Here is a 72089-nt window from a genome sequence, read left to right as displayed (position 1 = left end):
AATCCTTGTGGGTATAGTGTTTGTGTAAGCCCAATGGTTCCCACCTTGGCAATTCCCATCTTATTTTGATGATTCCAATACACAAGTGATTTAAGATCACTAATGTGTTTGATTGTCTAAGTTGTAGATCATAATTGATTAAAGACGAGATTGCTTGGATTGAGGCCAAAGAAGCTCACATTGGATCGCTTATGAAGGCCAACGACAACGGAGATCCAAGACAAATGAAGATTTGAAGAATCCATTGAAGATCAAAGTCATATTAGATTGTATAAGATCCAATCTTAGTTGTAGATTTTAAGAAGCATAAATAATGTAATCTCACACACCCAAAATGTTTAAGTGATTGTCTTTGTGGTGTTCCAACACTTTGAAACCCTCATAGCAATCCCAAGTTGGTGTAATATTGGAAGCCCAGAAACAAGAGTTGAAAATCTGCTGCTGATAGGCTTCTCGGAGCTCCGAGCTCGGAACTCCGAGACATTCCTCGGAGCTCCGAGAAATTGTTCAGTAGAAATTTTCTAACTTCTGTTTGTATTGGGCGAGTGTTCGGAGAAGCGTAGCCCACTCTCCGTGGTGAAGATTGCCACCAAGGTTAAAGGCGGTCGGAATTGTAAACGGCATTGATCTTCGCCGAAGTTAAGAAGATCACATAGTGAAGCCATCAACAGGTTTGGTTGGTGGAGCGGAGTAGGCCTCGCGTTTTGAGGACCGAACCACTTTAAATCTCGGGTGCACTCTCTCTTAAACTCTAGCCCTTTATTTGCATTGCACCTTTAGATTTAACTTGTGTGCTTAAACTTCTTTGTTGATCTCTTAATTTCCAGCATTAGGTTTGAGTTTTCAAAAGGTTAAAACTTGTTAGAACCTAATAATTTTCACTCCTTATTAGTTGCCATCTCGGGACCACCCTTGAAATTTCAGTTTGTTTTCTAGATTTTCAGGCTTTTCTTACTCTTTCCTCATTCAATTCCTCTTGTGTCTATTCCTCTCCTACCCTTCCTCACCATCGGGTACGCTAATATTCCGGAGGGAAATTTTATGGTACCCAAACATGCCCTTAGTGAATTTCATTCCCATTTAAATTTCCCCCTCAATCTCTTTGAGTTTGATTGATGTACCTTGTCCCCCATTGGTAAATGAGAGTGGGAAGAGAAGGGGGTGTAGATGGTATGAGATGGAATGGGGGGCACACACAGATATATATATATATATATATATATATATATATATATATATAGAGGAATAAGATTGTACGCTCGACCGTACCTAAAGTTAGGTACGGTAGAGTGCCAAATCACATGGGTCCCACATTTTTGGTGAGCATCTAAACCATTCATTTGCAAGGCCCCATCATAGATAGGGTGCATACCAAAAATCAGCTCCATAGGATCATCCTAACCCATCCATTTGTGGAGGCCAAAATGGACAGACAGTGTTTGTCCACAAATCTGCCCATTTTGGCCTCCAGTTTTGGAGGGGTTAGGATGATTCAATGGTGCTGATTTTTGGTATGCACCCTATCTGTGATGGGGCCTTGCAAATGAATGGTTTAGATGCCGACCAAAAATGGGGGACCCATGTGATTTGGCACTCTACCGTACCTAACTTTAGGTACGGTTGAGCGTACAATCCTTTTCCTCATATATATATATATATATATATATATATATAGAGAGAGAGAGAGAGAGAGAGAGAGAGAGAGAGAGAGAGGAAAAGGTTCCTGCTAACGTTACCAAGGAAGTTATCTGCGAATGTTTCATTATTTGAACTCCCATTGGCTGAGATACGTGAGCCCCATACTCATTAAAACAAAAAAAAAACGATTCAAAAAGGTGCGCCTCTTTTTTCTCCCCAAAATGCTCGTCTTCTCCTCTCTCTCCTATACGCTCTTCTAAGGTTTCAAGAAACGCCTCTTTCAGAAAGCTAGGGTTCAAAGTACAGTTCAAAGCATTTTGCAGGACTCTTTTCTGGGTGTGATAGTAAAGAAAGAAAATCATAGGAGTGTTTTAAACTTAATCAGATGCCCACGAAAGCTCTGAACCCAACCACTACATTTTACTTTCCATCAATTGTTCTGTAAGAGCCAAACCAAAGTGGCAAAACTTGTTGTAGCCAAAATTCACTGTCTGCAAGATTTTAAAAACATAAACAAATCAGTAAAGAAGCGGTCAAACAAAATATACATAGAATTTATACTCCCTAGAAAATCTATCATGTGTCCAACCCAAAAAAATGTACATTGGGTCTGTTTTCAATCGAACCTTAAAATCAGATCCTATGGATCTGATTTTTTGTGGACACCCTATCTATGTGAGGACCATTCAAATGAATTGTTTGGATCACCCAAACAATGTGGGCTCCCACTGTATTTTACGGTAGTGTGTAGGTAACTTACCTACACAAGTGTGTAGGAAATGTTCTCTCTCATATATATATATATATATATATATATATATATATATATATATATATATAGAGAGAGAGAGAGAGAGAGAGAGAGAGAGAGAAACGGTTCATACACATATGTGTAGAGAGTTCTCTACACACTAGCTTAAAATACAGTGGGGGCCCACATTGTTTGGGTGATCCAAGCCATCCATTTTAAAGGCCCTCACATAGATAGGGTGTCTACAAAAAATCAGATCCATAGGATCATCCGAACCCTACGATTTGTGGAGGTAAAATGGATGTTTTTAAACCTTCACAAATTAGTCCATTTTTTGCCTCCACAGTTCGAATGGTTAGGATGATCCTATGGATCTTATTTTTTGTGAACACCCTATCTATGTGGGGGCCTTAAAAATGAATGGTTTGGATCACCCAAATAATGTGGCCCCCACTGTATTTTAAGCTAGTGTGTAGATAACTTATCTACACATGTGTAGGAACCGTTCTCTCATATATATGATTGTGAGCTTGAAGCTCATATAAGCTATATGAGCTTCAAGCTTGAGGGCCCACATGTGTTTGGGCCCTCAAGCTCATATAAGCTATATGAGCTTCAAGCTCACAATCATTTTCCTCATATATATATATATATATATATATATATATATATATATATATGAAAGTTGGATCTCCAATGTTGTGTTCACTTGGTTTGTTTTCCTCTTCATTTCCGCGGAAACAACGCTTTTTAAGAACCCTAAATTCGGAGCGTGAACGTTAGCAGGAACCCTACCCAACTATAATTATTAAAATCGTTAGCAGGAACCCTACCCAATTGTAATTATTAAAATCGAAATAAGAACCCTAACATCAGAAAATAAGAACCCTAAAATCAGATAATAAAAAAGACCCAAAACCCTACCCAACTGTAATTATTAAAATTGAAAACCCAACACTAGAAAACCTAATAATCCAAAAATAAAGGACCCTAAATCAGAAATTATGAACCCTAAATTCCCTGCGAACGATTAGCAGGACCCTAAATTCCAACAGATAAGTTAGCAGGACCCTAATTCAAAATCGATATATAAGAATCTGAATTATGAAATTTGAGTTTTGGAGATTTGAATAAGAATTTTTAGCGATTTTCATAAATCGTGTATTCGAATTCGGAGCGGGAATTCGAGTTTGATGGATTCCTCTCGTCGATACGAATCCATCGGATCCGACCTCGCGCAAATTGAACCCCAAACGAAGGAGATATGGTCGTTTTAGTGAAAAAAGGTGAAAAATCGTGTTTCAGAGAAATCTGGGTCCGCGCATTGGGTGGACGTCCGTGAGTAACAAGTTTGGCAACAGATGGATCCGCGGACGTCCGGAATTCCTGGACGTTCGGATTCCCTGACGGCCGGAATTCCCAGACGTCCTGTGAGACAATTTTTCCAAAACTTCAAAAATTCATTACTTATTCGTTTCTCATCCGTTTTCGATGTTCTTGTACTCTACGGACATGCCGGAAATGAGTACTTTCTGTTAAAAATAGTTCCAAGAGGTTTTGAAAACTTTATAATGATGATAATCCCCAAATACTAAAAGAATCCTAGGATGGCTTACCGATTCGTTTCCAAAGGGACACCAAAGGGTGTCTTATGTCAGTATGAGGACATATATGTCCGATATGAGAGAAATTAATAATGAAACTCATGGAGAATATCCATATTCTTAATTGCAGGAAACTAAACTGATTAAGAAAAATGAAAAGTTTTCGTCATTGAGGTACGTAATAACGTACTACTTTTGGTATTATAAACGCTTCTCATTTCAATCAGTATTGACTTTGGAAACCTGTATTTATGTATTTGAACCTCGGGATTTGCTTTAAGTCTAGCATGTCGTTTTGTTTCACCCACTGCTACTTTAGAACCTTTGAAACAACTGTATGAATATCTGTCTTGACTTTTGACCTTTGGAACCATCATTTTGAATTTTGAATCTTTAGAACTATTTGAATATTTAGAAGTATCTGAACCTCTGAAATAACTGTTCTGAATTTGAACCTTTGGAATAACTGTTCTGACCTCTGAACCTCTAAAATAACTGTTCTGAACTCTGAACCTTTAGAATAACTGTTCTGACCTCTGAACCTTCGGAATAACTGTTCGAAACTCTGAACCTTCGGAATAACTGTTCTGAACCCTGAATCTTTGAAATAACCGTTATGAATATCTGTTCTGAATTTTGAACCTTCGAAACTCTGGACCCACCGTAGGGGTAGTACACTGGAACTTCTAGCCCGTCAGTGGGATAAAACGCTGGCCCTGTCGACTTGTATCTGAACTTGAGAACCTAGTTCTGACACTGTGGACTGTCGGTGGATAAGCAATAACATGTCTTCTGACACCGTGGATTGTCGGTGGATAAACAATAACATGTCTTCTAGCCATGCCGATGATTATGAAGTGTATTTGAACTCTGAACACCATATGGCTTTGACCATAATATTTGAATTCTGAAAACCGTTGACTTTGATAAGAACTTAGACATTGAATTGCTTATTACACTTTAATTCAGAACCATATTTGACATGCACACATATTTACCTTGTGCCTATTATTCAGCTATGAACTCAGTCTTCTACTTTGACTCTAATATCCGAACCATATTAAACATTAGCATGCTTAGACTGTACTTAGAGTAGTATTTTAATATGTACTGAACTTTTCAGCTGATTGTGGTTACAAAATATTTTTCAGGTTTTGACCCTCGTGAGGCTAACGAGGAGAATGACGCTTAGTTCTGGAAATTGGATTTTGACTCAGAGATTAGCTTATTTGTTTTCAGTTCATTAGGAAGTGAGTAGTTTGAATAAGATGTAAAGACAGTATTGTTTATTTTTGCTTTGACCCTTGGGGGAGAGATGATATTTGATTTGACTATGATAGGTTCGCATTAAATTGAACTTTGATATTTAGTTATGGAATGCCCGGTTATTTCTGTTATCTGCTTTGTAGCCTTGTGCATTTGTGAGACTTGTCTTGCAGGTGTACGGAGCTGCCACGTCCTACGTCCAGGGTGGGGTTTGGGGCGTGATAGAAAATAGTATCAAAGCTTAGGCTTTAGGTCCTAAGTATAATCATTTCAACAAAGGACTTTGACTGTGAGAGTTGGGGATTTAGATAAGGAGCAATTAGGAAGCGCTTAATAGGTTTGTGTGTATCGGGGATGCCTGACGACACATAAATCAATCGCGCGATCAGGGCCCAGTTATAAATTCAAATGCACCTGGAGACGCTTCGGAAGCATGCAAGTTTGTGATTGGGTAAGAATCATGAGAAACATGTGATGGATAGATATTGGCTCCAAAAAGGGAATGCTTTGTATTACTATATGAATACACTATATGTATAACCGAATCAGTAAGATGTGTCCTGTCAGAATTGGAAATAGAGAACTGTTAGCAGATCTTATCTTGCTTGAGTTGTCTGATTTTGATGTGATTTTGGGTATGGACTGGTTGTCTATCCATCATGCTTTAGTAGATTGCTATAAGAAGGTAGTGAATTTTGAAATTTCGGTAGAAGAGAAGTTTTGTTTTGAAGGGAGTGGAGCTCACTCAACTCCTATAGTTTTGTTTGCTATGCAAGCTTGTCGACTTCTTAGACAAGATTGTGAAGCTTTCTTGGCCTCAGTAGTCGAGATCGATGATAATGATATAAAAATTGAGAATATCCCTGTAGTTAGGGAGTTTCCTTATGTGTTTCCTGAAGACCTTCCAGGTCTACCTCCGAATAGAGAAGTTGAATTTACTGTTGATCTAGCTCCTAGAACGGCGCCTATCTCTAAGGCCCCGTATCGTATGGCACCTTTTGAAATGAAAGAATTGAAAAATCAGTTAGAAGAACTGTTAGAGAAAGGTTTTGTGCAACCCAGTGTTTCACCTTGGGGAGCACCAGTTCTGTTCGTTAAGAAAAAAGATGGAAGCATGAGGTGACGTATAGATTACAGAGAATTGAATAAGGTTACTATAAAGAATAAATATTTGCGTCCACGGATAGATGATTTGTTTGATAAATTGCAAGGGGCATGTGTGTTTTTCAAGATCGGCCTTCGATCAGGATATCATCAGTTGAGAATTAAATCAGAAGACGTTCCGAAAACGACTTTCCGAACTTGGTATGGCCATTATGAGTTTCTTGTTATGCCATTTGGTTTAACCAATGCCCCTACAGCTTTTATGGACCTAATGAATAGGATATTCAGACCACTATTAGACCAGTTGTGGTTGTGTTCATTGATGACATTCTGATATATTCTAGAAATCAGTCTGACCACGAGCATCATTTGAGAGTTGTCTTAGAAACCTTAAGAAAAGAGAAGCTATATGAAAAACTGAAGAAATGTGAATTCTGGCTCGACTCAATCTCCTTTCTAGGTCATGTGGTCTCTAAAGACGGTGTATCAGTAGACCCAAAGATGATTGAGGCAGTAACATTATGGAATAGACCGAATAATGTTCCGGAGATTCGTAGTTTCCTGGGCTTGGCAGGATACTACCGTCGTTTTGTTCAGGACTTTTCACGTTTGGCTGCCCCTTTGACCCGTTTGACACGGAAAAGGACAAAAATTTTTTGGTCTGAAGATTATGAAAAGAACTTTCAGGAATTGAAACAGAGGCTAGTTTCTGCTCCCATCCTAACCTTACCTGTTAGCGGAACAGGATTTGTGATTTACAGTGATTCCTCGAAGAAAGGCTTAGGATGTGTGTTGATGCAAAATGGCAAAGTGATTACGTATGCTTCACGCCAGTTGAAACCTTATGAAGAGAACTATCCGACTCATGATTTGGAATTGGCAGCCGTCGTGTTTGCCTTGAAAATTTGGAGGCATTATCTGTATGGGAAACCGTGTGAAATCTTCACTGATCATAAGAGTCTGAAGTTTATTTTTACTCAGAAAGAATTGAACATGAGGCAGAGGCGTTGGCTAGAACTGTTGAAGGACTACGACTTAACTATAAGCTATCACCCTAGAAAGGCTAACGTGGTAACTAATGCTCTAAGTCGGAAGTCGTCTGTGAATTTGGCAACTTTGATTACTTCTCAGAAGTATATTTAGAAGACCTCCAAAGATCAGAAATAGAAACTTGTGGTCCAGACTTTAGCGTACTGATGGCAGCACTTCAAGTACGGCCCACATTGCAAGGAAGAATCAAAATAGCTCAGGAATCTGACCCAGAACTTTGTAAAATAAGAAATAAGTTAGAAGAAGGATCTGAATCTGAATTCCGAATTCACAGTGACGGTACCTGATGTTTGGTAACCACATTTGTGTTCCGAATGACTATTCTGAAAAATGAAATTTTGAAGGAAGCACACAGCTTGCGATATTCTGTACGTACACCCTGGAAGTACTAAAATGTATAAGGATTTAAAAAAGAATTTCTGGTGGAATAACATGAAAAGAGAAATAGCTCAGTATGTATCTCAGTGTCTGACTTATCAGGTGATTAAGGCAGAACATCAGAGGCCACTTGGAACACTGCAACCACTTCCTATTCCAGAATGGAAGTGGGAGGAGATTACGATGGACTTTGTGTCGGCGTTACCTCGTAGTCCTTCAGGGAATGATTCTGCATGGGTAATTGTGGATAGATTGACTAAGACAGCTCATTTCATACCCATTAGAACTGGCTTGACACCTAAAAAGTTGGCCAGATTGTAGGTTGATCAAATAGTTAAGTATCATGGTGTGCCTAAAACCATTGTATCAGATAGAGACACTCGTTTTGTATCTTAGTTTTGGAATACCTTGCATTCAGCAATGTGATCTTCCCTTAAATTCAGTATAGCCTTCCATCCTCAAACATATGGACAATCTGAAAGAACTATTCAAATTTTAGAAGATATGCTCAGAGCTAGCGTTATGGATTTGAAAGGATCTTAGGATGACCACCTTCCTTTGATTGAATTCTCCTACAATAACAGTTATCAGGCCAGTATTAAGTGGCACCTTTTGAGGCCCTTTATGGGAGGAGATGTAGATCACCCATATGTTGGGATGATGTAGGTGAAAGAAAACTCTTAGGCCCAGACTTGGTTCAGCAAGTTGTGGACAAAATCCAATTGGTTAGAAAGAATCTTCGTGCGGCACAAAACCGACAGAAGAGCTATGCAGAAGTCAGACGAAGAGAATTAGAATTTCAGATCAGAGATAAGGTGCTTTTGAAAGTATCACCCACCAAGGGAGTGATGCGGTTTGGGGTTAGAGAAAAACTCAGCCCAAGATTTGTGGGACCATATGAAATATTAGAAAAGATTGGAAAAGTGGCTTATCGATTGGCTTTACCTCCATCATTGTCTGGAGTGCACAATGTGTTCCATGTGTCTATGTTACGAAAGTGCATATCAGATCTGAATCATGTGATTGAATTGGAACCTCTGAATCTGAGAGAAAATTTGTCATTTGAAGAACAACCTATCCATATTGTGGATCGTAAGAACCAGGTTCTCAGGCGAAGGACTATTCCATATGTGAAAGTTCAGTGGCGGAACCACTCAGAACGTGAAGCCACCTGGGAGCTGGAATAGAAAATGAGATCGAAATATCCGTTCCAATTTGACAATTCAGGCACGCGATAAGTAAATTTTGAGGACGAAATTTTTGTAAGGTGGGTAGAATGTAAATACCCAAAATACCCCCCTTTTAAATTTTCATCCCCTCTTTTCAAGAGGGGCTTTTTTGTCCGTTTGAAGTTGACTCAGATTAGGGCTTCCTAATAAAGCCTAGAAATACATCTTTTTGTGGCTAAACAAACCCTAAACGCTTTGTTTAGCCCCAGAGACAGAAATCAGAGAAAGAGAAGGAGAAGATCAAGAAGATCGCGATTTCAAAGCCGAAGCCACGAACCAAGATAAGATTTTCAATCTAAGAACGATATGAACATATAGGAACCCTAAAACAAGGGTTTGAGAGGAGAAAGAAATAAGAACTTTGATTAATATGGATTAGAAATACGAATCTTTAGGTTGATCTTGAGTTTTCTTGGATCTAATTTTGATTTACAATTCCAACGAACTCAAAATCAATATATAAGAATCTGAATTCTGAAATTTGAGTTTTGGAGATTCGAATAAGAATCTTTAGCAATTTTCATAAATCGTGTGTTCGAATTCGGAGTGTGAAGTCGAGTTTGATGGATTTCTCTCGTCGATACAAATCCATCGGATCCTACCTCACGCAAATTGATCACCGAACGAAGGAATTATAGCCGTTTTAGTGACAAAAACAGTGAAAAATCGCGTTCCGGAAAAAAATTAGGTCCGCGCATGAGGCGGACGTCCGAAAAAATGGCGGACGTCCGTGAGTACCAAGTTTGGCAACAGATGGATCCGCGGACGTCCGGAATTCCCGGACGGTCTGCGCGACAATTTTTCCAAAACTTCAGAAATTCATAACTTATTCGTTTCTCATCCGTTTTTTATGCTCTTGTACTCTACAAACATGCCGAAAATGAGTACTTTCTATTAAAAATAGTTCCAAGAGGTTTTGAAAATTTTATAATGATGATAATCCCAAAATACAAAAAGAACCCTAGGATGGTTTACCAATTCGTTTCCGAAGGGACACCAAATGGTGTTTTATGTCAGTATGAGGACATATATGTCCGATAGGAGAGAAATTAATAATGAAACTCATGGAGAATATCCATATTCTTAATTACAGGAAACTAAACTGATTAAGAAAATGGAAAAGTTTTCATCATTGAGGTACGAATAACGTACTACTTTGAGTATTATAAACCCTTCTCATTTGAATCAGTATTGACTTTGGAAACCTATATTGATGCCTTTGAACCTTGGGATTTTCTTTAAATCTAGCAAGCCATTTTATTTCTCCCACTGCTACTTTAGAACTTTTGAAACAACTGTATGAATATCTATCTGGACTTTAGACCTTTGGAACCATCGTTTTGAATTTTGAATCTTTAGAACTATTTGAATATTTAGAAGTATCTGAACCTCAAAAATAACTGTTCCGAACTTTGAACCTTTGGAATAACTATTCTAACCTCTGAACCTCTGAAATAACTGTTCTGAACTCTGAAAATTTGGAATAACTATTCTGACCTCTGAAATAACTGTTCTGAACTCTAAACCTTTGGAATAACTGTTCTAAACCCTGAATCTTTGAAATAACCGTTATGAATATCTGTTCTGAATTTTGAACCTTCGAAACTACTGTTTAGAATTTTGAATCAATGGAACCATTTGAATAATTAAAATTATCTGAACATGAACCCTTGATACCTTCTGAACACTTCTGTGGGGCTTGGATAATTTTTGGACCCTGCCATATGAGGGTAAAACATTTGGTAACTCTGGACCCACCGTGGGGGTAGTACACTGGAACTTTTTGCCCATCGGTGGGATAAAACGCTGGCCCTGTCGACTTGTATTTGACCTTAAGGAACTAGTTCTGACACCGTGGACTATCGGTGGATAAGCAATGATGTGTCTTCTGACATCGTGGACTGTCGGTGGATAAACAATAACATGTCTTTTGGCCATGCCGATGATTCTGAAGTGTATTTGAACTCTGAACACCAAATGGCTTTGACCATAGAATTTGAATTCTGAAAACCTTTGACTTTGATCAGAACTTAGACATTGAATTGCTTATTGCAATTTAATTCAGAACCATATTTAACATGCACACATATTTACCTTGTGCCTATTATTCAGCTGTGAACACATATTTACATTGAATTGCTTAACGAGGAGCAGGACGTTTAGTTTTGGAAATTTGGATTGTAACTCAGAGATTAGCTTATTTGTTTTCAGTTCATTAGGAAGTGAGTACTTTGAATAAGATGTAAAGACAGTATTGTTTATTTTTTCTTTGACCCTTGGGGGAGATGTGAGATTTGATTTGACTCTGATGGGTCCGCATTAAATTGAACTTTGATATGTAGTTATGGAATGCCCGGTTATTTCTGTTATCTGCTTTGTAGCCTTGTGCATTTGTGAGACTTGTCTTGCAGGTGAACGGCGCCGCCACGTCCTACGCCCAGCGTGGGGTTTGGGGCGTGACAGATATACATATTGTAAATCATATGTTTGAACCACTTATTTTGGACACATTTGTGGTGCAGGTTATCTAGGCCTCATTCTGCACGTTAATTTGCCACAGTTTCAGTTTAAAATGTTGTTTAACATGTTTTGGTTGAGTTTTTAAGCAACTAAACACATTTTTTTGTGTTTCTGTTAGTTTCTGTCAAAATTCTGTCAGGTTTCTGTGCAACGAAACACTCATCTGATAGGTTTTCTGTCAGGTTTCTTTTCCTTCACTTTCTTTTTTGCCACGTGAGTTTCCTTCCCTTTCTTTTCCTTTCCCGACGAGTGAACAGAGCATATGGATTAGAGATTCACAGAGAGAATACTATAGATTTGAGGGAAAAATCTTTACTACGGATACAACAATGTCGAGCCGCACCGTGCCAGGTCGGGGCGGATATGTAATTGTTATTTATTATTATTTTTATTCTATTTTACTCTTTATGTTCTTACTCGAGTATTTTTCGTTGTTAGTCATTTACTACTGAAAGCTCTAGGTTTACCCTGATTTTCGCAATTTTAATCTTAGTTTTCGAGTCTAAATGCTCAGTTCGTCGTTTACCATTGAAAACCTCGAGTTTACCGTGAAAAAACTTTGTTTGTCACGATATTTGCATTTGAGCACCGTTTAGCGTGTTTTGACTTAGATAGATGCTTTCCGTGGTAAAGAGCTTTTCTACCAAGGAAAAGAACGTCTTAACGTGGATTGTATTTAACAGCTTTCATGTATAACATGTCTTTACTGTTTGAGTTACATTTATCCACATTGTTTAGTGGACCATTTTTGGATTAGATTAATGCGCGTTTAACATAACATTTTGCATAAATTGTGTTCTGTCCTTTTCTTAAATCGTGGTTATGAATACAAAAGAGGATACACAAGAGAAGACAAATACACTTTCTAGTCTCTTTGGTTGTCATCCCATGCAGAGGACAAGCAAAATGGCTTTCTGGTTTTCTCTCTTCTTTTCAAGCCTATATATAGCTTCCAATTTTGGAATCCATATAGCAATATGTTTTGGCAATCATTTCTATCTCTGCTTTGGACTTTCTACCTTCCGAAGCACCCGAGTTCTTTACTAGGTCTGTATTATGTTCTTTTGTCTATTGAAAAAGGTACTCTACCAACTTTTATGGCTCATGGGGATGCCTCCTGTGCTCGAAGACCGTACCAAGGTGTGATTAACTTGGGCCATCCTGCGATGGCGCTACTAAATAATAAAACAATTGCTTGCTTCCTTTCCATAAGCTATAGCTTTTAGTCAGATTGGTAGCACAACGATCCAACAGGTGATATCCGAGCGAGGTCGCAGGTTCGACCATACCAGGGTGTGAATAACCTGTCCCGTCCCATCCCGCGATAATGCTACTCAATAAAGAAAGTGGTTGCGCCCTTTCCATCAGCTATAGCTTTTGGTCAGATTGGTAGCGTTACAATCCTACAATTTCAATAACAAGTCATATAATGACATATGGTTTATCATCATGCTTGCCGCTCTGGAACTTCAACTGGTGAAAGAAAGCTCATGCCCACTGATGTGGTAAAATATGACTGCCAATCAGAAGCCGACATGTGGACCTACTGGTGGTTGATGTATGGCCCAATGAGGCACTGACACGTGGCATTTGTGGACAAAAAAAGCGCCTGGCTGCAAGGAAATTGACCTATCATAGCAATTTCCATCTTGGTAAGGACCCTAATCAACTCTATAAATAGAGGAAAACGCTCCAATGTACGGATCTTTACATTCTAAGCCATTACTTAAGAGTTCTTCAGAGCATGGTTTCAAATTTCGGTTTTGGAATGCATTTCGATCCTCACCGTAACCGAAATTTCGGCCGAAATTACTGAAATTTAGGTAATTTAGGCCAAAATTTCGGGAAAATATTAAATAATGAACACAATCAAGATTTTTGGGTGAAATTCCTTAAATTTCGGACGACGGGAAAAACGAAATTTCAAAATTTCGGTCGAAATTTTGTATGTTTCAGGTATACCCGATTTCGGTTTTCGGTTTCGGTCTAGACCGAAACCTGAAATTTCGGACTGAAATTTCAATTTTCGGTCGAAATTTAAAACCATGCTTCAGAGAGTTCAGCTCATACTGCTGCCAGTGCTGACTTAAGTATCGTATCGGAGAGCATCCCCAAAGTCCCCCAACTCTGGGCGCCTACTAACTATTGATTGTGAGTGCAGATCATCACCTCTTCAGGAGTGCCATTGCCACAGACCTTCCTCTTTCTGTTCCGGTCAGATTTCTCCGGCAACATATTAGCGCTAGAAGGAGGTCGCCCTCCTTGAGGAAGTCACATCTTAGCTCGTTGAGAAACTAAGCGATGACACCCGGAAGAAGCGCTCAGAATACGAGTAGGGACACTCTTAGAGAAGTTTATACTCGAAGGGAAGGGTAGCCCTCTCCTAGGTGTGGTTCTCAAAACCCATCGCAATAGACCGAGAATCATCCGACAGGAGTTCCCCGGCCAACACAACAGGTCCAAGTGGTGGACGCAGGGGAACACATCGGTAAGCTGGCCATGCATGTTGCGAACCTGACTGCCCTAGTCCAGCAGATGGCAGGTCACAGTGTTGGTCAGCATCATGAGCAAAGGCAGCAACCGGTCGGCAACATTCCACGCCTCACTCGATCGCCACAGGATACATAGGAAGCATCCCCTCAGCCTATCATCTAACTAAAGAGTGGCACACCAATGCAGACATTACTAAAGCATATCTAGAGAAAGCTTATAAAAGGGTGGAGGAGTGGGCAGACCAAAACCAAGGCTAGAGATCGAGCTTCAAAGTTGGTGACTTAGTGTTGGCAAAACTCAACCCGAGCCATCTCAAATTCACAAGTGCACAAGGGATTGGTCCACAAATATGAAGGGCCCCTTCCTACCCTCGAATGAGTTGGTAAAGTCACCTTCCAAGTCCAACTCCCCGCTTGGCTGAAGATCCATCTTGTCTTCTATTCAACTTGCGTAAAGCTTTATCGCGCCGACCAAGAAGATACCAGCAGGAACACATCAACTCATGAGGAACCACATGGAACATCATTCATGAGAGAGTTGAAAGCATCATGGCTGAACACGTGGTGCCACGAGGAAGTTCCTGCAGAAGAACGATGAAGTACCTCGTGAGGTGGAAAGGCCTTCCGGACTCGAAAGCCAGCTGGGAACCCAAGGAAAAGCTCCACCTGTCGGAAGATCAAGTTCATGCCTACGTAGAGAAGGTGTCGATGATGGTGTCAACGTAATTGGGTGGGGGAGTGTCACAGGGCCATTTCGTCCAGCACAGGTGGCATGGCTTATGGCTCGTGACTTGTTGTGTTGTGTGCACATAAGCATGTAAGGCATAGGGCCTCAAAAGTGCTTTGTTGTGTCTTAAAGAGTGCAATTCCAAGTTTTTTGGAAATCACTCTTGGCCAAGGGTGTAGGTTGCTCCACCCTTTCACCCTAAAAGCTTGCTTGGCCATCGAGAGGTTCTTGCTAGTGCATATCCTAGCAGGGATTCCATTCTAGTCAACGGGTGCCCGGAGTCCTTTAGAATTTATAGTCTATTATAACAATTTATTGTACTTCACTCGTGGTTTAGCAATAAAGATTATTGTTTGCCTGTTTGTGCCCCAATGCTTCTTCTGTGCTTGTGACATTATCTCCCTTTTGTACTCTGCTTTGAAGGTTTAAGCCTTCCAACCTTGACAGACTTGCTTTGTAGCAAGACAACGAAAGTGTTGCACGGACCTCGTCCTCATACTGAAGGCCTGTGACACTTCAAGTGATGGAACGCGAGAGATCACATCAAGCGAGGACAGTCGTTGGTGGATTCTTACATTCAACAGGACAGAGAGATTATAACTCTAATCTTCAATATCCAAAATCTCAGGGGGGAAAACGTGGACGATAAATGAGAAGAGCCAAACTCTCTCCAATCTCACACAAAAGAAGAGTCTCTACAAATCCAAAATCAACAAAAAAAAATATGAAAATGAGGTAAGCATTGGCTTTACATAGGCAGCCTTTACAACAAACACTCAACCAACATAACTAATCTATGTAAAATAACAAAAAAGACATCACTTACAAGGAAAATCACAGCTAATGACTATCATTAAAGACATAACACTAACACTAATCCTAGGCTAGTGCAGTCCACATGTCAAGCTACATCAGCCACCGTCAAGGGTAAGGAGTAGGGAGCCTAGTAGCACAAGGATAGGACTGGAAAGCATAAGTTAGGTGAGGTGGGTTGGGAAATATCAGTCTCTACTATTGAATCTATTCAGGTATTGAGTCTATTCAGGACAAGGGACATTGGCCACAGGTCAATGGCTAGGCGAGGGCAATGTTGCTGATGGTTCTAGTCAATGACGATGATCGCTACCACATCCATGCACTCGAGTGGAGGACCCAAAGCATAAAGAATATCACAAGGATTTCCCTAAGGACAGTTGTGCATTGGTAGGCTTGGACTTAGCTCGAGAGGTCACAACTCCATCATATTGGATTAAGAGACATCGATGTTTAGAGAATGTAGGAGGTGAAACTTAAATGAGGATAGAAGATCTAAAGGCCATGATTGTTTGAGAGTATTGTATGGCAGCAAAATGATCATAGAAACGCTTACGCTTGTTCAAGTACTCTAGGATCAATGAAGTCCCTTTTGTCGCAATTATCTACTTCTGCATAATGCAAGATTCAAATTCTCAAGAATATGAATCATGAGGAACTTCAAGAGATCATTAGAATTACAAAATGCATGATACTTCAGCCAGGACACAAGTTGTGAGATCGGAATTAATCCACGCAATAATGAGTTGATCTTTGGTAGGTCAAGAATCAAAACTCGTTATTTTTTTTTTCCAAGCAGGGAGCTTTTTCTTCAATATCATCTCCATCCTCCACTATCTTTCCTATCTTTTTACTATATTTGGTAGTAGGTAAAGCAAGATCAAAAAGATGGTTAGGGATGCCATGAGCTCTGGCTCTTGGGAGGATCTCTCTCTCCAAAGCTAGGAAGTTCTTATGAGAATTTGAAGCTGACCGGATGAGGGATCTATTTTGAAATTTTGTTAATGACTACGCGAGGGATCAAATAAAAGGAAGACAATGAGAAAGAAGGGAACAATGAGGAGGATGTTTCATGAAAAAAAGAGAGAGATGGACACTGAAAAGACAAGACAACCCTCAATTCTAATAGTCAAGGATTTCAAATTTTCTTTTCTTTTTATATTTAAGAAAATAATAACAAAGGAGATTAAAAATAGAGGGGAATAATTTCTTTCAAAGACATTTTTGGGAGAAAGAGAAGAGAAATGGGCGAGAGACCAAACCACATGAATAGAATTGGTTTAAGGGTTTTCAAACTTTGAGAATTTTGAGAAGGAATTGAAACATGTCCCTGTTATCGCTAAATGAGTATAAATATAGTTAGAGAAATGTTAAACTGCACCTAACTAGAAGGAGGTCCTGTCTTATGTTAAGACCTCATTAAGTTAGATTCTAAAATGAGCCTCATTTAAGTTGTGTTGACTGATACCAAGACTGGAGGTGAACTCGACCAGAAGAAGGGAAAAGGAGTTGGGTTTCATACAAATCAAGAAAATCCTAAATGAGTATAAATATAGTTAGAGAAATGTTAAACTACACCTAACTATAAGGAGGCCCTATCTTATGTTAAGACCTCATTAAGTTAGATTCTAAAACAAGCCTCATTTAAGTTGTGTTGACTGATACCAAGACTGGAACTGAACTCGACCAGAAGAAGGGAAAAGGAGGTGGGTTTCATACAAATCAAGAAAATCCTAAAGAATGATAATGAGGAAAAGAAAGAAAGGAGAGAGAGAGAGAGAGCGAGCGAGAGAGAGAGAGAGAGAGAGAGAGAGAGATTTGATGGTTTGAAACACTTGAATGAGAAGGGACATCAAGAACAGGACAATAAAGGACTGGGGTTTGAGAAAAAACAGTGAAAGAAAAAGAGATAAATCAAAGAAATATAATAGAAACACATGGGATACCTCTTTCCATGATCATTTCCTACATTCCAACTACATTCCAACCACTGTGCACTTAATGCCTCCTCCGATACCATGTATAAAAATCCTTAACCATGAAAAGATAAAGAGGAATGAAGACTTTTACTATGTGAATGGAGAAATAATTTATTCATTCTAACATAAAATGAGTACAAGTGACATATATCAATAAATATGCTAAACACTATATTACCCTTAATGAAAGGCAGCTCATAGTGGATGACCATTTCTAACAGGGGACCCACATAAATCACATGGATCCCATATTTTCACGGGCAGGTCCTTTTCACAAAGGGAGGTAGGGGTCAACAGACAAGGTAGCGCACACACTACCACTTTTTTCTCCCAAAATGATAAAGCAATTATGATAAAAGAAGGAAATAGGAACATTTATTCGAATATCGTAGAAAACTATCACTAATAAGATGGCTTTCAATTCAAAAGCACTTTTTATTTACAGAAACTGGATAAATTGCCATTTATTTGCATAGAATGTGCATTTCAAAATCATGTCAAAAGTGGAGTCAGTTCAAGCCGCTACAGGATTTAGGAAATTGGATGGGTTACTTTTTGCACTAAACTAGAACTTCACAAACCCAACAAAATCAAATTTGAGTGTATGGAAACAGATTCATCAATAAATCAGAGAAGAAACAATTGAACACATAGCCTAAATGACAAAAAAGATGACAATCCATTAATACTGTCTGAAAGTCAGATTGAGATGTCCAGGACGGAGATTTGTTTCTTCAAGTAAGCGCCTTGGTGCAGTGTTCTCGAGAATGTGTGAAACTCCATGAAATATAAGCCTTGACTCACCACCAAATATTAAAACATCACCTGACTCTAATAGAACCTTCTCTGCCTCATTATGTCTATCAAATCCGTATAAGAATTCTGCTGAATCACCAACTGAGAAGGAAACAACAGGCAACCCTTTACGAATGCTCTCTTTGCTTTCATCTTTATCCTGCATTACGATAGATACATGAGAAACCGTTAGATAGTTCATGTAAAAAAATCCCTTATTAGGTAAACTATAAAAAAATAGTTGCCAAAGCCTGTGTAATGGCGAATGGAAGTAATAAAACAATTTTGGGAGCGCTAGAGATTAGCTTTGGAGATAGTCTTGGTTAGTCGAAAATCAAACTTCATGCAAAAATAACGGCGCTAATTATTGCTTCATAACTTCTGTCAAGTAAATGTACATGTACAAATATAAATACGCAACAGTAAATTTCTGCCAAAACAAGATCCAGATATTGAAAGAAACGACAAAATAACTTCTAAAATGAAGCTTCCAAAGACCAGGCGTCTAGACTTTCTGGTGGTTTTTCAATCATCATAAAATTAATTTTATAGTCAAATTTATTTATGCAGATGCATACATTCCTTTTTTTTGCCATTGTGATGCCTTTCTTATAATATATACAGGGAAGATATTATAATCAACAAATAATGTAACTGTAATAATAGTGAAATGATATTGCCCACTTTTACTTTCGGTGTGCGACCATGTCAGTCTCTCCTTTGTAAAACAGCAAAAGCAAATTAAATAAGATAAATGACGTGATTTGAAAAATGCCTAATTTTTAGACAAGCACAAGCTTATCCCTAATAATAACAACAGTAACGAAAATTAAATCCCCCCTCCTTTTTTAGCTTTAACATCAAGCTTAAATTCCAAACAAGAAAGGACAAAGTACAGAAAAGCGACTAAGACAAGCAACAAAGAATGAAACGGAAAATGTAAGAAACATATAAAAACAAAACAGAGCTAGAAAGAAGACTCATCCCTTCCTCATCCATCGGAAACTGGTAACTCACGATCAAAACCTACTTATCTACGCCACTTTTTGCTAATGAATTAGCTTCCAAGTTAGCATCTCTCCCTATAAAGCAAAAAGATATTTGCTGATTAGAAATTTGATCAAGAATCTGTTCAATTTAGTCTGAAAGTATCCATTGAAACTATCACCGAGATGTATCCACTTTATTACAGTGCATGAAAACCAAAAAAGAGCTATGCGAACAGCAGACTAATAACTTAATACAATGCTCAAAGCAAACTCGTTGTTTCAATAGAACCCTTTGTTAACAGGTCTTTAGGTCTTTATTGTAATGCCCAAGGGCATACTTGTCTTTGTACTTCACTCTTTATTATTTATATTACATGAGTGAGGAGGAGAACCCTAACTCAATCTTTTGTCTCATTCTTTACTTTCTCTCTTTTCTCTACCTCTCTCAACATAGTATCAGAGCTCTAGGGCATGGATGCCTAGGGCCTTTTTTTGTTTTTTTTTTTTCTTATTTTTCCTTCTTTTTTCCCTAACCCTAACCTTAACCTCCACCTCCATCTTCTCCATCCCTAACCCTAACCATAACCCCTCCATTATTTGCTACAGTACCCGCTACAGTAAATCGCTACAGATTGCTACAGTACCCGCTACAGTACTGCTACAGTACATCGCTACTGTTCCTGCTACAGTACCCTCTTTTCCACACTCTTCCTTGCCCTAATCTGATCCATCATAATCTCTTCTTCCTCTTTTGGGTCATAGCTATGCCCTAGATTTTCTTGTTCGGCTTGATCACTATCTTCATGGTGTTGTTCTGGATTTGTACTTACATCGTTGCGATGTTTGTGGCTCGGAGTTGTCTCGACTTTGTCTTTATGTCGTGAGGCTATCTCATGCCTCCCTTATGCATATGTTGTCCTCACGAAACCGCAGTCTAGTAGCTTGCTTATAGTCTTCATCTTTGTCTCTACTTGCTCGTTGTTGGTCCTCTTCAGTCTTCTTCCCGGTCTCTTATGGAAGATACCCCTCGTATTGAGGACCCTATTATTCGTACTCCAACTATGGCTACTAGTTCCCAGCCGCGTCAGGCTGCGTCGTCGTCTTTGTCTTCGGTGGATGCGTCATTCCCACTGATTACCACTTCCCGTATTGATGGATCCAAGTATTTGACTTGGAAGATTGCTGTGGAGACATATCTAAAGGCCCGACAAAAGATTTATATTATTCGTCGTGATCCCCCTCCTGAGATTGACCCTACCTTTGATGATTGGGATGTAAATGATGCCCTTGTTCGTACACTTCTATGGCAGAGTATGACCCCTGCCATTGCTAGCACCATAATGGATCTCCCTACTGCCAAAAAAGGTATGGTAGCACACTGCGGCATTATATTCTGGTGAGGGGAATGTCGCCCGTCTCTGCTACACTTATTCGCGCTGGATGGGTCACAGGCGCGGTGATTCTATAGTCCATGATTCCTACAAACAGTTTGTCTCCTATTGCCAACAGCTGGATGCTCTTATGCCTCTCACCACTGATTTTACCACGGCAGCCAGACAGCGGGATCAACTCTGTGTTGTTCATTTCCTTGAGGGTCTTGGATCAGAGTTCACTCATCTTCGACAACACATTCTTGGGTCTGGTACTGTACCCACTCTTCATGAGGTATTTTTACGAGCTCAGCAGTGTGCACTTGGCATTACTATTCCTACTCCCGTGGATGTCTCGACTACTGCTGCTTATGGAGTCGCTGATCGCCCTTCCCGGGGAGGAGGCACTTTTGGTCGCGAGCGTGGTCGCGATACTAGCCGAGGCGGACGTGGCGGCGGCCGAGAGGGTGGCCGTGGAGGTTGAGCTCAGCCCTATTGTACTCATTGTAGGCGTGAGGGTCACTATCACGAGACATGCTTTGATCTCCATCCTGAGCTGCGTCACACTCCAGATTCTCATCAGGGCCGTACTGCACATCTTGCCCTTCCAGATTCGCCTGCTCCTATTGACAACCCCTCACAAACATCACTGGCTACTCCGACCGATCAGATGGTCGTCTCTCGTGCCGACTATGATGAGCTATAGCGTTTCAGGATTGCCAGGCGCCCTCCTACTGCTGGTCTTGTTCAGCCAGGTAGTTCTCCTACTTCGTTCCTCTCTAGTTCTAGCTCCTGGATTATTGATTCGGGAGCATCTCATCACATGACAGGTACCCAGTCATCCTTACATGATTTTCATCATGTTGTTTCACGTTCTATTACTCTTGCTGATGGGAGTACCTCTCCTATCACTGGTGTTGGCAGTTGTTCCCCTTCACCAGGCATTACATTATATTCTGTGCTCCGTGTCCCCAAGTCACCTTTCAGTTTACTTTCTGTTATTCAATTAACAAAGCATCTTCATTGTTCTATCTCATTTTTTCCTTCATATTGTCTTTTTCAGGATCTCTCGACTGGGAGGATGATTGGCTCGGGCCATGAGGTGGATGGCCTTTATCGTCTCGGACTGCACTCCGTCCCATCTGATTCTACATGGCTCGGTCGATGCATACCAGTGGCATTGCTGTCTAGGTCACCCGTCTATGGAGCGTTTACGCAGGATTCCCTTCGTTCCCTCTTCATCTGTTAGGTCTTTTCAGTGTGAGGCCTATGAACTTGGGAAGCATCATCGTGTCCCATTTCCCTCTAGGACTGTTAGTCGGGCTTCACACCCTTTTGCTCTTGTTCATTCTTATGTATGGGGTCCTGCGAGGACTACCTCTTTATTTGGATTTCGCTATTTTATGGTCTTTATTGATGACTATTCACGTATGATATGGACTTATTTAATTAAAGATCGTTCTGAAGTTTTTTCTGTGTTTCATGATTTCTATGCTGAACTTAGAAATCAATTCTCATGTGTTATCCAATGTCTTCGCACTGACAATGCAAAGGAATATTTCTCTTACTCAAATGGTTTTCAGGAATTCCTCTTTTCGCGAGGCATTCTTCATCAGTCCTCATGTGCTCATACCTCTCAGCAGAATGGAGCGGCTGAGAGGAAGCTTCGCTCCTTATTAGATGGGGCCCGGACACTACTCTGTCAGATGCGGGTCCCTAAGACCTATTGGGCTGATGCTGTACTCACAGCATGCTACCTGGCGAATAGGCTTCCCTCTTGAGTCCTTGGTGGCACCTCTCCGTTCTCGATTCTTCGTCCTACCTCTGACCCTTTCCCTCTTACACCTCGAGTTTTTTGCTGTCTCTGTTTTGTCCACGTTCTTGGGTCAGGATTAGATAAGTTGGATCATCGAGCTGAACGGTGTATCTTTCTAAGTTACTCTCGGACCCAAAAGGGTTATCGTTGCTACAGCCCTCGCCTGCGACGATCCTTTGTCTCGATGGATGTTACATTCTTTGAGACTCAATCATTTTTTTGTCCGTCCATCTCGTTGGATCCTCCCCCTCTACACTTCAGGAGGAATCCTCGCATACTCATGTTCTTCCTCTTCCGGTTCTTCCTGATCCCATCCCTGTTTCTACACCTCTGGTGTCCAGTTCCTCCCCTACAGTTGATTCTACTGTTATGCCGACGTCAGCGCCTTGTGCAGCCCCTCTACCTCAACCATTGAAACAGTATCAGCATCGGGACAAATCTGCTGCTCATTCAGCCCCGCCCGAGCCATCATCATCTCAGCCGGAGATCCCCACTTATGAGGTACATTCTGACTCTCCCATTGCCTCTCGCACTCGGTCTCGCAGTACTGCTCATACCATTTCCTCTTTTGTGTCTTATAACTTTCTCACCCCTGTATTTCGTAGTTTTGTTTCGTCTTTGTCCTCTAGTTCTCTACCTAAGACTCTACAGGAGGCACTTGATCATCAAGGCTGGCGGCGGCTATGGATCTTGAGATGCAGGCCCTTCAGGCCAATCAGACATGGGATTTGGTCCCTCTACCATATGGTACTCGCCCCGTTGGTTGTCGCTGGGTTTATGCAGTCAAGCACCTTCCTGATGGCACAGTTGAGCGCCTTAAGGCTCGACTTGTTGCAAAAGGGTACACGCAGACATATGGGATTGATTATGGCGAGACTTTTTAACCAGTTGCGAAAATTCCTTCTGTCTGTGTCCTGCTATCCCTTGCTGGAATCATGGCTGGCATCTTCATCAGTTGGATGTAAAGAATGCCTTTCTTCATGGTGATTTGGAGGAAGAGGTTTGTATGGAGCAACCTCCTGGATATGTTGCTCAGGGGGAGAGATCTTCTCTTGTTTGCCGTTTGAGGAAATCCATTTATGGTCTCAAACAATCTCCGAGAGCCTAGTTTGGGAAGTTCAGTGCTACACTTATTCGCTTTGGCATGAAGCAGTGCGCAGTTGATCACTCTGTCTTCAGTTTTCAGTCTCAGGCTGGTTGTGTTCTGTTGATAGTATATGTCGATGATATCATTATCACTGGTAGCGATACAGGTGGCATTCAGAGGCTCAAATCCTTCCTTCAGACAGGGTTCTTTACTAAGGATTTGGGTCGTCTTCGGTATTTCTTGGGCATTGAGGTTGCCTGTTCGACTAGGGGTATCTACATCTCACAGAGGAAGTATGTTCTGGATCTTCTTGATGAGACAGGTTGTTTGGGAGTCAAGCCTGCCTCAACTCCTACGGACCAGAATATGAAATTACTCCCTGAGGAGGGAATCCTGTTAGAAGATCCAGGGCGATACAGACGCTTAGTTGGTAAGCTCATTTATCTTACTGTTACACGTCCAGATATTACCTTTGCAGTTAGCGTTGTTAGCCAGCATATGAGCTCACCTCGCACTTCACACTGGGCTGCTGTAGTTCAGATATTGAGATATCTGAAGAGTTCCCCAAGTAAAGGGTTGTTATTTGAGAGGCATGGGCACCAGAGAATTGAAGGATACACTGATGCAGACTGGGCAGGATCTCCGGCTGATAGGCGGTCTACTACAGGATATTGCACCTTTATTGGAGGTAATCTTATTTCATGGAGAAGTAAGAAACAAGATGTCGTGTCTAAATCCAGTGCCGAGGCAGAATATAGAGCTATGTCTCATACGAGTGGCGAACTCATGTGCTACGTTCCTTACTTTCAGAGATTGGATTTCCTCCTTCTTCTTCTCCAACTCAGTTATACTGTGACAACAAATCCGCCATTTACATTGCCACGAATCCAGTCTTCCATGAGAGGACCAAACATATTGAAGTAGATTGTCATTTCATTAGAGATTTGATTCAGCGAGGCTACATATCTCCTGTGTTTACCAGATCTACAGATCAATTAGCAGACATGTTCACGAAGCTTCTAAGTAGAGCTAAGTTAGTTGATAATTGTAACAAGCTAGGAATGTTAGATATCTACATTCCAGCTTGAGGGGGAGTGTTAACAGGTCTTTAGGTCTTTATTGTAATGCCCAAGGGCATACTTGTCTTTGTACTTCACTCTTTATTATTTATATTACATGAGTGAGGGGGAGAACCCTAACTCAATCTTTTCTCTCATTCTTTACTTTCTCTCTTTTCTCTACCTCTCTCAACACCCTTTATCCACATTGCTCCTAAGAAACCAATCTAAACAGCCCCTCATTATATCATATAATGTCTATAATCCCTACTGAACCTAGTGTTCCCAAACTAGATCAATCAAAATTCAACTTTAGGACATCAAGGGCAGGTGGGTTCCATAAGACGGTGCCTCTATCATTGAACATGTAGCTAGTCATGTAAAACTCCCACAATTTTCATAGCTCCAAACTCCTGAGCCCTAACCCTGGAACGATATATCAAACAAAATTTTTGTTAAAGAGTAGAATCTGCGATCACATAAATGCTTTTTCTCTTGCCCGTGAAAATTCTATTATCACCCACTTTCCAAATGGTCCAAAGTTTTTTGGGATCTTTCCCTACTATAATCTCCAAGCTGGCGATCCACAGCAACATATCAATAAGGGAATGTAGTTGTATCAAGAAGCATCTAAATTTTCCTTCAATAATGGCATGTTAAACTGCAAAGGTTGAGGCAGAAGAGAGGAACACGTCTACTTAAGTTATAAAGTGTTCTTTTAAGAGGCGGCCTCGGGTTTCTAGATAAATTGTGGGTTAAAAAAGTCATGAAGTGTTCTTTCTCTGGGGACATAAATCCAAAGATGATCAATGATAGTTCCTTTTCCTGAGTCTCTCCCAAGGACCAAGGATCATGTTACAACAGTACGGGAATGACTGTCGGATTCGGTAAAGTCCAAAAGAAAGATTCATGGCTTCACCTATATTTCAATCAATTCTCAGATTTACATTTTTTTTTTACATAATAGTATAATTAGAACAAGAATTATATTGAAAATTTAAATATGTTATATGAATGTTATATCCTCCCTGCGATCCGCTATTTTGAAGCAGTGATTTAAATACTCTGGGATATTTTCGTAAACTATTTTATGCCACATTCCCGCATCCTTGGACATGCTTAGATATTTTCTTTTTGGGAGATCCTTCATCAAATCTACTTCTATGCACATTTGAGCAGCATCTAAACGTGTTCCATTCAAAGTAGGTTAGGCGATTTTCAACATGTTTTCTACTATTCTTGTTAAGAGTGGCAAAATCAACCGAACCGATTCCGAACCGAAACCGAACTGAAAATTCGGTTTCGGTTTGGTTAAACCAAAACCGATTCAAATTTCGGTTTGGTTAAACCAAAACCGATTCAAATTTCGGTTCAATTTCGGTTCGGTAGAACCAAACCGATGATTGGTTCGGTTCGGTTTGGACAATGATAAATGTCTCCTTTTCATAGGAATGATAAATATGCCCCTTTTCATCGGTTCGGTTCTGTTCGGTTTGGAGTGTATGATCGGTTAGGTTCGGTTCAGTTCGGTTCGGTTTGGAGTTAAGCATGTTCGGTTCGGTTTCAGTTTGGGGGTCAAACCGAACCAAAACCGAACCGCTGCCACCCTTAATTCTTGTAACACCCGGCCCCACCAAGGGTCGGAAATTTTATAATTTTAACTATATCTTGGTCGTAGATTCTCAGATCGAAGATCAACAGTTTAGATCTTCGATTGGAGCATTTCGGACCGTCAGATTTGCACTTAAGTCTGAACTTACTATAAATAGTAAATTCCATTTTTACTATAAATAGTAAATTCTGTTTTTTACTATAAATCGTAAATTCCGTTTTTACTATAAATAGTAAATCTATTTTACTATAAATAGTAAGAGGGTCACATGTTGACTCAATTTGAATTTTCTCTTTTGTTTCACTTAAATAAAAGATAATAATTAAGAGACCTAAATAGAATAGCCACGGACATTGCCGTCATTTTTTATTATTATTATTTAGTTTCTATTTTCGTTATTTTATATGTAGACTACTTTTTAGGCATCAAATCTCATTTGTTTAGTGTGTTTTTTGGTATTATTAGAAAGGTTTTTCAATTACCTATCTAAAGGGCCCAATATCACATGATTTGGATGTGTTTTGAGCAAGTTATGAGTGTTTTTAGGAAGGGGTATAGGTCAATTACGGGATTACTATTTTTGGTAAGTTTTTATCTTTATTTATCTTTGCTTTAGATTAGATGAATGGTTGAGATTAGTTCTTAACTTTAGGTTATCTTCTAGGGTTTCTTTTTCTTATAAATACACCTTATGAAAGCAATATAAGAGACTTTGAATATTGAATAGAATTGAGATTTTCTTTTGTGAGAGCTATTGTGGGTTGAACTTCTTCTTCTCTTCTCCTCTTGGTGGTTTGGAACCATCTTCTCTCATCTCCTCTCCTCTATTATCTTCTATTTCTTCAATCAAATCAGCACAAAGAAGGTTAGTAAATCAAATTTTCTTTTTTTCTTTGTTCTTGAACCCTAAAATACAAAAACCCAAAATTCATAAATCTCTCTCGTTCTTCAAGATCTCATTTCGAGACTTTGAAGGATTATTTTTATGATTAAACCTCAGCCTAAACACCCAAGAACCCTAACTTTAAACCCCTTTTGAGCCTTATTGAAAATTTGCACCATTTTCAAGCCCAAAAACCCTTTTTAAAGATCCATAGCCTAAACCTATGATCAAATCAGAGCCTAAACCCTAGATTAACCTTTCTTTTACCTTCTAAACCTTAACCTAAAATTTGGACAGCAGTATTAAACCAAAATCTCAGATCTGCCAAATTACCAAAATACCCCTACAACCCAAAACTGCACCGTTTTGAGCTTTTTACTGCTTCTGGACATTTTTTTTGTTTTTCTTCACTTGATATTATTATTTTCATGCTTGTGTGACATCTATTTCATTGGTACTTGCATTAGCTTTTAGTTCTTTTAATTGGTTGGTTGCGTAGGCCTATTTTCGGACTAATCTTTCTATTATCAATTCATCTAACGAATCTTTATCACTTTGATTGATTTGTATAAGGTTTAGTTCATGCTTAATTACAATCTTTATAATTATTTGTGCTATTTAAGTCTCATTATTGCTGCTGCCCATAGATTAATTAGGAGTTAATGCGGCCCTAGGTAAGTTAAGTGTTCTTTTAATTTTCCGTGTAAGCCTTAAATTGTCCTAAAGCCTTAATCCCATTAGAAGTGTAGGATTTTCCCTAAATTAGGTATTGTCCAGCATCAACTTGGTATAAGAGCACAGAGTTTTTTTTTTTAGGAAACCTTTTAGGGTGTTAGTCTAAAAAAAAGAGTTCAAATTTGTGTTTAGTTTCCCATTGCATGCTCAAAAGTAGTAAAGATTACCACACAATGACATCCAGTAATGAGACGTCGATTGAGGAAAATTATGTGGCTGATGGCTATATTACTGAGGATGAAGAATTAGAAGCAGAAGAAAATTCGAACAAGGTTGGTTTGATGAGATGTATCATCACACAACCAAAGGCGGATGAGGACTGGAGAAGAAGCATCTTTAACACTTTCACTAAACACCAAGGCAAGAACTGTAGAGTTATCATTGATAGTGGAAGTTGTATGAATGTAGTTTCTCCCAGTGGAGTTAGCCGAATGGGACTTAAACCCGAGCCACACCCAAATCCATACAAGGCTGCTTGGGTTGATCAGTCAACCATTCCGGTTACCCAAAGATATCGTGTGCCTCTTCAATTCTTATCATACACCGACACAATCTGGTCTGATGTAATTGAGATGAATGTTGCTCACATTTTACTAGGACGACCGTGGTTGTATGACAGAGATGTTGTGCATCACGGGAAATCCAACACATATTCATTTGAGCACAAAGGCAAGAAAATTACTTTGCAGCCATGCCCACCGCAACCATTCAATGTGGCTTAAAAGAAGGACGTAGCTTCCACTAGCAAGTCCAAGAAATCCTTAGGTATTCTTACTCAAAAGGATCTTGAAAGAGAGTGTAAAGAGTCTGAAAAGATTTACGCTCTACTAGCAAAAGAGGATTATGTCCTCCAGAATGAGGCCGTTATTGAAATTCCTCCTGAGGTGAAACCGTTAATGAAAGAATAAGGAATTATTTCTTGAGGAACTACCAGATGAACTACCTCTTATGCGAGACATTCAGCATGCCATTGTTCTAGTTCATGGATCCTCTTTGCCGAACTTGCCCCACTATCGCATGAACCCCAAAGAACATGCCGAGTTAAAGAGGCAAGTAGATGAACTTTTGAGCAAAGGCTTGATTCGAGAAAGCATGAGTCCATGTGCGGTACCCGCATTACTTACACAAAAAAAGGATGGAAGTTGGCGCATGTGCGTCGATAGCCGAGCCATCAATAAGATCACTGTCAAGTATCGATTTCCAATTCCTAGACTTGACGATATGCTTGACATGATGGATGGTTCCGCCATCTTTTCAAAGATAGATCTAAAAAGCGAGTATCACCAAATTAGAGTTCGAGTTGGTGACGAGAGGAAGATTGCCCTTAAGACAAAGGATGGTTTATATGAATGGTTAGTTATGCCTTTTGGCTTAACAAATGCACCAAGCACATTCATGAGAGTAATGAAACAAGTGCTTAGACCATTCATTGGCAAGTTTTTGGTTGTTTACTTCGATGATATCTTAATTTATAGTAAAACCAAAACTGCCCACTCGTCTCATCTTCGAAAACTAGTTGAGACACTTAAGGGAGAGAAATTGTACGCCAACCTGAAAAAATGCACATTCTTCAGCAATCAAGTTAGATTTCTTGGGTTTGTCGTTTCAGTTAGAGGTGTGGAAGTTGATCCTAAGAAGGTTAAAGCAATTGTTGAGTGGCCAGAACCCACTAATATTCATGAGGTTCGAAGCTTCCATGGATTGGCAACATTCTATCGGAGGTTCACTAAAGGGTTCAGTTCCATTATGGCTCCCGTGACGGATTGCATAAAAAAGGAGAGTTCAAGTGGACCAAGAGTGCCACAAAAGCATTTCAAGAAGTTAAGAAGCTCATGACTGAGGCCCCAATATTGCCTCCACCAGACTTTTCTAAGGTATTTGAGGTTGCATGTGATGCATCTGGTGTCAGAATTGGCGGTGTTCTAACTTCTACGTTAAGAGGGACGCCCAGTTGCCTATTTTAGTGAAAAACTTAATGAGGCTAGGCAAAAGTATACCACTTACGAAAAGGAATTTTATGCAGTAGTCCAGGCTTTGCGCCATTGGAGACACTATCTGCTACCACAAGAGTTTGTGTTGTACTCCAACCATTAAGCACTCAGATATCTTAACTCGCAGAAGAAATTGAAACCAATACATGCGAGATGGGTAGAGTATCTGCAAGAGTACAATTTTGTCCTCAAGCATCGTCCAGGTGTTGACAATACAGCTGCAGATGCCCTCAGTCGTGTCACACTTCTCATGACTTCTAAAGCCTTCGAGAAGATCAATGCCTCATGTGAATTTCAAGTGTGGAGTCATGTTAAGAACTTATTGAATTCCATGAGTATAGAAGTCATTGGTTTTGACAAGATAAAAGATGAATATGTCAAATGCCCAAACTTTAGAGTTGTGTATGCTAGCTTGAACGATGGACATTCCGATTTACGTTCTGATTATTTAATGCGAGATGGTTATTTGTTCAAGGGAACTAAGTTGTGTCTGCCTCATACCTCCTTACGAGATTTTATGGTATGGGAATTACATGCTGGAGGAACTGCCGGACACTTTGGTCGAGATAAGACCATATCATTGGTTGAGATAGGTTCTATTGGCCTGATTAAAGAGAGATGTTGCTAGGATTGTTAGCCATTGTCGAACTTGTCAACAGCCAAGATGCATTAACAGAATACGGGATTGTATACTCCATTTCCAGTACCATATGCCCCATGGGAGGATGTGAGTATGGATTTTGTTTTAGGCCTTCCGAGAACTCAAAGAAGACATGGTTCTATATATGTAGTGGTACATAGGTTCTCAAAGATGGCTCATTTTATCCCTTGTTCTAAGACATCTGATGCTTCTGCCATTGCTCGGATATTCTTTTCTGAGGTTGTGAAACACCATGGTCTCCCAAAAACAATTGTGTCTGATCGTGATGTTAAGTTCATCAGTCACTTTTGGAGAACCTTGTGGAGTATGATGGGAACCGAGTTGAAATTTTCTTGTGCTTACCACCCACAAACAGATAGTTAGACAGAGGTCATTAATAGGAGTCTAGGGAATCTCCTTAGGTGTCTTGTTGGTGACAATCTTTCTAGTTGGGATAGAGTTCTACCTCAAGCTGAGTTTGCCTATAATAGTTCTATGAACCGTAGTACAGGTCTTTCCCCTTTTCAAATTATCACAGACTATTCCCCTAGGAAACCAGTTGACCTTATTCCTGCTGTAGCTAGTGCCAGTTCTAGAGTTTCCGAGTCTGCCGAGTCTTTTGCGCAGCACATTCGAGACTTACATGCGGAAATAAGAAGAAAGATAATAATTAGTAATGAATCTTACAAATCTTATGCAGATGTACATCGAAGGTTTCAAGAATTCAAAGAAGGTGATATGGTAATGGTAAGAATTAGGCCTGGACGTTATGGTAAACGTGTAGTTAGCAAACTACATGCTCGTGGCGCAGGACCTTTTAAAATAATTAAAAAGATTAGTGCTAATGCCTATGTTTTAGATGCAATAATCTCAGTGGGTTACACCAAATGCATTTGGGATAGTGCAACAATTGGACCGAACTCAACTCAACTAAGCCTTTGTCTGAAACTAGTTGGGGTCGGCTAATGAATACTTCAGAAAATTTTCATGAAGAAGGTGAAATAATCTACCCGGCTCAATTTGACTAAGTCTAATCCTAACACTAGTTGGGTTCGTCTACATGGATCATTTTCTTCAATTCTCTCCTATCCAAGGTCATGTTCCCTATTATGTTCCTAGCCATGAAGTCTTTCCTCATTGTTTCTACCCAAGTTGTTTTCGGTCCGCCCCTACTACTTTTTACATTGGCATGGAGAAATTAGAGAAAATCTGCCATGGCCCGTCTCCTATTAGATTATTTGGGAACCTAATAGACTTGAACATTTACCATGGCACGAAATTAAAAAATATCTTTGCATATGATCCTACTTCAAGAATTGCAAAGCTAGGAGAAACTTAAATTAGGTGAATGTGAAGAGTTAGAGGAGGTATTTCACTACGAAAAGGGGATCACAGAAGATGGTTATGCTATTCCTACATCGCCTCTCTCTACGTTGAAAAGAATGGAATCATAATGTATGCCAAGCTGTCATGTATGAAAGGAGGTCATGCCTCCAATTGGAACCCTCCACAACCTAAAGAAGTTGTTTGATGCAATGCAAGAGCTTGAGATGTCTATTCTCCCCTGTTCCTTCAACAATTGGAGATACTTCTTATTTGTCATTGCTCAAAATTGGAAGGAGGTGACATTGCCGAATAGGCAAGACAAAATTTCTCCTCATTGCCACATCCTTTAACCTTCCAAAATCTACGAACAATAAACATTGAAATCTGCCCTAGGTTGAAGGATCTCTTCTCGTGGAACATAGCACGAGACCTCCACCAGTTGGAACATCTCATTATAGCCGAGTGTGAAGAAATGGAGGAGATAATCAGTGTAGAGGAAGAGGTGCAGGAATTGGGAGTGGTGGATAAGGAGCCCTCTCCCTCAATTATAGACTATACATTTAAGTAAACTCCCAAAGCTTAAGAGTCTTCTGCTGTCGCAATAGAGGAGGGTCCCAAGTATTTCTCAATTTCCCTTCGTTTCAATCTATTATTGTGTCTGATTGCCAAAATTTAAAGATTTGAGACCTTGTTTTTGTTTACACACCTTCCAGGACAACTGAAACTCATGCATTTCTCATTGTTCTCCAACAGAGGTTTCCTCCACAAGATTGCATCATCTCAGATTTATCACTCACTATGCCCACTCTTACCAGATATCATCTAATTTTACGTGTTGCTTAAAGTTATAAATTGAGACCTTGCTTTTGATGACACCCCCCTTCTTCCAAGATTAACTGAAACTCATGCATTTTTCATCGTTCTACAACCAAGGATTCCTCTACAAGATTGCAACATCTCATATTTATCACTCACTATAATATGAACTTGAAAAAAAAAGGACTGACAGACATATAACAAGATAGAAGATTAAGAAAGGCCTTAATCAATCTAACCCACCCAAGAAGAGAAGAACTGCCTTAATCAATATAACCCACCAAAGAAAGGAAGAAGCAGCCTCCCAAGCCGTGATATTATAGTGGTTAGTCCAAGATGTTGAAGTTCTCTACTGCAATGAACTTAACAGTCAATAGCTTTGTTGGTTTGTTATCGACAGATAATTACTACAGGACTTATAATGTTCCCTTGTGATTGCTACGTAACTTTGTAAAGCTCTTCAAACTTAAACTTTGAGGGAGCCAAATGTTGCTGCAAAACAAGACCCTAGAGCCCCTTGCTATGGGCTCTTGATATAATGAAAGCTAGCACGGATTTCTATCTTAGTTCCTTTTTGGTCGGTCAACCAACTAAATTCAATTCATAGAGGTGATAGATGACATAAACGGCCCTACTTTAGATACACTAAACATAACCAAAACTACTCCACTTGAGATGAAATGTGGAATAAGAAAAAAATACCCTTAAAACCAGAGCAAAGAATATAAGAACAAGTGTGGAGGAACAAATCTCTAACATGGTCATCTAGGGTGGAAGCCTAACAAAAACCATTTTTTTAGCATATAAAAGGGCAAACTCATATTTAGCATTTCTATATCTATACAAAAGGATATGTTTAGTTTGTTGTAAAATGAACATTTTTGTAGTTTCAACTCATTGTTTTCCATATCATTCACCAAATATTCTTGGAAGGTATAATAGTAATTACTCTTTTTTCTGCCCCTAGTTGTGAGAATTTGTTGGCAATCTATATATATAAGTAAAGCTAAATGTGGGAAGCTGAGGCTGTGCCACGTGTCACGCCCTCTGCAAACCACATTCAGCTTTACTCAAACGTTGAAATTGAATGCAGTGGGACCCACGAGACTTTAATTACCGTTTTCACACGTTTTCCTCTAACACATAACGAAATTTGAAAACCGTGTTAAGGGGATGTGGCACCCGGATTTTATAATTATTAGATAACGTTCCCTACCTGACTTATTTCCATAAATATAGGTCAGCACCAGACTTTGTATGCTAATAAAATTTGTAGCAAATCTGGTCCACGTAGGACGACACAAGTCCCTCCCACCTGTGAATTTCTATCTCATCAGTTCAGTAGGCCTGTGCGGTTGTAGATAAACCTCGTAACCTTTCGAGCCCTGTCAATTGTGCTTCCTATTAGAGGAAACACATCCGCTTTGCCCAGGTGCTCTAAGATCATGTCTAAATAATGGGCTGCACGGGGTCCAGAAGAAGGTGTTATATTTGATTTCTAATGTCTTCCCAGGAGCTTTATAACTTGGCTCACTATTAGTTATAAACTGCACTACATTTTTCTGACCTACCTCCAAAACAATCTCATCAAAAATTGCGAACAACGCATCAGCATTCTTCACTATGCCAGATGCATTAATGGATTTTAGTAAAACTACTCCTTTAGGACAGTACACCAAAAAGTTAATTAAGGCACGTTGTCTGGTGTATGTCCATCCATCGACCATAATGCTACAACCACTGGTTCCCCATGAATTCTTAACCACCCCAAGTAGTTGCTTAATTCTTCTATAGTTCTCTTCAATATGCCCCCTCCCTTAAATTGTGAAAAGTAGGCACCTTATAACTTGAGCCTACGACATTTATGGCATCAAACATCGGCTGCCAATATGGTGAATTGGCAACATTGAAGGGCAGGTTGACATCATAGCAAAGAATGCCAACTGCCATATTTGCCGGATCAACGGTTTCTTTTGTTGCTAAAGCACTCTTAATGCTTGGCTGGGATCCGGGGGTTGTTTGTGGTGCAAAGAAATCTTTCAACCCCCCTACAAGACCCTTCTTTTTCCTCTTTGCCCCACTCGGTTCTACAACAGCTTCTTTCCCCTTACGCCTAGGTGCAGGTAGTCTCATCGGTTCGTCCTCATCCCCCTCCTCCTCCTCCTCCTCCTCCTCCTCTTCTGGTGTGGCATAAAAACTACCCACATCTGCCCTTGTTACACTTTTCCTAGCCCTTTCTTTTCTCATTTCGCCTAACATTTACCCCATTCTCAATTTTACATCGGCATTCACTTTTTTACATGCACCTACTTCGCCAGGAACACCCGCTAGATGTTCTTTAAACCGGGTTATACCTCCCCCCTTTATGAGTTTATCACAAAAGGTGCATTTAACACAGTTTTGTTGACCTGGAATCACTAGGCCATAAGCCCATGCCGAGTCATCTGATCTAGCAGCTGTGGAACCAATAGATAAGCCTCCTTCAAAAGAACTTATATTTTAAGTTGAAATAAAGAAAAAGAGTAAGGAAATGAAACGAAATTAAATCAAATAAAACTTTAACTATCCTTACGCCTTTTGGAGGAAAGATAGTAGGAGCCTTCAAAGATAATAAGGTGAAGAAGCCGTAGGTTGTAGGAGATAAGCTATTGTCTTTAGTGTAGTAGAGCTTATAGTTGTAGGAGATAAAAGCCTTTGATCTTGAGCATGTAGTGGAACTATAAAAGCCTTTGAGATAATCTTTGTAGTCATAGAAGTGGAGACTTGTAGTGTAGTTGTATGTAGTTTAGAAGATAAGACTTGCAACTGTAGGAGAAGATGGTGTAAAAACAATGGTTAGAGGGCAATTTATAGCTTTTGGGGTGCAAAAAGACGAAAAATGCCCTCCCAACAACTACAAAACGGTCATAAAATGAGGGTAAATGTGTAAAAAAGTCCCTAACGGCCGTAATTTTTTTGATTTTTCCGCCTTTCCAGCAAATTCCGGACGAAACAGGGTGTTTCGCCCGGAATGCGAAACAAAAAGGAAAAATAGGGTATTCTATTCTGGAATCCGAACCGGAACCGGAATTCCGGTGCGTTCCGGCTGGAACTAAACAGAATTCATAACTTGGGTATGTATACACCAAAGGAACTACGTAAATCTTTTCCCTCGCATCAAATGCGACGAATCTAGTCCGTCCATCCAATCTAGTAAATGCGGGACCCTTATCCAAAGGATATAAATTGGTCATTCGAGTTATGAGTGGGATCGTTGCAGGGATCTGACGATCGATCCTGCAGAACCTCAATAATGGGCCCCACTGTGATTTTGCTCGGTAGTCAATAACTACAATCGCATTGGGTCGGTGGCCTCCATCGAGACGTAACCCTGAAGATGACCGTCAAACCAAATTACTCCTAATTTGGTGTCAATGCATACAACAGTGCTTCATTCCCCACCTTTTCTCCTCCCCTATCCTCCCCATCGAAAGATCTTGCTCATGGCAAATGGAAAGAGTTGTTTGGAAAAAGTCCTTCCAAACCGGTTGACACCTCAGTTCCCTCCATTTCCCCCATTACCTCTGAAGATGGAGTCCAAAAGGCAGCTTTTAGGGATGGAAATTTCAATGAAGCAAAAACTAAATGGGACAAATGTCTCCTTGGGTACTTCTTGGGTCGCAGGCCTTACTACTTAGATTTAAAGAACCATCTCTCAAGAATATGGCAGTTAAAAGGGGAGTTTGAACTTATTGCCCTTCACAGCAGTTTCTACATTTTCAAATTCAACTTGGAGGAAGATTGCACTAAAGTCATGGAAACTTCCACAACATATGGTGGGAGAGCTCCGATATTGCAAAAATGGTCCCCGGGCTGCGCCCTTGAGAAACTGAAGCTCTCTTCGATTCCAATATGGCTAAATTCCTGGCTCTGCATCTCAAATACTGGACCTCCACTGGATTAGGTAAACTAGCCAGCATCATTGGCAAGCACCTATATATGGATACGCAAATAGCTGAGTCCTCAAGGCTAAAATATGCCAGATTATGTGTTGAAGTGTTTGCAACCTCTCCCCTTCCAGATATCATCCATATTCAGACCCCCACAGGTGATGAGACCCAAGTAGTTGAATATAAATGGAAGCCCAATCCATGTATCCCTTGCCAAGATTTCAGTCACTCCACTAATAATTGCCCCCTGATTTGCCCTCAGAGATGCCCTCAAGCTAGTCAGATCACAAAGAGTCAATGGGTTGTAAAAAGCCTAGCACAGTGCCTGATAAGGTGGGTTTTACTGCCCCATATCAAAGCAAGGCTCCACCTCATATCAATGAGGATGCGGATTATGCTCAGACTCGGATGAACATCAGAGAATCTTCTAAAGGAATAGAAATTGGATCCGGATCTCCGCAAATTAGGATCCAAAAAATAAATTTTCGGCCCTTCAAGATTTGGACCTCACCCCTTCCAACAATGACCCTCCATCAGCTCCCCATTCCCCTGAAGGTCCTTGGAACATAGTTCAAAACAAGAAGGATAAAAAGGAAAATCAGTTGCTTCCCTCCTTCGGCCACCTTCATCTTGCGTGCTCCCATCCATCTCTCCAAAATCAATTTCGATCTCTTCCCCTGGACGCCGGGTCCCATTTCGTGGGCTCATTCCGGGAGGTTTGAGATCTTGAGATTTGGCCTGCTGTGTTGTTTCTGGTGCTGCTTGTTTTTGGCTGCCTGGTCTAGGCTGTGTTGTGTTCTTTTGGTCTCCTTATATCGTTGTTGTTCAGTTTTTTCTATTTTGTTGTGTTGTATCTGCTTGTTTGGGTGTCCCTTGGCCACCTTGTTTGGTCTTTTGTTTGCCTCCTCTACAGATGTGAGGGGGGCTTGCTCTCCTGCTTTCATGTTGTATCTTTGTTGATTTTTTAATATATCTGGTAGGGGTCCGCCTAACCCCAGCTTGCCCAAAAAAAAAAAATGCATACAACAGTCAAGGGGGTGAGAAGGACTACCCTAAATTCAATGATAAGACCTGATAGAAGATTAGGGAAAGCTTTTTATCAGCCCATTATGCAGAAGCTTTGTTGAGCCGGTACGATAATTCACGACAACTAGTGAAGAGTATGAATTTTTCAAGCTAACAAGAGTTAGCCTAGTTGAACTGAACAACAACTTGTTGCTTGCTAGGTTGGAAGCATTCGAATTCAAACTCATAATGAGCATGTCACCAAAGAAATTTGGACCGTTAAAGAAGGTTATTTATTAGCCGTTAAAGTTGAAGTAAAACTTGGGCCATTGGCACATCAGAAAGGCCGTCACCAACAAGGAAAGACATCTAGTGCCTCACGAAGCACTAAGGCCCTTTTTCGTTGCTCGGAGTGACTTGGAGAGTAGTGGAATAAGAAGTCAAAAGGGAGTAGACAAGCATAAAAGGTGTCTAGAATTTCCACTCGGAGAATAGTGGAAAAGTGGTAAGTAGTGTTTGGTTGCGCGGCAATCCTCTCGGAGAGTAGTGGAAAAAGTAGGGGTGTCTTTACCAATATAGAGTTTGGTAGAGAGAAAGATAGAGAAGAGAGAGAAAGAGAATAAGAGAAGACATTTTCCACTTTTCTTCTACCCAAAAACACCATTTTGGTAAAATTTGGTTGGAAGATGAGACGATGGTACATTAGTGCCACATGGGCGCTATGTAGGGAAAAAAAGCAATGAAGATGTCCCAAACATGTATGGGAGTCAAATGGAGTTTCAATGTAATATTGGCAACCAAACATGGAATCGACATTCATTGGAAGTTCATTGGCATTTTAAACTCCAATGAATGTTGAGCGTTTGAGCAACCAAACAGGGCCAACAATCAGTTGACCAAGACTTCAGCCCATACCAAAGCTAAACGACATAAATGGATTTTTACCCTTTTATTTGTTGTTTGTCTTTGAAACAGCACCATACCCTTCTCTCTATATTGTCTTTCATTTGGGTATGTGCTTGGTTTTGTTTTAAGTTTTAATTTAATTTCAAAACTTGCAATTTCCATTTCTGCTGCACCAAGTGGCAATTTCAAATGAAAGAATTTGGCCCTACTGGGTAAATGGTTGGAGAAATGGGGAAGAAAAGAAGGCTCTTTGGGGTGGTGTGATTTCAGCAAAATAAGATTTGGACATGAAAATGACTCATCATGGAAAAAGTTCTGGTGCTTGACTGCTTGGAGATCCATATGCAAGGTTTTCAATAAACTAAACGAGGATATTAAATTTAGCATAGATATGGGCAATGAAATCAGATTTCGGGAGGATATTAACTGTCGAGATTCTATTAATGGATCATTTCTCAGTAGGAGTGCAACTCGGGTCGGGTTGGGTCAGGTTGAAGCCAACCTGAACCTAACCCGAACCCAACCCGACTCTTAACCCGAGCATTGTCAACCCGACCCAACCCGACATGTGATTTTTCCGACCCGAACCCAACCCGATTTCACAAAACCATGTACAATGAAACATTCCAACAAACAGAAAATTCAAGACATGGCGCCTAAACGAAGGGAGAATCGATCAGAAAAATCTTGGCAAATCTTTACATAACTAGTAAAAACATGTTCCACGGAAAAAAAAAAAAAAAGAAGGAAAGAGGAACATTTATAGGCGAAAAAAAGGAAAGATTAAAGAAGCTTGTTGGAGGGTTTGGAGGAGAACCCATCTTAGATTTTGAGGAAAGTTTGCAAAGGGGGCACAGATTAGGGTTTGCAAGAGAAACAGGGTGTTGGAGATTAGGGTTTGGGTTGGAGAAGAAGCTTGAAGGAAGAGGTTCGAGCGGGGGGGGGGGGGGGGGGGAGATTTCGTTCGGCAGAGGAGCCTGTTCTTGGTTATGGTTTAAGGAAGAAAGGGGGATGCAAAAGAGAAGAGATGGGCCCCATATCTGGATTTTCTTGGAGGAGCCTCTCAATCCTTTTCTATTTCTACACCACCTCTGATCTCCTCATCACCACCATCAATCATCTTAGACATCGTCTTCCACCTTTGATTCCAAACCCTTATTTCGGCCATTAGTCTGGTTGGGGCCGGCGCATTTGCCATGAGGAGTTTGTAGATAAGAAAATTCTTTGGAGAAATGAGTAAGGAGTCCTAGATCCTTGGTCCTCTTCACTTGCTTTCTACCCGCTCGATTCAAGCACTTCATCAAAGCTCAACGGGGACAGCGCCATTCGGCTCCAAAGCTTCTCAATTTCTCAACAATGGCTAAAGGTCTTCGAGCAGGAGGCCGTGGAGACCGAATCTAGAGGCCGTGGAGACCAAATCTAGAGGTTGTGGAGAGAAGTGAGGTTGTGGAGGCCAGATCTGGAGGCTGTGGAAGGTCCGTAGGTTACCGGATTTGGAGACCGTCTGGAGGCCATTGAGGCCGGACTGACTAGAGGTCCGTCGGGGCTTGGTGGCGGTGCTCCACCAAAGATCGGGCGGTGAAGATGGGTTATTGACCAGAAAATGGGGTGAAGAAAATGGGTTGTGGTGGACGTGGGTTTAGATCTTGAAGTAGATGGTGGTGGTGGTGGCTAGGTTTAAAAGGTGGAGATGGATGGCTTTTGTGGACGGGATATAGGATGGACTGGAGGTGCTGACCATGAAGAAGGAGGTGGTGGCCGGCAGGGATAGTTGCCGAAAAAGACTACCGGCTCTCTCTCTCTCTCTCTCTCTCTCTCTCTCTCTCTCTCTCTCTCTCTGTAAATGCAGGCGAAGAAGATGCCTTGTGTACGTTAGAAGAAATGGCTATCGTGCACGGTTAGGGGCACACAATAGCTCTAGGTATTCAAGCAGAATTTTTGAAAATCGAAATCGCCAGCTAGGATGAAGTGGAGATGTTTGCGTGGCATGGCGGACATATATTATGACTTGATGGGGCCCACAAATATGGCACTTTTGTTTAGATCTGATACAAGTTAGGCTATTGGGTAATGTAATAGGGAATGGAGATGGGTAGTATATAACAGATATGTAAGTTGATCCTACTATATGTAGGGGGCGGTACTGTTGTAGCCTGTTAGGGAACAACTCGTCCCTTATTTGGCACTTTTAGGAATAGCAAATGTCAATACCAAAAAAAAAAGATGTAGAGGAGAAAACCTAACAAACAAAGAACCAAAAAACCAGATGCATAAGAGAAAAAACCAAAATTGATAGAGGAAGAATACCTAACTGAACCTAGACCTCTTTTTTTTTACTTCTTTCGCGGGTTTAGGGTTAGAGGAGAGACAAAATCAAGGTCCTCTTCTTTATTTCTTCTTCCTAGGTTTGAGGAGATAACAGGGAGAAACAAAATCTTCTTCTTCTTTCTTTATTCTTTCTGGATTTAGAGTTGGTTGAGATAACCAGGAGAGAAGAAGAGATAAATGTCAAAAAAATATTAACTTTCTTGTGTGGTTGGTATACACGTGGAGCAAGATGGGGAATGGAACTATATGTGGATATTGGGATATGCAAAAAACAATTAAAAGGGAAAAATACAGTTACACCCCTCAACTTTCTGACACATTCAACTATAACCCTGACTTTTAAAAGTCACCAACTACACCCCCTGAGGTTTCCATTTGTATAAGGTAGACCACCTTACTTGAGGGTCCGTCCACATATCAAAAGGTTAGGATGATCCTATGGAGCTGATGTTTTGGGCGCACCCTATCAATGGCAGGGCCCATCAAATGAACGCTTTGGATCATCTAAACAATGTGCATTTTGGTAGTGTTTGGATTTGGGTATGGGTTTGTAAGGGGGTATGGGGTCTTCATTATATCAAAGGGTTAGGATGATCCTATGGAGCTGATTTTTTTTGGCACACCCTATCTATGTCAGGGCCCATCAAATGAACACTTTGGATCATCCAAACAATATGGGCACACTGTGTTTTTGGTAGTGTTTGGATTTGGGTATGGGTTTGGAAGGGGGTATTGGGTCTTCATTAGCATTGATAGTGTTTCAAAAGAGGGGGTCTACCTTATACAAATTGAAGCCTTAGGAGGTGTAGTTGGTGACTTTTAAAAATCAGGGTTATAGTTGAATGTGTCAGATAGTTGAGGGGGTGTACCTGTATTTTTCCCGAATTAAAAAGGAGAGAAAAGAACGATGTTATGGGCTGTCAAACTTTACTTTTACAGATGTCAAATACTAAAATGTAAGGCTTTACTTTATTGATAGCTGTCAAATACTGATATGTAGGCTTTTACTTTTACTGATAGCTGTCAAAGATTAAATATAGACTTTGAAAAGTAAATCCCGCCATTGCCTTTTGGTACAATTTCGAAATATTAACTTTTTGGCATGGATGATCCGGGTTGGGTTGGGTTGGGTTGTTCATGCCTCAACCCAAACCCAACTAGAAATAAATTCGGGTCAGCATTCTCTAACCTGAACTCGACCCGAGTTATTATTAGCCCAACCCAACCCAAGCCAAAATCAGGTTGAACCCGACCCAAGTTGCACCCCTATTTCTCAGGTTTACAAGTGCTTGTGATAAACAAACATGTGATGATGGCTCAGTTGGATTACTCAGAGGGCAACAAGGTGTGTTGGAATTGGTCCTTAAGAAGATTTTTAAAAAGATGATTAAAACACTTTCATTGATCCGGCAAAAAGGATGGAGGAAAGATACATTTCAGCAAGGCAACCAGACAGATGTTGGGTTTGGTGATCGAGGGGAAAATTCTTTGTTTGATCTTTCCTTCGTATCCTATCAGGGGTTTTTGTTTCTATAAACACCCATTTGTGCTTGAAGAGCTCCAGTAATACATGCGACCCTCAAAGTTAGTTGATAGGAGATTAGGTTGACTACTAAGTTAATTCATAGGAGGTTAGGTGTTATATGACCCCGAACAAAAGATAATGCCAGAATGGCATCAATTAATCACAATGACACATACCACAAGGCTAAAGGATCTAAGGAAACTAGAGGAATTCTAAAGAAACTATTGTCACTAAAATACAAATAAATTCATTGGATTTTCATCTCATAGAATAAAAGGTCAAAAATCTTATCACTATCAACATAAAAGGTGAAATTAGAAGTACACAAAGCAGAATGCATAATAGCTTCGAATTAATCTAATGATTTGCAGTTCTGTTTACAGGACATGATAAAGCAATCAAATGCAGAATAACAAAACAAGAAAAATCTTACTTGATCAAACACACGCAATATCAGAAATTATTATGGTAAACAATGGGAAAAACTAATTATGAATCCAACTGCATACCTGATGGAGCCCTAGCTTCCCATTTCTCGTATAGAAATTGACAATGCAAATATCATGTGACATACTAGGAAGTATATTTTCCGCTGGATGCAATTTGGAGCTATTCTTAAGAAAGGCATGAGAAGTTTGAATTGCTCCTTTAACTAAATGCTTGAATTCATCTGGGATACTAGGAGCCTCTACACCTTCAATTTCGCGAAAGGTGTCCTTGTACAACCTCTCTGGATCCCAATTTCTACCCAGACACATCATCTGCAGACGCAATTTTGCACCAGTGCTATAACCAGGTTGATAGAACCCTCCTGAACCAAGGCCAAGTTCTCGGCATCTTTTGATAATTTTAACCTAAAAAAAGTAAAACGATGCAAATGGATTAATTAACAGAACACAATATCTTAGAAGAATCCACAAAATTGAGAAATGATAGTTCATGTTTGTAATTACCAAGGAAGTAGGATTCTTCCCTGGGAGCCTTCGATTCCCGCTTCGATTCCCGCTTTCGATTCCCGCTCTGGCAACCTTGGTAATTACAACTCACAAAACAATTAAGTTTTGAGAAAATTAAAATGCAAAACATATGGACCCTGTGGGTCAAAATAAGGATGGATTAATGGTAATACATAAGGGTGACATTTGATCATAAAAACCTTTATTGCTACAACTTTGTTGATCTGAATCTTTTCACAAAAAGGTGCAGCCTTCTTGTGCAACCAAAACCAATTGTCCAAGAAAATATTTTAAACTAGTTTAAAATCAAATCAGAATGAGGTTAAGATCCCCTTAAACTTTATCTTCTTCACTGCCTTTTGAGGTTTGTGAAGGAAAGGACATTAAGGATTTTCAATGGCTCTGTCAAGTGACGTTGAACCTACAAGATATAGACATCTGCTAGTATTCAAGAAGTTACATTTTGTTGTTATACACGACTTCGTTGGGATGGCTGACTCGATGTGAGCAAGAGTAGGGCACAAAAAATGAGCCTGGGATACACACAAGCTACAGAGTGAGGGATTAGTAGGGAAGATTATTGAGAGAAGTGGGTTTACACACTCAAGAACAAGGAAGATGGCAACATTGATAGGTACAATGTACTTCTTGTACATAAAGGTTATTGTTGGGGTTACACGCGAAAGCAAATAGTCCCACATCAGATAAGTGAAGTGGATGGGGATGGATTATAAGGGAGTGGGCACCCTCCCTCTAATGGCTAGCTTTTAGGGATGAGTTCTATGTGGTTAAATTCCCTGACAAGTGGTATCAGAGTTGTGGTTGGAGCGATCGTCGAGGCCAGGTGGAGTAATCTGAGATGGCCAAGAAAGATTCTTGTTCGAGGTTGAGAGATACACCGAGAAGTGCGAAGTAATCTGAGATGGCGGTAAAATCAATTTCTACTCAGTTCAACATTGACAGATTTGACTGAAATGGCAGTTTCACCCGATGGCAGATGAGAGTGAAAGACATCCTAGTTCAACATGAATTAGCTAAGGCGTTGAAGGGTAAGGATGGGAAGCTAGAGAAGATGACGGTTACCGAGTGGGCGGTCAGTACGATTCGGCTATGTCTGGCAGATAGTATTATGTTTAATGTTATGGAAGAAGAAGATGCGCCTAAATTATGGGAGAAGTTGGAAAAGCTTTATATGTCAAAAATCTTGGCCAACCGGTTGTATCTAAAGCGGCAATTGTACGGGTTGAAGATGCAAGAAGGCGAAGATCTTCTGGAACACATTACGGTGTTCAACGGGCTTGTGGATCAACTCTACAAGGTTGATGAAAAGTTGAAGGAAGGTCACCTGACAGGGGATTGGGATAAGGCAGGTCAAGATCTAGGGTCGGCGGAAAGGGCGTGCAATGTTACCGCTGCAAGGAATATGGCCACATCAAGCGGAATTGTCCAAAGCGAGCTGACCGGGAGGGCAATGATGCTACGAATGTTGTGGTGGCGGTAACAGATGAGCAGGGTGAAGAGTTTGGAGACGTTCTCATAGTCTCTACAGGTAATCACATTTCTCCTCATGATGAGTGGATTTTATATTTAAGGTGCTCTGTTCATATATGCTCTAGGAGGGAATATTTTGATGCGTTCCAGGAGACAAGAGCGGGTGTAGTGTCCTTGGGTGACGGATCTACTTGTGACGTCACGGGAGTTAGGACGGTGAAGATCAAGATGTTCTATTGAGTGGTTCGTACTTTGAGTGGTGTGGTGTATATCCCAAAGATATGGAAGAATATAGTGTCACTTGCCCGGTTGGACTCCAGGGGTTGCAGGTTTTCAGTTGCAGGTGGAGCCATGAAAATCACACATGGCTGTTTGGTTCTGATGAAAAGAGAGAAGTGTGGCAGATTATATCGTCTGGTCTGGGACACGGTGACTACTGTTCCTAAGATCTCGATGGCTAGTTTGAAACAGGGTAATTATGTGGGTCTCTTTCGCAGTTGGTGCAGAGACAGGTTTGCAGGTTGCAGACGATGGTGAGAGGATGACAGTACCTGCATTGAGGAGGATGGATCGAGATCCCTCTCCAAAGTTGACTAGGTGAGTCAACGGGTTGGCAGCTACACATGTGCATTTGCCGTGTTGATCGAATCGAGAGGAGTCAGAACCAAGGTAATTCGAGAGTGTGTAGCTGGTACTTTGGAAGGCCAATGGTGGTTTGCGGTGATAGCGGGCGGGTGGTGACATCAACGGAAAAATCTTCAAGTGGCTGGGAAACAAGCCAAGGTGGAGATTGTTAGAAAGTTGCCTTGTTTCCCAAGGTATGTTGGGAAGTTGCCTTTTTTTGCCACAATTGGTGGGAAGGCAGAAACGTTGTCTTTTTCCAGGTTTTGTACAAACCTATAAAAAGGATCTTGGTTTTATTCTCTTTCGGAAAACGGCAAGAGTAGTGAGAGGCAAGGGTTGTAGCAAGCGGTTGTTGGGGTGTGTTGGCTACCCCAAAGGGGAGAGAAAAGAGAGAGAGAGAGAGAGAGAGAGAGAGAGAGAGAGAGAGAGAGAGAGAGAGAGAGAGAGAGAGAGAGGATGAGAGAGACAACGGAAGAGAGAGAAAGAGAAGGAAAAGGACGGAGAATGTTTATTCTTGGGGTCTCTTCTCGGGTTCTTCTGAAGGTATCTTCTTAGGTTTTCTCTTGGGAATTTTCTCGAGTTTCCTCTTGTGTACGGTCTTGGTTTGAGAAGCAAGTAAGGGGTTGCGGGTTGCGGGTTTTGAGACTAATCCATTGTAATCCTTGTATCTTGTTTTTCTCATAGTGGAAGATCATGTTTCTCACCCATGGAGTCGGCTTGGCCGAACCACGTAAAATCATGGTGTTCATGTTGTGGCTTGTTTGTTACTTTTACTTTTCCGTTTAATTTGTGCACAATCAGATTGATTTGCCTGGCGGATTTTCTCAACAAGTGATATCAGAGCTTAGGGCGTGGTAACCCTGGTTTGCCTCTGAGGGCGGGAATGTCCCTCAGGGAAGATCTCAGAGACCCCGATGTAGTATCTCGTGGTTCCCACGTTGCCACCGCGTGGAGGGGCGAGATTGTCCACGTTGCTTCCGCGTGGAGGGGGAGATTGTTGGGGTTCCACGCGAAAGCAAATAGTCCCACATCAGATAAGTGAAGTGGATGGGGATGGATTATAAGGGAGTGGGCACCCTCCCTCTAATGGCTAGCTTTTAGGGGTGAGTTCTACCCGGTTAAATTCCCTGACAGTTATAATAAACAATAGGGACTATAATATAAAGAGATTGTTAGTCTTTTGTTAAAAGTACCATCGTTCGATTGCTTATAGCGTTAGTAAATACTTTGGGGTGGTCCCTATCTCCCTATGTCACAAATATCGTTCTTGGGAAGGGAAAATCTAAGGATATATTTTTTATTTTTTATTTTTTTGGGTTTATATTGGGGAAAGAAGGTAAAAATAAAATTATTTAAAAAATATATAAATAAATATAATTTAAGAAAAAATATAAAATAAAAGTATCATAAAATATATCGGGATAATATCGTGATATTATCGCGATAATTTATGATAAAAACGAAAATATTCCTATAATATTAAGATCTCGAGATTACTTTGGGATTTTGTCGTTTTATAAAAATGTCGCGATAAAAAAGTGATATTTTGAAAATATCGGAGATATTTGTGACGTAGCTATCTCATATGGATGTAAAATCTGTTTTCTGATAAGGTCATCTAAAGGCAGAAGTTGACATGGAACAACCAGAGGCATATGAAACGCCAATGGGATATGGTAACCAGAGCATGGTTTCACCAACTTCATGAATCACTAAATAGACTAAGAGTATAAAAAAAATCAAACAAATCCTTATTTCTGAGCATGCTCAGTCATGTATGGTTCTCATTTTGGTTTAGGTTGATGCTATAATTATCATTGGGAGTGCCGATGATGAAACAAGGGTCCCGGGGAATTACATTAATTCATTAGTGTTGTAATTAAACACAGAGGGACTATGCCTCAAAGAAAATAAATATCAGATTGACTATCAAAGTTCAACATAATGAACTGTAAGTTGGTTCATACCCCATCAGTTTATAACAAAAAGATCGCCTGTGAGGGAGGAGGAGAAGAGACAAAAGCCATCCTCTCATCTATCGTTAGTATGGTTGCAGCACTACAATACCTTCCACTAAAAGGACATGATATTGCATATGTTATAAATTAGGTCAGTAAACATTTATATGTTTCCAAAGAGGGAGATTTACAAGCAACTAAAATGACTACAATACAAGGAGAACAACGGACTATCGGTTGTTTGATGGAAGACTCCAAGGCCAAGGTGTTCTGATGGAGGGGCATTTTGATAAAAACCGGGTAGGTGATCCTGATAGCAGGCCACATATGTAGGATAGTTTGTTAAAGGGTAGGTTTTGATCCCTTTGTTCTGGGAGGAATAGCCTCCCAACTTATTGCAGTGGGAAAGTTAGGATGGAGTATCATACATACACATGATTCACAGGGTTCAACGAGCAATCGATATTTCACGATCAAAGGTTGCTTTGAGTGCCATTAAAAGTCTGGAAATCGATATTTCACTATCAAAGGTGAAGTATCCTATATTTCTTACCTTAGAGAAACAGTAAACAAAGAATAGTATTAGGTCTAGTATGGAAGCAGGGTATAGGCCCATCGCATCTCTCACTACAGAGCTTTCAAGGATGTGGAATTTGCTAAAGATTACCTTTTCGTGATAATTTGAGTGCCATTAAGATGCCACAGAATCAAGTTCTTCATGTGAGAACTAAGAATGTGCCAATAAATTTCATTTAATCCATGAGAAAGTAGAGATGGGTGAGATTATTCTTGTAATAGGAAAAAACATAACCATATACAATCATCATTGCAAATATAAGAAAAATAGACAGTCTCATAATATTACCAGATAATCTTGATGATGCAGTAAAAATCCAATAAGTTTTGCAAGACAAACATGTTAATAAAGGAATGGTACCTGGCCACTATGACTGATACAATTTTTTAAAAGAATCATTCCGGGCTCCAATGCTTGGACACAAAGATCGTTCTCATAGTGTTCAAGTTCCTTCGTTTCTTCCACATCCTTTGTCAGCAAAGGAGACTTTACTTTCTTCGGCACTCTGTAGCAAATGTCAAAGCGGGAAAACCCTGAAGGATCCTCGCGAAAGGGAACCTATGAACAAAAACAAGCTTTCATTTACAGATCCATCATAAAAATAAATAAATAAATAAAAAATGTAAGCCTAGTTGCACATCACAGGCCACTTTAGCGGTGGCATGTGGAAGTAGGACCATTGATATTGTAGGCCAACATGAGAAATTTTCGGTCTCATGCAGAACGAATGGTCCTATCCTCTTGAACAAGAGGAACTTTTATAAGTTTTTTCTTTCAAAAAAGATTTACTGGGTAGCGTCCTCGTCCTCCCGTATTTCTACATGAGCTAGTGATTATGTACGACTATTGAGATCTCAGATATATTCCGGGATGGCTATCTTGATCGCATCGTCTCCTATGGTGATTAACACAGTGCTCGTTATCATGGTTTTAAATTTCGACCGAAATCACAAAAACCCAAAACGGTATTTTATTTCGGCCGAAATTTCAGAATTTCGTCGAAATTTCGATTTTTCCGAAATTTCACCCAAAAAACCTGTTCTTTTTAATTAATTTAATATTTTACCGAAATTTCGGTAATTTCAGCCGAATTTAATATAGAATAAAATAGTCTTTTCTTTGTATCGTCGGATTTCGGCCGAAATTTCGGTCAAAATTTCGATTTTCAAGGGGTCCGAAACCGGTAGCAACACCGAAATTTAAATCCTTGCTCGCTGTGCAGATGTCATGTATTCTGGCATTATACAGCACACTGATGGACTAATTTGCGCGACGCACACGGAGTCGAATTGCGTTGTTAGCTCAATGGGCGTGCAGGGAGCAGTGCGCCCCAATCGGAGTTTCCGAGGCAACTCCCCAAACAAAAATTTTTGGTTTTACGCTATAGGTTATTTCGATAACTTTCTTGATGTAGTGGCATTTATATATAAGCCGCATATTAGAGTTATGAATAGTGAGGTTTTCTTTGAGTTTTCTAAGCCGGGGAGAGTTTGTACCCCTAAACCAAAAAAGTGAAACTCCTCTCCCATGGGCGTAGGCATATGTTGAACCACGTAAATCCTGTGATATTATCTTGTGTGATTGTTTTTCCATGCATCTCTTTTTCTTATTTGTTGTACAGTGATTGATCCTACTTTGAGAGAGACTAAAGATCTCTTGGTTTTCTACGCTTATGTATCAGGATTCAAGTTGTCAATATGAGTTGTTTCTTTAGAAAAAGGGTGGAGACTTTCATCTAATATAGTATGTGTACTGCAGTCTCTGCCACAACTCTTCTGGTTATAGTTAATCTGTGATGCCAGGATGATTTGTTGAAAAGTATACCAATAAAAAGAGTTTTCTTTCTTGACGTATTAGTCATTATTGACATGAGTCCAAAGTGGGGGTTACAATGGAATCAGATTTGATTCGTCACAATATCACAAACATTAAATTTGAACGGTAGTAAGTATTTACAATGCGAAAAATCAGTTCGTGTTTTTTTAACTGCCCAGAAAAAATCAAGTATATTCGATGAGCAAACCCTTGGGAAGTTCCTCGGCATATGATGAAGGGATTCACCATGATGCCCAAATCATGACTTGGTTACGGAATTGATGGACCCATCAGTAAGCTACAATGTGATATTTTTTGGATAGTACCAAAGAATATGGGAGACCATATGGGAAATGTATTCATCAAACACGAACATTAGTTGGACATACCATTTATTTCAAGAAATATTTTCTATATAAATGGGCAATATGTCTCTAGGAGAGTATTACTCTTCCCTGCGAGGAATGTGGGAGAAACTTAGTCTCTATCAACTTCTCACGCCTGATGTAGAAGTTCACTGTCAATAAAGTGAGGAGTTCCGAGTTGCTAAGTTACTATCTGGTCTTGGCCCAGAATATGAACAGGTGAGAGCACAGATATTAGGATGATGAGATATTACATCCGTTACAAAGGTGTATGTTCACCTTCAATGAGATATTAATTTTTTTTAAAACAAAAAAACGGGTATCCAAAGGAAGCAGTACATGTTCTACCCTAATCTCCTCAAGAAGTGGTGGTTTCCAAGGCAGACGTGCTCCATGAGAACATGGTCACGATGGTTCAAGACAAAGTAGAGGATGTGCACCACGTCAATGCACACATTGTGGTATGGCAAGTCACCTTGTCGACACTTACTGGGATATTCATGGAAAGCAAGCATGGCCTAATCAGGCCTCTACTGAAGAGGATATACCGCCTTAGCATCCGGGCACCAAATCACCATCAGTTCACACTTCAAGAAAATTTATTGTTATCACGCTGGCAAAGATGTATAAGTAGGGGTAGGAGCCCATAAACACCTCAGCAACACACAGGTGGTTGGGACGGTTTGTTGCTATACTACTGGCTGGGGCAGTTAATCTCCATCTCAACGGGTATGACTTTACGGATCGAAAATCTCAAGGAATGTGGTTATTTAGTTTGGGCATGCAAATAGCAATTACACATGTGTATGTGTATGTTATGTGAATGTGCACTCAAACAACCCTAAGTTCCACATTTATTTGATTATTTCTATAGAAGATTCTAACAACCCTAAGTTCCGCATATAAATAAAAATGTTAAATTACAACCATCAAAATGCAATTCTATAGAAGATTCTAAATATTAGTCAAAAATAACAACTCCACAGTTATTTCTCTCGACTTCTTAATACCAAGATTAATATCAACTTTAACCAAATTATGGCTCAAAACCAAACCCAACATCGCCTAAAGCTCTGACAACCACATGCACAAAAAATTGCCAAAACAATCACCATATTGAACTCTTTTAAAGAGCTAAGAAATAAAAACTGGACCAACTGTTTTTAGTGTTAACTTACCAACTTCTCCAATAGCTTAAGCTGTTGAAGAAAGGCGTTATTTATCTTTTACACTTTAACACTCCCCCGCACGTGTGGCCTACTTGGCAAACACGTGGCACATGTGGTCCTACTCTGGGCTGACCATCGCATGTGGATTTTTTGCTATCCGAGAGGTTTGAACTCGAGACCTTTGGCTCTGATACCATGTTAACTTACCAATTTCTCCAATAGCTTAAGCTTTTGGAGAAGTTGGTAAGTTAACATTTAGTTCTGTCTCTTTATTGCTATGTTACAAAGTACTATTCATAGCATAAATTGTTCTAACAAAAAAAAAAGCACATTGTAAAGCGCAACTTTAATTTCCATATACACCTACAATACAATCAACCAAAGCAAGTCTCTAAGAAATTAATATACATTAAAATAAAAACTTTAGGGCATGTCTGGCAACAAGGAAATTTTTTTCATGATAATTTTAGTTTCTGGAAAAAAAAAATCATGGTGGCCATACATGCCCTAAATGTCGCAACAAATATCCTAATATTGCATTATTTTTTGGTAAATGATAAATCCGCTCCCTTTTTTAATTTGGACAGCCCCCTCTACTGTAAAAGAGTAGTCATAAATACACTAGAGGGGGCTGTCCCAAGTAAAAAAGGGGGGAGAATATATCACATGCCTATTTTTTTATACAACAAAAAGCCCAATATCTCCAAAAGCTCAAATAAACATTTACCCAAATGATTACCAAATTCAATCTCTAAAAGATGACCCATCTCCATTTTTTCACTATATGTTAGGTCTAAAATTGGTAACAAGTTATGGTAGGGCCGGAAGGGCTGATCTGGCAAGCCACAGCTGAAGGGCTAATGGAGTCCTGCGCTGCACAAGGGCACAGACAAGGATACAAAGGGTCAGAAGACCAACCCGGAGTGGTGCTCTGAACGGGCGCTTCGACACTCAAGTCAGTATGAGCAGGAGTGCAGAGCAATGTCAGAGCAAAGAGCTTAGGGTTTTTGATCTCAGATCCCTCACCTTAGCACAAGTGAGGGCTATTTATAGTGATCCTGAGCCACCTGTCCAGGACAGGTGGTAGCCCCTGTATGGACCAGGTTTCATACCTAGGAGGGGCAGATGGAAGTCCCCGATTGGTCCAGGCGTCATACCTAGCAGGGACAAGTGTTCGCTTTGCAGTGGTCCCTGTGAGGGCCACGTGTCAACAGCCGATTGGTTGCCGATTTTGGACCCCATCAGTTGCCCCCTGGTTCTCCGAGTCGTGACAGTGGCTAGGGGAAGCAAAAAGAGGGTTAAAACAGCATCCGGCCGGCCTTAAGGCCTCTGGGCAGCTGAGGCCGGCCTCAGACTGGGCCAGAAGATAAGACTTGCAACTGTAGGAGAAGATGGTGTAAAAACAATGGTTAGAGGGCAATTTATAGCTTTTGGGGTGCAAAAAGACGAAAAATGCCCTCCCAACAACTACAAAACGGTCATAAAATGAGGGTAAATGTGTAAAAAAGTCCCTAACGGCCGTAATTTTTTTGATTTTTCCTCCTTTCCAGCAAATTCCGGACGAAACAGGGTGTTTCGCCCGGAATGCGAAACAAAAAGGAAAAATAGGGTATTCTATTCTGGAATCCGAACCGGAACCGGAATTCTGGTGCGTTCCGGCTGGAACTAAACAGAATTCATAACTTGGGTATGTATACACCAAAGGAACTACGTAAATCTTTTCCCTCGTATCAAATGCGACGAATCTAGTCCGTCCATCCAATCTAGTAAATGCGGGACCCTTATCCAAAGGATATAAATTGGTCATTCGAGTTATGAGTGGGATCGTTGCAGGGATCTGACGATCGATCCTGCAAAACCTCAATAATGGGCCCCACTGTGATTTTGCTCGGTAGTCAATAACTACAATCGCATTGGGTCGGTGGCCTCCATCGAGACGTAACCCTGAAGATGACCGTCAAACCAAATTACCCATAATTTGGTGTCAATGCATACAACAGTGCTTCATTCCCCACCTTTTCTCCTCCCCTATCCTCCCCATCGAAAGATCTTGCTCATGGCAAATGGAAAGAGTTGTTTGGAAAAAGTCCTTCCAAACCGGTTGACACCTCAGTTCCCTCCATTTCCCCCATTACCTCTGAAGATGGAGTCCAAAAGGCAGCTTTTAGGGATGGAAATTTCAATGAAGCAAAAACTAAATGGGACAAATGTCTCCTTGGGTACTTCTTGGGTCGCAGGCCTTACTACTTAGATTTAAAGAACCATCTCTCAAGAATATGGCAGTTAAAAGGGGAGTTTGAACTTATTGCCCTTCACAGCAGTTTCTACATTTTCAAATTCAACTTGGAGGAAGATTGCACTAAAGTCATGGAAACTTCCACAACATATGGTGGGAGAGCTCCGATATTGCAAAAATGGTCCCCGGGCTGCGCCCTTGAGAAACTGAAGCTCTCTTCGATTCCAATATGGATAAAATTCCTGGCTCTGCATCTCAAATACTGGACCCCCACTGGATTAGGTAAACTAGCCAGCATCATTGGCAAGCACCTATATATGGATACGCAAATAGCTGAGTCCTCAAGGCTAAAATATGCCAGATTATGTGTTGAAGTGTCTGCAACCTCTCCCCTTCCAGATATCATCCATATTCAGACCCCCACAAGTGATGAGACCCAAGTAGTTGAATATAAATGGAAGCCCAATCCATGTATCCCTTGCCAAGATTTCAGTCACTCCACTAATAATTGCCCCCTGATTTGCCCTCAGAGATGCCCTCAAGCTAGTCAGATCACAAAGAGTCAATGGGTTGTAAAAAGCCTAGCACAGTGCCTGATAAGGTGGGTTTTACTGCCCCATATCAAAGCAAGGCTCCACCTCATATCAATGAGGATGCGGATTATGCTCAGACTCGGATGAACATCAGAGAATCTTCTAAAGGAATAGAAATTGGATCCGGATCTCCGCAAATTAGGATCCAAAAAATAAATTTGGATCCGGCCTTAAGGCCTCCGGGCGGCCTGGTCCGGCCTTGAAGCTTGGCCTGAAGGAGCACGGCCGGACAGGAGCCTCTGGGCTATCCAGTCCGGCCAAAATTTGGACCTGAAGTCTGGCCGGCCAAACCTCCTGGGTGTCACGGCCAGGCCTGGCAGATCCTTTGTCGCCTAGCGATTGCGTCATATCCTGTCCGGCTTAGGCTGTGGACGGCCAGGCCGGGCAGGTCTTTTGGCGTCTAGCGATTGCGTCATATCCTGTCCGGCTTAGACTGTGGACGGCCAGGCCGGGCAGGTCTTTTGGCGTCTAGCGATTGCGCCATATCCTGTCCGGCTTAGGCTGTGGACGGCCAGGCCGGGCAGGTCTTTTGGCGTCTAGCGATTGCGCCATATCCTGTCCGGCTTAGGCTGTGGACGGCCAGGCCGGGCAGGTCTTTTGGCATCTAACGATTGCGCCATATCCTGTCCGGCTTAAGTTGTGGATGGCCAGGCCGGGCAGGTCTTTTGGAGTCTAGCGATTGCGCCATATCCTGTCCGGCTAAGGCGCTGGACGGCCAGGCCGGGCAGGTCTTTTGGCGTCTTGCGATAGCGCGCGCCATATCCTGTCCGGCTAAGGCGCTGGACGACCAGGCCGGGCAGGTCTTTTGGCGTCTAGCGATTGCGCCATATCCTGTCCGGCTAAGGCTGTGGACGGCCAGGCCGGGCAGGTCTTTTGGCGTCTAGCGATTGCGCCATATCCTGTCCGGCTAAGGCTGTGGACGGCCAGGCCGGGCAGGTGTTTTGGCGTCTAGCGATTGCGCCATATCCTGTCCGGCTTAGGCTGTGGACGGCCAGGCCGGGCAGGTCTTTTGGCGTCTAGCGATTGCGCCATATCCTGTCCGGCTAAGGCGTTGGACGGCCAGGCCGGGCAGGTCTTTTGGCGTCTAGCGATTGCGCCATATCCTGTCCGACTAAGGCGCTGGACGGCCAGGCCGGGCAGGTCTTTTGTCGCCTAATCACTTTGGAACTTGTGCCTCGCATTTAATGCGGACGGCGCATTTAATGCGGTAGGTGACGTGGTGCACTCCGGCTGGTGGGAAAAGGGCGGGATTTTTCCCGCTCTTCCCAACCTATATATACCGGAGTTTTACTCCTCATTTTTCACTTTTCACATTTTACTCTCCTCCTCTTCTGCTCGGCTATTCAAGTTTCTGCCCGCTTCGGATCAGTGAGCCCGGAGATCTTCGGTCAACACTTCAGTTCGGTAATTTCTTTTAGCTTTTCTTTTCTCCCCTTTTAATGTCTAGCACTAGTTCGGAGTCGGACTCTGGCTCAAAGGAGCCCGGTTCGACCAGTAGTATGGGGTCCGGGGCATCGGAGAGGACGAGGCCGGCCTCTCCTACGGAGGCCGGTGTTGAGGACCAAGAGATAATAATTGTAGACGAGGAGAGCGGGGACGAAGTGATTGTGGACTTAGACACAATCCCGGTCCGTGGGGACGGATCGCACCGGGTAGAAACCAGCGGCGACGAAGAAGACGTTGAGGCAGTAGTTCCTCGTCGCCGCGCGCGCCCGTCGAGGTGATAGCGGAGGCACGGATGGAGGCCAATCCGCAGTACAACATCGGGGCCCTGCGCGAGGTGAACCGTCTGGAGCCGGGCAGACTTCAGGCCGTCAGGGACAAATACTGTATCCCTGATCGGTACGCTTTGAGGGCGGCCGTTGAAGGGGACCGGGCCAGCAACGATAGTGCAGATCTCTGCCTATACGAAGAAGCCTTCCGGGCCGGGCTCAGGCTTCCCTTGCATCCGTTTTTTGTCGATGTGCTGAGGTACTACGGGCTGGCGGTTACACAGGTCGTGCCGAACTCTTGGAGGACGCTGGTCGGCTTCCTTTATTTTTTGGGAGTTCGTCTCCGTAGGAACCCCACCATGCCCGTCTTCAGGATGTGTGCGCACCTGAAGAGGCACAAGGAGGGCGGCTGGATCTACATCAGCCAACGGCCCGAAGTAAAAATGATCACTGGCATACCTACTTCCATTCACACATGGAAGAACATGTTTTTCTACGCTAGGGACACCGAGCCGGGCTCCCACTGGCCGTTCTCGTTGGAATGGAGAATGCCGGACACCCTTCTCCTTAGTCAGAAGCCAGCCCTTGAGGGTTACGACCACATGACCTTCGCTCTGATCAAAGAAGAGCTGAAGCGTGGTCAAATAAACTGCTCGGAGTTCTCCGGGGAGGCCGACCTGGTAGCGCTCGGGATCAGTCGTGCGACGCCGGCACGTACGTAGACTCTTTAGGCCAACTTTTCTTTTTTGAACTGTTCCTTCTTTTTTTTTTATAGTTCTAACTGTGTTCTGTTCTCACGTTCAGAAATGGTGAAGCAGATGTCCATGCTAGACAAGATCAGGCAGACCTCCCAAGTGTCCCCAACGCAGGAGCAGCCCCAAACCAAGGGCAATAAAAGAAAGGTGCCGGAGTCAACTCCGGCAATGGCCGCACTGGCCGAGCCTCTTAAAAGCAGCCGGGCGACGCATAAGCTTTCCGTCAAGTCGAGCTGGGCAAATCTCGCCGGACAGAACTCCGGGTCTGCAGGGGTGACAGAGCCCCAACACGGCAGGCCGGTTCTGGGCATCCCTGCCGCCACGGCGGCGAGAGGCGACAACGTCTTCCGCCCGAACTGGGCGGTGCAGAAAACGGACACCGGCCTGGGGGATAGCCGGGTGGCCGCGGAAGTGGTGTACCAGGGCGTCCTCCCACGCGACCGGCGGGACGTCGAGAATGAGATGCCGGAGACCTCCGAAGCGGCAATCACCTCTGCCCTCTATCAACTCCAGGTGTACTCAAGGGACATGGCCAATAAGCGTTATCTCTTCTTTGAGACGCTCACACAGATAGAGTCCGAGAAGAGCCAGCTCCAGAAGGAGAAGGACGGGCTTGTCGAAGCCGTCCAGATCAAAGAGGCTGAATTCAAGGACGAGCTGCAGAGGGTCAAAAACCAGGCCGTGCAGGATCTCCTAGATGCGAAGGAGAGAGCCGGTCAGAGGGAGAAGGCGGCTATCAAGGCGGCCGTGAAAGCGGCAGTGAGGGAGGCCGTGAAGGAAACTGAGAAGAGGAAGGACACACAGTTCTTCCACCTGGGCCTCCAAGCCTATAAGGCGGGGTTCCTTCTCTGCTCGGATCAGGTGAAGAAGGCTTACCCCGACATTTCCCTGGACGGACTGGCCGTCCCGTATGCACCTCCGGAGGAGGAGGAGGACGAGGAGGAAGACGAACCGGACTCCTCCCAACCCATCGAGGTGGAACAGGAAGTCATTCTGGCTTCCGAGGTCACCGCCCCAACCACTAAGGCCGGCCAGGTTGCAGTCGCTACTTCAGAGGCAGTCACCGAGGAGGTGGTCGACGAGGAGGCCTGAGTGGCAGCCCTCTTGCTCCTATCTTTCTTTTTGGTTGTGTACTTTTTGTAATGGCCCATGAGGCTCATTCTTTGTAAGCCAGCTCGGCGAAAATGGCACTTTTGTAATATGAATACAAATTCAATTTTGTCCAACTGTCTGTACGGCTGCCTTGCTTTTTGTACTTATGACTTATGTGCTGCTTCCTTGTCTTTCTGCCAAGCCGGAGTGGTTGTCCGGATGTCATTGGCCGAACTGGTCTGTAAGCCAATTAGGACGAGCCGGAGTGAACCACTTCTGCCCTCTAAGTCTGCAAACACTTAGAGTCTTTGAGGTGGTTTTCCACTAGGGCGGGTCCATGGTTGGAACTGATCTCCACACCAAATTGGACGCGCCGGAGTGCACCACTGCCGCTCTCTAAGTCTGCAAACACTTAGGCTGAGAGCTAAGTCTGCAAACACTTAGAGTCTTTGAGGTGGTTTTCCACTAGGGCGGGTCCACGGTTGGAACTGATCTCCACACCAAATTGGACGTGCCGGAGTGCACCACTGCCGCTCTCTAAGTCTGCAAACACTTAGGCTGAGAGCTAAGTCTGCAAACACTTAGAGTCTTTGAGGTGGTTTTCCACTAGGGCGGGTCCACGGTTGGAACTGATCTCCACACCAAATTGGACGTGCCGGAGTGCACCACTGCCGCTCTCTAAGTCTGCAAACACTTAGGCTGAGAGCTAAGTCTGCAAACACTTAGAGCCTTTGATTGGAGGAGCTGGCATATATTAGTGACTCAAAAGTGAGGGACACTGTTTAGTGACAACTCCACTTTATTTCTCTTTGAAATTTAATTACAGAGATTCTTTACAGGCCTTCAAAGCCAAGAGAAAAGACTATTGATAATATATTCGGAGATTTCTGGAATTCCAGGCGTGCGGCAGCAGCTGCTCGTCAAGTGTCTCTAGCCGGTAGCTTCCTGGATGGATGACCTCTTTGACTCGATACGGCCCTTCCCAAGTCGGAGAGAGTTTGCCCACCCTTCTTGGCTGGGAGACGGTCGCTTTCCTCAAAACTAGGTCGCCTGTGTGGAACTCCCTTGGTCGGATCTTCGCATCATGGTATCTAGACACCTTCTGCTTATATGCTGCGGCTCTGATCTATGACTCCTCACGGACTTCCTCAAGTAAGTCGAGGTTGACACGGAGCCCGTCCCCATTGAGCTGTTCATTGAAGTCAACAATTCTTGGGGAGGGAATGCCGATGTCAACCGGAATCACAGCCTCTATTCCGAAGGAGAGATTGAAAGGCGACTCACCCGTTGCAGTGCGTGGGGTAGTCCGATACGCCCAGAGCACATGGTACAGCTCGTCAGCCCAGCGTCTGGCCTTATCATCCAGTCTTTTCTTTATCCCCTGCAGCAGAGTCCTGTTCGTCACTTCGGTCTGTCCATTTGTCTGAGGATGTGCCACGGAAGTGAACCTTTGCTCAATCTTCAGATCTGAACAAAACTTTCTGAAGTTCCTTGAGTCGAACTGCTTGCCATTGTCTGTAATGAGGACCCGGGGTATCCCGAATCTGCACACCACTGAAATCCAGAAAAAGTTCTGGACGCTTTGCTCGGTGATCTTGGCCAGAGGTTCAGCTTCTACCCACTTAGTAAAGTAGTCGATGGCGACAACGACGAACTCGCGGCCTCCAGAGGTCGGCGGAAAAGGACCTAAAATGCCCATTCCCCAGACAGCAAAAGGGAGAGGGCTGATGATCGGGGCCATTGGCACGGCAGGCTGGTGAATGGCTGGGGAGAGTTTCTGACACTTCTCACACTTCTTCACAAGGCTCAGAGCATCTTGTCTTAGTGTAGGCCAGTACAGGCCTCTTAGAAGGACTTTGATGGCGAGGGCCTTGCCCCCAAGATGCTCTCCACAAATCCCTTTATGGGTCTCTTGCAAGGCATACAGGGCATCAGTTGGCCGGAGACACTTCAAGTACGGGAGGGTGTAAGATCTCTTGTACAGAGCTTCGCTGTCAAGTGAAAACCTTGATGCCCGCTGTACGACTTTACGGGCCTCTTTTTTCTCTCAGGGGACCTCTCCGCTGCGCAGATATCTGATGATCTCATCCATCCAGCACGGCTCATCATCGATCTGCATTACTACGACGGGCTGGTCATCAATACTGGAGGTTTTTAGGAACTCCATACGAATTTCTCTGAGAGCGGTGTAGCCCGATGCCGCTAGCTTTGAGAGGACATCAGCCTTTGCATTTTCAGTCCGAGGGACTTTGATGACCTCAAAACTTCCGAACTTACTGGCCAGGCTACGCACCCTTTGCAGATACTTGATCATTCGCTCTTCACGGGCCTCATATACTCCTTGGATCTGGCATACAACTAACTGTGAATCGCAGTACGCCTTCAGTCTCTGAGCGCGGGCCTGAATGGCGAGGTTCATTCCGGCGATGAGCGCTTCGTACTCTGCCTCATTGTTTGACGCACGGAAACCAAACCTCAGGGCATAATTCAGGACAAAGTCCTCTGGTCCTGTGAGAACTAGTCCGGCACCGCTGCCACTTTTGTTTGAAGATCCGTCGACATATACCTCCCAGAGCGGCTCTTCAGAACACGGAAGCGAGCTGGTTGGTGGAGCTGCACTCTCAAGCCCGGGAAGCGGAACCGCTTCGGCTTCGATCTGCTGCTCAGGTATAACCGGTTCTGCTTCTAAAGGAGGCGCTGCTTCCGACCCGAGGTCTGAATCTGACATTGTACATTCAGCTATGAAGTCTGCAAGAACCTGAGCTTTGATCGCTGGCCTGGGCAGATATTTGATGTCAAACTCGCTGAGCTCCACGGCCCACTTCACAAGTCGGCCTGAAGTATCTGGCCGGTGGAGGATCTGCCTGAGGGGCTGTCCCGTCAAGACCTTGATCGTATGCGCCTGGAAATACGGCCTTAACTTTCTGGCCGCCATAACGAGGGCGTATACGAGCTTCTCGACTCGCTGATATCTGGTCTCTGCATCATGGAGGACCTTGCTGACATAGTAGATCGGCTTTTGCTGGTGGTACTCCTCTCTGATCAGTACTGCTGCAACTGCCAAAGGTCCCGCTGAGAGATACAGAATCAGCTCTTCTCCTGGCTCTGGCTTAGACAGCAACGGCGGAGAGGACAAGTACTGCTTCAGCTCTTCAAATGCCGCTTGACACTCCGAAGTCCAGGGCGCGGTTTTTATACCTTTGACTACGTTGAAGAACGGAAGGCATCTTTCCGCGGACTTAGAGATGAACCGCCCCAGGGCAGCCACTAACCCGGTCAGTCGTTGTACTTCTCTGATAGTTCTGGGCGGAGTCAGCTCCACCACCGCCTTGATTTTCTCAGGATTTGCCTCTATCCCTCTCTGGCTCACCATGAAGCCCAGAAACTTGCCTGCTCCGACGCCGAACGTACACTTGGTCGGATTGAGCTTCATGTTGTGCTCCCTCAAGACTTGAAACGCTTCTTTGAGGTCGGCAACATGATTGCAGGCAGCTCTGCTCTTGACCAGCATATCGTCCACATATACTTCCATATTGCGGCCGATCTGCTCTTTGAACAGCCTGTTGACGAGCCGCTGGTAGGTGGCCCCTGCGTTCTTCAGTCCAAAAGGCATAACCTGATAGCAATAAATCCCCTGATCGGTTACAAAGGATGTCTTCGGAATGTCGGACTCATGCATTCTGATCTGATTATATCCTGAGAAGGCGTCCATGAAACTTAGCAGCTCGTGACCTGCAGTAGCGTCGATGAGCTGATCGATCTTTGGGAGCGGGTAGCTGTCCTTCGGGCAGGCCTTATTCAGGTCTGTAAAATCTATGCAGGTCCTCCACTTCCCATTAGACTTCTTCACCATCACCACATTCGCGAGCCAGTCCGGGTACTGGATCTCGCGGATGAAGTCGGCCTTCAGAAGCCTTTCCACCTCTTCTCTGATGGCCCTTCGCCTCTCCGGTGCAAAGTGCCTCCTCTTCTGTTTTACGGGCTTGCAGGTCTGATCAACCCCGAGCTCATGGGTGCTAATTGCAGGGTCGATGCCGGGCATGTCTGAAGGAGCCCAGGTAAAGACATCTGCATTGGCTCTGAGGAACTGAGCAAGATCCTGCTGCGCGGCCTCTGACAGGGCAGAGCCGATCTGGACAACCCTCTGGTCGTCATCGCTGTACAAAGGGATAGATATAAGGTCCTCGGCCGGTTCGTTTACTATGATCTGGGCTTCGTCCCTTAGATCAAACAACTCGATTGGCAGAGACTCGGACGCATTCTTCCCTTTCAGTGCCACTGCATATCACTGCCTCGACTGGGGCTGATCCCCCCTGATTTCTCCTATACCTCTTGGTGTAGTGAACTTCATCTTCTGATGATAGGCGGAGGGAACAGCTCGAAGGAGATTCTGGCCGGGGCGTCCCAGGATAGCATTGTAGGCCGACTTGGCCCTTACCACCAAGAAGTTCACCATGGCGAAGGACTGGCAGGGCGGCTCCCCGATAAGAACTGGAAGCTCGATCTGCCCTTCAACTTTGACAACTTCTCCGGAGAACCCGAACAGATCAGAGTTGGCCGGCTTCAGACGGTCAGTTTCGATCAGCATCTGCTCGAAGGCGTGATAATAGAGGATGTCTGCGGAGCTCCCGTTGTCGACCAAGATCTTCTTCATTTCCCAGTTCGCCACCAGCATGGTGATCACCAGGGCATCATCATGCGGGAGGATCAGGCCGTCGAGATCTGCATCTGAAAAGGATATCTCGTTCTCTAGCCTGGCCTTCTTGCTGCAGGTATGGATGGCGTTGACCTGCCGGGCATAAGTCCTGCGGGCTGATGAAGAGGTTCCTCCTGCGGTCGGCCCTCCTGAAATGATACCAATAACACCATGAGGTTGAGGTTGAGGTACCTGAGGAGGGGGGCTGGCCAGGGCAAGAGCTTGGATGCGGTCGCCCAGAGGTTGAGCGCCCCGGGGGCTTCTGCCTCTGTTCCTCGGCTTGTCCTTGCGCTCTCTTCTGTTGTCATTATTTTTTAAGTACCTTCCGAGGTACCCTCTGCTGATCAGCTGCTCGATCTCCTCCTTCAAATGCATGCACGCATTGGTGTCATTGCCGTGGTCCTTGTGGAACCTGCAGCACTGGGACATGTCTCTTTTCCCCGTCGAGGTTTGCCTCTCCGGCCACCGGATGAAATCCTCTTCCCGAATGGCTGCCAGGATATGTGCTCTAGACGCGGTCAACCGCGTGTAATGCTCTCTCGGGTGGGGGCTTCTCCCCTTTCGGGAAGGGCTTCTCTCCTTGCGGAAAGGGCTTCTCTCCTTCTTCTGAGATTTATCATCCCTACGCTGCTTGGTAGGGTTCTTCTCCTCAGGCCTTCTCTTGCTAGCAGAGTCCAGGGCGGCGAGAGTTTCCTCCACCGAGATGTACTCCTCCGCCCCGGCCATCAGGTCTGCGAGGGACTGCGGATTGCGCCGGGCCACTGCTCGTCTGAAGTCAGTTGATCGGGCGCCGGCCAGAAGGGCATTCGTGGCCGCGGAGGGATCCAGGTTGGGAACCTGAAGGGCTTCCCTATTAAAGCGACCAACGAACACTTTCAAGGCCTCATCATCTCCCTGCCTGAGGGCCATCAGCGAAGCCGTCGTCTTCCTGGGTCTTCTGTTGCTCATAAAGTGACGGGCCAGGTCGTCCCCAAAGTCATCGAAATTGTCCACGGACCTGGGTTTGAGCCGCGAGTACCAGTCCCTCGCGGCTCCAGTCAATGTGGTGGGGAATGCCCGGCAAAGGAATCCATCCGACGCCCCGTGGAGGAGCATTGTAGTCCTGAAAATCTCCAAGTGGTCCACGGGGTCGGTGATCCCGTCATACTGCGAAATCTGCGGCATCTTCCAGCCCGCGGGGGCTGCCGCGCTGAGCACTCTGTCCGAAAATGGGGGAGCGCTTGTGAAGATCCGGGAGGCAGGCCGGCCCTACTCTCTGGCGAGCTCTTCAATCCGGTGGTCGATCTGCTGGATCCTTAGTAACATCGGGTCGTCTCTCTTCTCTGCCCGGTGGACGGGCCTCTCTCTTCTTGCTGGCGGGCTCATAGCAGAGCCGGACTGACTGGCCGGACTCCTTCGCCGGTGCCGCGATCCTTCTCCGTGCGTGGGGTCTCTCCTGCTACCATGCTTTTGTATGGAAGGAGATCGTGACCGGTGATGTAGGCGAGGCTCGGGGCGCACATGCTTGTCCCGGGAGAGGTGATCTCGTCTTGTGGAGTGACAAGTCTGATCCCGGGGCAGGGGCGTGTGCTCTCTGCAGGAGCTTCCTCTCCTCTGGGTGGGCTGAGAAGCCTCGACTGGGTGCTGCTGGAGTGCGGGGGCCGGATTCCTGAACTGCGCAATCACAGCGGTCATTTCTTGGAAAAGGGCCCGCATCTCCCTTGGGGTCGGGGAAGGGTCTGAGCGGTCCGAGCGAGTCGGACTTTGCTTCCCTACCGCCCCGACCTCTATCTGCGAGGCCAGTCGCTCGCTTCTTCCTTCGCGGGGGGCCGTAGCCCGGGTCGTCCGGGAGGTTGGCACATGCTTTCCGGTCTTCCCTACCATTGCTTGAGTGAGGTTCCGAACAGCTTTTTGTTCCGGGGTCCCACGGATGGCGCCAAATCTGTTAGGTCTAAAATTGGTAACAAGTTATGGTAGGGCCGGAAGGGCTGATCTGGCAAGCCACAGCTGAAGGGCTAATGGAGTCCTGCGCTGCACAAGGGCACAGACAAGGATACAAAGGGTCAGAAGACCAACCCGGAGTGGTGCTCTGGACGGGCGCTTCGACACTCAAGTCAGTATGAGCAGGAGTGCAGAGCAATGAGCTTAGGGTTTTTTATCTCAGATCCCTCACCTTAGCACAAGTGAGGGCTATTTATAGTGATCCTGAGCCACCTGTCCAGGACAGGTGGTAGCCCCTGTATGGACCAGGTTTCATACCTAGGAGAGGCAGATGGAAGTCCTCGATTGGTCCAGGCGTCATACCTAGCAGGGACAAGTGTTGGCTTTGCAGTGGTCCCTGTGAGGGCCACGTGTCAACAGCCGATTGGTTGCCGATTTTGGACCCCATCACTATATTTATCCAAATTAGTTATAAAAAAAAAAAAAAAACATTTTCTCACTTCACCTATTCTATCCTTCTTACCCAATTAAGGTTTTCTCAGTCAATGAGATAAATCCAAAAATATATATATATATATATATATATATATATATATATATATATGTTTGAAAAGGGTTTAGGGTTTAGGGTTTAGTGGGGTTTAGGGTTACAAGAAGAAGATGAAGAAAACTTACATATTTATGACCGGACGTAGATACTGCTCTGGATTGAAAACTTTTCCAAACTGATTTCGAATAGCTGTTTAGTCTTACCACTCCCACCCTTATGGGGGAAAAGTGAAAAGGAGGGGCTGATAAATTAATTAGCCATTCTTCCTCTATTGAATCTGTTCTTCTAAAATCTCCCCCCTCTCTTCCCTTTAAAATTTCTCCATGTTTCCAACAATAAAACATGGGCAATGATAAATTCACCCCCTTCTATTTCCATATTCACCCCCTCTTTTTTTAAATGGATTGTACAGCCCACACCATTGGATGATCCAAACCGTCCATTTGATGGGCCACAATGTAAATAGGTTGTGCCCCAAAAATCATTTCCATAGGATGATGATCCTATCCCTCATCTATATTTATGGAGTTTCTTAATAGATCAGAGGGCTAGGATCATCCTATGGAAATGATTCTTGGGGCGCAACCTATTTATATTGTGGCCCATCAAATCGACGGTTTGGATCATCCTATGGTGTGGGCTGTACAGTCCATTGTGAAAAATAGGGGGTGAATATGGTAATAGAAGGGGTGAATTATCACTGCCCTAAAACATTTGAATTGTTCTCAAGCAACCCATTAAGAACATTTCCAAAAACATGTGAATTGTTCTCCAAGCAACCCATTAAGAACATTTCCAATAATAGTAAGTCCTTAAATCCCATTTCATTCCCCTTGTATAATCTTTCCTGCCTTACAATAATGATCCTATTAAATCCCATTAAGCATCATTTCCATCTTGCATGAAACTTGGACTTGTCTCCAAACATCCCACTAAACAGCGTTTCCATATTACGGTATTTTGATGAGGGCACTCTTCACTTTATTAAAAGTACTGTGTGGCCCGCCCCATAAGCTGATCCAAACCGTCCATTAGATGGACCACAGCCTAAATAGGTTGTGCCCCAAAAATTATTTACATTGGTTGATCCTAACCCTCCGAGCTATAGAGGGTTAGGATAAACCCTCTAGCATTCAGATCAGACGGCTAGGATCAACCTATGAAAATGAATTTTGGGGCACAACGTATTTAGGGTGTGGCCCATCTAATGGACGGTTTGGATCATCCTATGGTTCAGGCCATACCTTACTTTTAATAAAGTGAGGAGTGCCCTCATCAAATACAGTAGTGCTGATAACATTTCCCGTTAGTTATTAATTATTATATGTATGATCCATATTATATAGTGACCTGTTAAATCCCATTCAAGTAATAATGACCACGTTGGATTCTATTAAACAGTTTTTCTTACAGGAGAAATGATAGATGCAAGGGCCCTAATTATTTATGCAAGGGCTAAAGAAGCCTGCCCTTAATAGATACATGTCATTAAGTGCATCCGAATTCAGTTTCTCAACCGACTTTAAAAATGACGTGAATCTATTAAAGAATATATCATTCCATGTGATGAGCTAAGGATATCACTGGCTTACTGTAGGTGAAATCAAGACGATTGATTGTATAGAACATGATGAGGTGACCCCACATGTTCTTGGTCCCATCCTGAACGAACTTCCCATGCATAAAATCCTCTATATATATATAGAGGAAACGGTTCCTACACATATGTGTAGAGAGTTCTCTACACACTAGCTTAAAATACAGTGGGGGCCCACATTGTTTGGGTGATCCAAGCCATCCATTTTAAAGGCCCTCACATAGATAGGCTGTCTACAAAAAATCAGATCCATAGGATCATCCCAACCCTATGATTTGTGGAGGTAAAATGGATGTCTTTAAACCTTCACAAATTAGTCCATTTTTTGCCTCCACAGTTCGAATGGTTAGGATGATCCTATGGATCTGATTTTTTGTGGACACCCTATCTATGTGAGAGCCTTAAAAATGAATTGCTTGGATCACCCAAACAATGTGGGTCCCCACTGTATTTTAAGCTAGTGTGTAGGTAACTTATCTACACATATGTGTAGGAACCGTTTTCTCATATATATATATGAGAAAACGGTTCCTACACATATGTGTAGATAAGTTACCTACACACTAGCTTAAAATACAGTGGGGACCCACATTGTTTGGGTGATCCAAGCAATTCATTTGAATGGTCCTCACATAGATAGAGTGTAACCAATTGTTTAGCTTTTCATGGTGTAACCTTAAACGGGATTTGGTAGACCAAGGACCTAGGAACATCAGATCAAGGTGCTCTTAATAAGATTTGGCAAGTGTTATTATTCTTGTTTGGATCAATGGATGTGGTCGAATACACAAGGCAAAAGTAGGCCCCAATAAGTGTCTTCTGGCTAGTTATTAACCACTCTAACAATCTATTAACTACTTTTCGGAATGGTAACGAAGAGCATGTTGGCAATTTATAATTTATAACAAGCTTTGAAAGAAGAAAATTAAAAATGTTAAAAAAATAAATAAATATTTGAGTGTCATTATTAAAACAAATGTCCAAGTCAACTCCCATAGAAAAGGAAAATGCGCGCCCCTTTTTCTTCACCAAGATAAACCCTTGTAGCGTAAAAAAGCTAGTCATAATCATGGTTTTAAATTTCGGTTTTGGTACCGGTTTCGGACTCACCGGAACCGAGATTTCGACCGAAATCCTACGAAAGACAGAAAATAATATTTTATTTAATACAAAATTTGGTTCGAAATTTCGGGAAAATAATATAAAATTAAAAAAATCATGATTTTTGGTTGAATTTCCTAAAATTTCAAGCAAAATTTCGGAAAAAACTTCACAAAGATAACCCCTTGTGGTGTAAAAAAGCTAATCATAATACACTATAGGAGGATGGTCCGGTGGAGAAATTGGGGCAAAAATACCACTTCCCTTAGAAAAAGTGTAAATTGTTTCATGTAGAGGGGAGTGTCATTATTAAAACAAATGGAGTGTCATCATCAATTCCTTGTGCTAATTGTTAGAGAAAGATGTTCCGAATAGACATGACAATGTGCTGATTCTAAGAGGTTGTATTTTTTGAGAAATCAGGAGACGTTAGCATTACATTTGATGAGTTGTCTGAGATCTTAAACAAGACATAAAATGGAGAGTTCAGATCATCTAAAGGTAAGATGCAACTTCATTGTAACACACTTAAGCATACCCATATGGACATGTGTAGACCACCTTTTGTTGATCTTGACTGTTCATAAGTTATAATTTGTCTTGATCATCATCCCAAAAATTTACATAAAAAAAATGTGAATGCTGCTTTTTTTAATTGGAAGCAATTTGAATTGCAATGTGTTGGATTTTTTTTTGTTGAATCATGTATCTTCTGATGTTGGGTTTACTTTCCATTCTCCGGTTAGTGGAAGGATCGAAACAATCATTTTTAAGATATATATTATCTTAAGGGAAATGTTATCTGCACTACTGTATTTTGATGAGGGCACTCCTCACTTTATTAAAAGTACGGTATGGCCCGCACCATAGGATGATCCAAACCGTCCATTAGATGGGCCACAGCCTAAATAGGTTGTGGCCCACAAATTATTTCGATAGTTTGATCCTAACCCTCCGATCTATAGTGGGTTCGGATCAACCCTCTAACATTCAGATCGAAAGGGTTAGGATCAACCTATGGAAGTGATTTTTGGGGCACAACCTATTTAGGCTGTGGTCCATCTAATGGACAGTTTGGATCATCCTATGGTGCGGTCCATACCGTACTTTTAATAAAGTGAGGAGTGCCCTCATCAAAATATAGTAGTGCTGATAACATTTCCCTATCTTAATGGTGGATCTTAGTCCGACATATCATACACAAGTATGATCGAGAATATTGGTTTGAAGGACCCCATGAGGCCAACTACATGATCATGGTCCCATTCATAAAGATAAACATCCACAAAAATCAACATTTTAGCTTCACTTGCCAAGCTCCTAAAGGCGTCTTATTAACCAAGGTTTTAGGACCTTTCAATTATGATGAAACCAAATTCGATGAGTTAGATTTGTAGTTGCCCACCAAGTAAATGAATTTTCCAAATGACATGCTTGGAGTAGGCATCATCCCCTCATGCATTTGTTCAGATCTATTTAAGTGCTCAGATCTGATGCATGTGTTGATTCTCCATGGACTTCTATGATCTTTTCATAGCAGGCGTAAAAGAAAGTTACAGGAACCAAGGAGCTAATATTGAGAATTAGAAGAAGGTTAAACGAACAGAAACCAGGAACAAAAACAAGATCTAAAGTTCATCAATAGGGAAGATTACTTTTCCGACAAGAAGATACATGTAGGGGAGATGACTGGCCTAAACATAAACTAAATGTCCAAAGTCATGTTCTTTTCTTATGCTGTTCCTCTGACTACAATTTCATCTACAGTCAATATAATTCTATTGCCACAACTGATTCCATCGTGTACCATGGTCTTAAATTTCGACCAAAATCTGAAATTTCAGACCGAAATTTCGGATTTCGGTGTGGACCGAAATCGAAATTTCCCGAAATCCCAGTTTTTGCTAAATACCAAATTTCAAAAATTGTTACAAAATTTCGATCCGAAATTTTGAAATTAATTAAATACTCTTTCTAATTTCTTGCCAAATTTCGTCCGAAATTTCGGTTTTACCAGGGACTGAAACCGATATTTTAAACCATGTCGTGTACAATACAACTCTCCACCAGACAAATCCCACTCTCCTTTTCTAATCACTTCAAAGAAAGCCATAGCAATCTAGACCTTAAAGACTAACCACCGGATTACATTATTCTGATAGATGTGAAAACATGAAGAAACACTAGAATTTGAAATAGCCAAGTGATGCACGAGAAATGTCATGGAAGTACATTCTACAAATGGCAGCGAATTCAAATTCCAAGGGTGACAATTCTGTTAGTGAAGATCAAAAGTACCGAAGTACTATGCAACACACTCAGTTCAGGCTGATTCTCAGCTTGTAAATATTGGCTAAATCACTTCAGGTTCAAGTAGAAAATTAACCCACAGCTGAGATTGAACTGTAGCGATAGTTAACCATAATTTATTCAATGCTTGATGACGAAAATAGCCACAAACCCCCAACAATATGGTGCTATTATCCCTTTTCAAAAAAAATATGGTGCTATTATTGATGGTGACAGGTCACTAAAGTTCATAATTCAGATAGGTGGTTAAAATGTCTTCGAATTAGGAATGAAAGATGGATGATTTCAAACCTCCAGGTCAAAAAAATAAATAAATAAATCAATCTTCAATTGTTTCTTGTGCAACACATGACAGAATTCTATCACGTGTGTCCTAATTGTGTTAACCAAAACAGCCTGTGCTTTCTTGTGCAACATATGAAAGCACAGGCTTCATATTCTTTGTCATACCATTGTTTCATCTGGAATGTCAATGAAGCTACAGCCATTTAGCGAGAGAGAAAACAGAGAATGGGCTTCTTAACAAAATAGAGCTTTAAAAGAAAATGCTTCTTAACAAAACAGAGAATGTGCTTCTATGAAACAAAGAAATCAGAGGTACTGGTCTCCACAAAATAGTCATGGAGCGTTTGGGATGTGCTTCTTAAGAAAGTCCAGTATAATTTTTTTAAATGGCAAGAAATTTCACTAAAAAAGGACCGAGATGGTCAAATACAACACAAAAGGCAAGTCTAGTACAATCATCTTTGGAAACCCAATTTGATGTCACCCCGAGCAGAAGCGAAGTGACCCAAAACATAAAACACAAAAGGCAAGTCTAGTACAATCATCTTTGGAAACCCAATTTGATGTCACTCCGAGCAGAAGTGAAGTGACCCAAAACTCCAAGGAAAAATATAATTCATTTTTCACATTGTTGCTAAATGAAGAAAACCTCACTCTAGCAGTTTCTGAACGTACCACGATCCCTGAAAAATGATCAAAGAGAAACACATGACTTGTGAAGAAAAGAAAAGAAAGAACTCATTGAAATTTCATGAAAACATATTCTCACCATTTGCCATTGTTTCCATTGTGTTAGTTAGAACATGATGAAGATCACCAAAAGTTTTAGGTGCTTGAGGTCGTGGATTTGCACCAAAGGTCCAGGATGACATTGAAGAACCCCCATCATGAGCCCAGACAGGATCCCCCAACAAGAACCTCAGCAGGAAAGGAAAGACCAGGACCCCAACCTTGGGGCAGATGATGAGGACTCTAGCGGAGTCGTCACCCGCCATGAAGAACAAGTTCAACCTAGACCAAACAATCGGCAAGCAGATTTTCAGCATCTTGTGACACCGTTTGAGGGGATCACAGGTCCCTTGGTAGCTGAGTATTTTTGTTGACTGCATCTTGTTTATACCATCACTCATCAAAGTCATCTTTGATTACAAAAGTTGGCGCATGGTTTTTAAGGCTCTTATGAATATCACATGCCTTCAAAACCATTGGTGAAGGACTATATTGAGAGAGGGGAACCGGGTGATTTGGAAGCCAGAGTTCAGATGAAACTTCTTTGAAAGAGAGATCCCTTCGGTGGTTGGATTGCTTAAGCTACTTGAAGGCTGCTATATTCGGTCTTCTGAACAGATAAGAGAGTGTAGATTTGGGATTCTACCGGGGCTTTTATTGTAAAATCTTATTACAATAAACTGGTGCCTTTTCCTGTGCTCCCAATTGAAGCAAAAGTATGGAAGATCCAAGCTCCTCCTAGAGACTGCACATTGGGATGCGCGGTGGTTTGCAGCCGGATTCAAACGGAGCGAAATATGTTGATTGTCGATCATTGCAACTTGTGCACAGCGGCGGAAGAATCAGTTGATCATATTTTTATTCATTGCGGAGTAGCCAGGGAGGTGTGGGGCGGCATCCTTCCTAGGTTTGGAATTGATTGGGTCTTCCCCTCAAATTTTCAAGAGTTATTTGAGGGATGGTCACTAGTCCCTTGGAAGAAAAAAGGGAAGGTTCTCTAGGCTATTTCTCTTCTAGCCACGTACCTTGTGGGTTATTTGGAAAGAAAGAAATGATAGTCTTTGAGGGTGTAGCCAAGTCATCCTATTTTCTATTTAACAAAGTTATAGCTTTGACCATTGCTTGGGGAAAATCCCTCCCTTTATTCCATTTTGTTTCGGCGTACGAACTATGGGAGGCGTGGAAAGAGATCTGCT

The 72089-nt window shown here is 42.3% G+C and overlaps 1 protein-coding gene across 1 annotated transcript; it reads right to left on the bottom strand.

The window, feature by feature from the left end:
• Positions 1–18233: 18233 nt before the first annotated feature.
• On the bottom strand, positions 18234–48367 carry LOC143849572 (2-oxoglutarate-dependent dioxygenase family protein). The gene is made up of 3 exons (XM_077358636.1): positions 48329–48367; positions 42872–43216; positions 18234–18506 (listed from the first exon to the last, which is right to left on the bottom strand). The coding sequence occupies exons 1-3, from the start codon at positions 48365–48367 to the stop codon at positions 18234–18236; spliced, it is 657 nt and encodes a 218-aa protein (XP_077214751.1).
• Between the last annotated feature and the right edge of the window lie 23722 nt (positions 48368–72089).

The sequence above is a fragment of the Tasmannia lanceolata genome, unplaced genomic scaffold, assembly GCF_043159265.1.
Source record: "Tasmannia lanceolata isolate RefF3 unplaced genomic scaffold, GAP_Taslan_0.1 ptg000018l, whole genome shotgun sequence".
In the NCBI taxonomy this organism is placed as follows: Eukaryota; Viridiplantae; Streptophyta; class Magnoliopsida; order Canellales; family Winteraceae; genus Tasmannia; species Tasmannia lanceolata.
Note: the sequence above shows the minus strand (reverse complement) of the source record. Positions and strands in the feature narration are given on the sequence as shown.

Coding starts and splice junctions, on each gene's coding strand:
- LOC143849572 (XM_077358636.1), bottom strand. CDS start 48,367: ATGATTCTTTTAAAAAATTGTATCAGTCATAGTGGCCAG. Junction 43,217..48,328: donor GTATCAGTCATAGTGGCCAG/GTACCATTCCTT, acceptor TACTTTTTTTAG/GTTAAAATTATCAAAAGATG. Junction 18,507..42,871: donor GGAAGCTAGGGCTCCATCAG/GTATGCAGTTGG, acceptor ATCGTAATGCAG/GATAAAGATGAAAGCAAAGA.